The sequence below is a fragment of the Neolamprologus multifasciatus genome, chromosome 6, assembly GCF_963576455.1.
Source record: "Neolamprologus multifasciatus chromosome 6, fNeoMul1.2, whole genome shotgun sequence".
Lineage (NCBI taxonomy): Eukaryota > Metazoa > Chordata > Actinopteri > Cichliformes > Cichlidae > Neolamprologus > Neolamprologus multifasciatus.
Window position 1 is genome coordinate 32108019 of NC_140444.1, and position 70388 is coordinate 32178406.

At 42.2% G+C, this 70388-nt stretch overlaps 4 protein-coding genes and 1 non-coding gene across 12 annotated transcripts; 4 read left to right on the top strand and 1 right to left on the bottom strand.

Annotated features, from left to right (window-relative positions):
* Window positions 1-4274: 4274 nt before the first annotated feature.
* pla2g6 (phospholipase A2, group VI (cytosolic, calcium-independent)) lies at window positions 4275-21766 on the bottom strand. 4 transcript variants are annotated; one of them, XM_085163300.1, is made up of 19 exons: window positions 21644-21766; window positions 20854-21068; window positions 19253-19462; window positions 18047-18227; window positions 17733-17920; window positions 16586-16682; window positions 16148-16330; window positions 14727-14835; window positions 12964-13086; window positions 12034-12124; window positions 10996-11159; window positions 10765-10915; window positions 9048-9184; window positions 8684-8761; window positions 8392-8546; window positions 8236-8287; window positions 7558-7673; window positions 7278-7351; window positions 4275-5327 (listed from the first exon to the last, which is right to left on the bottom strand). In XM_085163300.1, exons 2-19 carry the CDS (start codon window positions 21060-21062, stop codon window positions 5183-5185), a joined length of 2463 nt encoding a protein of 820 aa, XP_085019426.1. In that variant the 5' UTR covers window positions 21063-21068; window positions 21644-21766; the 3' UTR covers window positions 4275-5182. The 4 variants fall into 4 exon arrangements, with proteins under 4 accessions (XP_085019426.1, XP_085019427.1, XP_085019429.1 ...); XM_085163301.1 differs by lacking the exon at window positions 21644-21766 and adding an exon at window positions 21324-21626; XM_085163303.1 differs by lacking the exon at window positions 12964-13086.
* Window positions 21767-25940: 4174 nt separating this feature from the next.
* Window positions 25941-34113, top strand: cbx6a (chromobox homolog 6a). 2 transcript variants are annotated; one of them, XM_085163284.1, is made up of 5 exons: window positions 25941-26130; window positions 27275-27318; window positions 27453-27518; window positions 28259-28325; window positions 29324-34113. In XM_085163284.1, the coding sequence occupies exons 2-5, from the start codon at window positions 27314-27316 to the stop codon at window positions 30596-30598; spliced, it is 1413 nt and encodes a 470-aa protein (XP_085019410.1). In that variant the 5' UTR covers window positions 25941-26130; window positions 27275-27313; the 3' UTR covers window positions 30599-34113. The 2 variants fall into 2 exon arrangements, with proteins under 2 accessions (XP_085019410.1, XP_085019408.1); XM_085163282.1 differs by having other exon boundaries at window positions 25944-26222.
* Window positions 34114-38764: 4651 nt separating this feature from the next.
* On the top strand, window positions 38765-49612 carry nptxrb (neuronal pentraxin receptor b). 3 transcript variants are annotated; one of them, XR_014874622.1, is made up of 8 exons: window positions 38765-38862; window positions 39034-39328; window positions 39526-40317; window positions 43568-43964; window positions 44896-45137; window positions 46055-46234; window positions 46976-48569; window positions 48735-49612. XR_014874622.1 is itself a non-coding variant. In XM_085163281.1 (6 exons), exons 2-6 carry the CDS (start codon window positions 39589-39591, stop codon window positions 47219-47221), a joined length of 1794 nt encoding a protein of 597 aa, XP_085019407.1. In that variant the 5' UTR covers window positions 38775-39328; window positions 39526-39588; the 3' UTR covers window positions 47222-49612. The 3 variants fall into 3 exon arrangements, 1 of the variants encoding a protein (XP_085019407.1); XR_014874621.1 differs by having other exon boundaries at window positions 38775-39328; XM_085163281.1 differs by having other exon boundaries at window positions 38775-39328; window positions 46976-49612.
* Window positions 49613-50850: 1238 nt separating this feature from the next.
* Window positions 50851-50922, top strand: trnap-cgg (transfer RNA proline (anticodon CGG)). Its single transcript has one exon. It is a non-coding gene; the product is annotated as a tRNA-Pro (tRNA).
* A 5314-nt stretch (window positions 50923-56236) lies between these two features.
* Window positions 56237-59467, top strand: LOC146517400 (dynein axonemal light chain 4). 2 transcript variants are annotated; one of them, XM_085163850.1, is made up of 4 exons: window positions 56237-56346; window positions 56810-56889; window positions 58217-58300; window positions 58422-59467. In XM_085163850.1, exons 2-4 carry the CDS (start codon window positions 56818-56820, stop codon window positions 58584-58586), a joined length of 321 nt encoding a protein of 106 aa, XP_085019976.1. In that variant the 5' UTR covers window positions 56237-56346; window positions 56810-56817; the 3' UTR covers window positions 58587-59467. The 2 variants fall into 2 exon arrangements, with proteins under 2 accessions (XP_085019976.1, XP_085019975.1); XM_085163849.1 differs by having other exon boundaries at window positions 56256-56436.
* Window positions 59468-70388: the final 10921 nt, after the last annotated feature.

The window sequence follows — 70388 nt, forward strand, 5'->3', positions numbered from 1 at the left end:
AGATACATAGATACAAGCTCATGTTATTCATCTGAAGAAACAGACAGATAGAATGAGTGTGATAAAGGACATAGTGTGTTGTTACACTGGTAATGCCAGGAGAGGCAGTATCGGTTCTGTAAGACAGTGGAAGAAGAGAGCGTCCTGCAGGAGGAAGTGAACAGACACTGATGTTATGAACGTGTGGCTAAGAGAAGGTTCAGTAAACAAGTAGCAGCAATATTCCTGTGTGAGGCTCAGTCATTTCATTTTTATTTTTTGAAGATGCAACATCCCAAAGGTGTATATAGAAAACATGTTGATCCTGAAGCATTTATTGAAGCTTCTGAGCTATTTGTGTAATCTTCTCCTGAAGTTCTCGGGTAGATTTGGCCTTTCGATTGGAAATTTAACATCTCGTACAAAGTTAAAGACTTTTATTTAAGTTTGGTAGAATTCTATTTCAAAGAAAAACAAAACTCTCTGCTGAGTTGATGACATCACATTTTACATTCTAAGTGGATGACATCACACTCCATTTGCACTCCCTGACATCACACTCCAGATCAAAGGATCAAAGGGAAATTGAGCAATAACATTCTCTCAAAAGTCCTTAAGTAGAACACCAGCGTGCTCTCAGTATGTCTCAGAACTGTGCAACTGTATAGGAACACACCACGAGCCAACTTTTAGACAAAGATTTGACACGTTAAGTGTATGCAACAAACCCAAACCCCGATCGAATAGAAAAAATATCATTCGACATTGTAAGACAAAAGACAAGAAAAATGCAACATATGCAGCAAAACCTTGATCCCCAGGAAGGGACCTCATCGGCCGCTGTTAGCCCTAAGCAGCAAAACCCAAACCCAAAAGGGAAAAACAAGACACCAAATGAGGGTACTCCATCTGATGCTGCCAAACCAAAGGGTGCAAACAAGAAGATGCAGAAAAATGCAAACCCAAACCCCAGAGCCAGAAACCCTGGACCCAATCGAGGGCCTGTGCAACATCAGCCCAATGCCCACTTTAAACCCAATAATGGGCCAGGGCAACACTGGCAAAATCCACAGTTTTTGCCAAAACGAGGGCCTGTGCAATATCAGCCCAATTCCCACTTTAAACCCAATAATGGGCCAGGGCAACACTGGCAAAATCCACAGTTTTTGCCAAAACAAGGGCCTGTGCAACATCAGGCCAATGCCCACTTTAAACCAAATAATGGGCCTGGGCAACACTGGCAAAATCCACGGTTTTTGCCAAAACGAGGGCCTGTGCCACATCAGCCCCATCCTGACCATAACACCAACGATGGGCCACCTCAGCCACAGCCTCACTTAACACCAAATGATGGCAGTCGTCCATACAATGAGACTGGTGAACTGGGTGCGCTGAGATTCCACCTGCAGGAGGCTCAGCACATGTGCAAAACCAATCTTTATAAAATGACAGCTGCAAACCACAAAGCTGCTGCAGCTAAAACTCAGAATGATTGGGTTCGCCTGCAGCTACAGTGCTGCAGACAAAACGCTCAAAAAACCATCCTTGAGCTCCAAAAACAGCTGGAAGAGGCTCGTAGAAAGACACCCGAGGAGAACTTCACCCCTGAGGTAAGTGAGGCTCCTGTTGAAGACAGCAACACAGCTGTCACAGCTGCAGAGCTGAGTGTGGACGCTTCAACACAAACTGCAGAAGCTCCACACACAGACTCTACAGACGTAAAAACTGTTCGAGAAGCTGAGTTGGAGGTCCAGTGCAAAAAACAGCAAGAAGAGATCGAACAACTCCGTGAGCAGCTCCTCAAAACTCAAAAGAATCTTGAAGAGGAAGTTGCAAAGCGCAAAGATCAGGAACAAAGAGCCAACTGTGAGCTTGCTGAGCTGAAAGACAAACTCAGCACCAGTGAGGCTCTTTGTGAAAAAGATGATTTGAAGGTGCAAAATTTAAAAGAAGAGCTGGAGAAAACCAAAGCTTCCCATCGGGAAATTGTGGAGCAAAACCTGGAGAACACAACAATCTGCAACCAACTCGGGCAAGCAGAGGAAGAAAAGATCACACTTCAGGAGTTTTTGCTGTCTCTGCAAGAGACAATAAAAAAGCAAGAAGACCAGTCCAACATTGCCAATCCTGAAAATTCTCCAGCCCAAAACGAGACACTCCAGGAGAATCAGGCAGAAAAAGAGGAGGCCAGCGCTACCAAACCAGAAAGTCCAGAGGCCCGAGATGACCAAGTGCCAAAAGAAAAACCAAAAAAGAAAAAGAAGCGTAACTGGTTTTGGAGACTTTTCACTTAAGTGACTTCCACTCCGTCTCCTATAAAATCACAGTAATATACAACTAAATATTATCAGTCACTTCCAGTGCCAAAACACCCATTTAAAAGCATATTTGCTTTAATATTTAGTTGTGTATAACTTTGTCATCGGCTCCACCCCCCCCCCCCAACTGGTCGCGGCAGATGGCCGCCCCTCCCTGAGCCTGGTTCTGCCGGAGGTTTCTACCTTTTGAAAGGTAGTTTTTCCTCCCCACTGTCGCCAATTGCTTGCTCATAGGGGATTGTTGGGTTTTTTCTTTAGTTCAGTTCAATTCAATTCATTTGTATGTAAATACTGTTGAATTGAATTGAACTGGATTAAAGAAGATTTTTAGGAGACGGAGTAGTCACTGAGTGAACCAGGGTATTATAACATCTTACCCATGAAAAACTACGATCAACCAATCAAATAAACAATTGAATTTAACAAAACATTTGAAGTGTGAACATTTTGTCTCATTTAAAACATGTGAAAATGTCCAATTATAACAACCTAACAGCAGAAATAAACATGTTTACATCCTGGTTGAAAACATTGTTCTGTGAATGATATCCACTGTGTCTGTGCTGTTGATGCCTTTTGAAAAAAAAGTCTAAAGTATTGTAGCTGAGTACAGCTCCAGGTTGTGTACAGAGCACTTTCCATTTGCTGTAACTTTACTCTGCTATCTCATCAATAATGAATTTGATCATCATCTGTTCCCTGAATGCAATTGACACCCTCTTCTCAACGAGAAGCCTGGGCTCGGGTGGGCCTGAGTGTCCTGGAGGTACTTTCCCTGCCGGATACACGGGTGGCCAGGTCGTGTGCCCGGCGGGACTGTCGAAAAGTTAATAGCTATATTTGCAAAGCCCTTTATTAAAATATGCTTTCATGACATTATTGTTTGTCGGACGGTGGTCAGCGCTATCAGTGGCTGATGAGTGGGACATGAAATGTCACCTCGGGACACTGGGGAGGGAGCCTGAGTTAGTGTCTTGTGTTGAGAGATACTGACCTCAATAAACAGCTTGAGGATCTGCGGCTGTATGGTCTGGACACTCAGGTGAGGAGAGGAGCTGACCTGGAGACATCTGACAGAGGCCCTGGTTCAGAAGATATTAAACTCCCAGTTTGAAGTGAAGACAGAGCTGAGTGTAAAAGCAAAGATCTCAATTTACTCTCTGAGCTACGTCCTCATCTTCACCTATGGTCATAAGCTTTGGGTAATGATTGAAAGAACGAGATCACGGATACAAGCAGCAGAAATAAACTTCCCCTGTCAATCTTTTCTCTTCTGCGAGAGCAGACTTTTTTTTTTTTTTAAGTAGAGCAAATATAACTGTGCTTTAAAGAATATGATTGTTTCCTTGCATGACACATGGAGATGAGTTCTCCGTCACAAATGGTGTGGTCACCTGCAGGTTGAAGGTCATTGCAACTCCAACCCACATCCACTGCTACTGTACTTAAAAGTTAGGACAACATTAAAGACTTTGTTCAGGTAATTGCATTTGGATCACCTAAATCATGCCTGGACTGACAAACAAATCATCCTTATAGATGTTACAACATACCAAGCTTCTGTTGTTGAATGCAGCAACCAGCAGTGACACTGGATTGTCATTCCTACTGGAGAATTGTAGTCCGATTGCATTACCAGAAAGTAACCATTTCAAACATTGAGGACAGCTATAGTACTAGTACCTTGGAATCACACAGGCAAATGGCAACCATGAAGAGGCCGCTTGGCAAGCTGCAACCACCAAACACCTGCAGAGAGTAAGGCGACTTCTGAGGAGTCAGCCAAATGGGGTGGACAAGATCCAGGGCAACATCTACACCCTGCTGTTCGTCAGATACCCTGCTGGGACAAGAAGTTGGCCAAAGGAAGCAATAAAGCCACTGACCTTATCATGCATAGAGGGTTTCAAAGCAATAAACAGCCAAGTTTATAAGGGTGCAGGCTGACTGAGATTAACTGAAACAACAACAAAGCAGTTCGATCAATATTAAGATATTTTATTCCCATACCATTTATACTTCAGGATTAAGCCAAATACAAAAAAATAAAAATACAAAATAATTTGTTCCTCTTGTCCGTGTTGTGCAGATAGCAGCTGTTCCTTTATCTTTCACAGAGATGATTCATTCAAATACATCTTTCATGTCAGTTTTAAGATTTCATATTAATATCATATTTTATCAACAGACATGAGGCTAAATATTGCATTTCAAGTCAGTATAAATAACTCAGAAAGGCATTAGATTACTACGGAAGGAAGAAAAGGTACAAATGCGGGTCCCACACATAAGGCAGAACTGGTTCAACATCACCACCATCTCAACTGCACCTGAGAATACTGCTGATGCTCTGGTGGCAATTCAGGGTCCCTTTTATCACACAGCTTAATGGAAAAATTCAATGACTCGGGTGTATTTGTAAGTGTGTGTCACAAGTGAATGTGATGAACAAGTGAGAAAAAAAGGGAAGGAAACACTCCAGATTTACTTCAACAAATCCAGAGGTAGATTGACCCACAGTGTAGGGGGAAGTGGAAACTTACATGACACTGTAACAGGCAGTTTACATTTCCCTAGTACAACTTCAACTTCTTCATTGGTTCATATGTTAGAAGTAAACCTGATCAACTACAACAGGATCAGTGCTAAGGTCACATGATGCTACATAAAACACCTTTAAACAGGCTTTAGTAGGTCAGCTGTTTCCTGGGTTAGCTTTCCACATATTTAATACTTTTGTACTCATACTCAAACTGATTCATTCAGTTTGAAAACAGAGCACACCAACACAGACATTACAGTTTTTAGTCAGACATACAGCTCAGTAATCTCACTGCTCCATTCAAACACTCTTCACAGCCTCCATTTGTGATGTTCTTGTGCTTTTAATTGTTCAGTAGTAATTTTGCCAGAGACTGGAGGACCTCCCTCTTCTCATACAGATATATCTGGGTCTCCCACAGCATGTCCACCAGGGCTGCATCGCTCACCTCATCCAGCATCACCTCCTGAGATAGTTGGGGACTCAATCTGCACACAATGCAACGGACACAGTGATTAATAAACAAAATAGTGATAACTAACTGTGCAGAGAGACATATTGAAGACAGTAAAGACAAAATGCAAAAAGAAAGGGGTAAATAAAAAAAAGAGAAAAAAAAAATCACCATTACTGCTGAAGAGCTTTTGGAGCTACGTTCATGCTTCTTTTCCACTGCAGGCTTGCTTACAAGACAATGCTGAACCACATGGTACAACAGAAAAAGAGTGTGTGTGCTAAACTGATCGACTGCAGTGTAAACCTGTTATTTGGTACTTTATGAGTTTCTAACAGAAGTGAAACTACAGCATTTGGTCTCAGGTTCTCACGTGATTACAGTGAAGAAGACGAGATGCAACATAACCTCATGACCTTGTGACACTTTAGGGTCCTTTTTATCACACAACTTAACGGAAACACTGACATCAAAATTTATATGTATGGACTGATATCATATTTATAAACACAAACATCTACATATTTATAGATGCACAGGGTTCTCTGCAGGGACCAGTTCTATTTATATTCTACATGCTTCTCTTAGGCAGGCGTATTATACATATTTCTATTGCTATTTAAATGGTGTGCACCTTTATCTATCCATGAAGCTAAAAGACACAGCAGTTAGTTCCACAGTGCCTCTTTTACCTCGTCTTCCTCACCCTCAACAGCAAAAAGCCGCCCCTCTCCCTGAGCCTGGAGATTTCTTCCTGTTAAAAGGGAGTTTTTTTCTTCCCACTGTCAGCAGTGCTTGCTCATAGGGAGTCATCTGATTGTTGGGGTTTACTCTCTATTACTGTAAAGTAATTTACCTTAAAATATAAAGTGCCTTGAGGTGGCTTGTGATTTGATGCTATATAAATAAAACTTAATTAAAACCAAACTGAATTGAAATGTCATAACTACATCCATGAAAGTAATTTATAATGTGACAAAACTGCAGTCATGTCATATATAGGTTGGTCATAAATGTCCTACTTCTAGATAACTGACATGCTGCAGATTTGATCACTGTGACAGTTCACATGTAATGTACGTGTGAATCATATCTATGTGGATGCAGTCATACTCCCTGTTAAAGCCAAAAACTAATTTTAAATCCTGCTCCTCACAAACGTCTTGAATAATCAGGCCCCATCTTACCTTAATGACCTCATAGAACAGTCTCACCCTATTAGAGCACTTTGCTCTCTGACTGCAGGTTTACTTGTAGCTTCTAGAGTATTTAAAAGTAGAATAGGAGGCAGAGCCTTTCAGGCTCCTCTTCTGTGGAACCAGCTTCCAATTTGGACACGGGAGACAGACGCCATCTCTAGTCTTAAGATTAGGCTTAAAATGTAACTTTTTAATAAGGCATATAGTTAGGGTTGGAACATGTGACCCTGAGTTTGCTGCCATAGGTGTAGGCTGCTGGGGGATTCCCATGATGCTTTGAGTGTCTCTTCTTCAGTCACCCTTTTCACTCACTATGTGTTTATACACCTCTCTGCATTTAATCAATAGGTATTATTAATCTCTGGCTCTCTTCCACAGCATGTCTTTGTTCTGTCTCATCCACTCAGCCCCAACCGGTCACCAAAGATGGCCGCCTCTATGTGAGCCCGATTTTAGTGCAGGTTTCTTCCTGCTTGCTCATAGAGGGGTCATATGATTGCTGGGCTTTCCTCTATTTTCTGTATTATTGTAGGGTCTTTACCTTACAATATAAAGTCAAATCACAACTGTTGTTGTGATTTGTCACCATTTAAATAAATTGAAGTAAACACTCAGTCTTACAGGAACTCCTTTTAAACCACTGCAGATGAAGCGTCTGAGAATAAGAAACAACTACAAGCATTCTAAGATAAATGGATGAGAGCAAGTTGGTACAAATACAGAGAGGCTGAGAAAAGAGGATGCATTAAAAAAGAAGCAAAACCAACACGTGTGTTGTTTCTGACCTGTGGTAAATGGTGTCTATCATTTCACACCACGCTCTGGCCCTGTCCACTGCACAGCCATCAGAGTCTGTACACTGTGCAGTAAGAGAGACATATTTATAATGAGCAAGACAAACATGCTTTAACAAATGTTTTTGTTATTAGAACACCAATACATGCACAAATGTCAAATGGAATAAAAACAAATAACAGATTATATAAAAATAAGTAATCAGGGCACATTACAGCAATGACCAGAGTTAACCACTCACAGACATAAACTGAAAAATAATGCACTCACACAGTCCACCAGCATTTTGCCCAGCTCTTTTGCTCCTACAAAGGTCTTGGCCAGCTCCAGTGGGTTGGAGGGTCGGAACACATCCACAGAGCTCACCACCACCTGAGGAGGTTTACCTGGAGACACACAGGAGCACGTGTACAAAATGATAAAGGGGAGGGGGACTTCAAATAGAGACACTGAACTCGAGCTAGTTATTCACAATGTGATAGGTATGTATTCCTGTGTAGCTCTGATACAACTGATATATACACCCACTGGCCACTTAATTAAGTACACCTGTTCAACTGCATGTTAACACATTTATCTAAATCAGTCAATCACATGGCAACGATTCAGTGCATTTAGACATGATCAAGATGAACGGCTGAAAATCAAACTGAGCATCAGAATGAGGAACAAACTTTATTTGAGCGACACAGATGTTGGTGCCAGACAGGCTGCTCTGAGTATTTCAGAAGCTGTTGATCTGCTGGGATTTTCCCACACAACCGTCTCTAAGGTTTACAAGAGAATGGTCAACTTAGTAGTACTTAGTAGTACTAGCGATATGTACCTAATAAAGTGGCCAGTATGTGTATATATCAGTTTACTTTGCATTTAATGACTATTAAAGACACAGAAGAAGAGATACGACTCACATAGTTTAACATTTCGACACATAATTACTTGGCTCACCTGTTCCAAGAGAGACCACTATGCCCAGCTTCTTTAAGTCCTTCTCACGGCCCTTAGAGACACACGTGCAGAGAAGAAGTCACGAACAAATCCATGTGGCTTAACGTCCATTAAGTGCATAAAGGAAGGAAAGTGAATAGAGCTCCGGTTGCCTACCTCTGCTTTTAAGGCCTTATTGTACTGATGGACTTCTGTCATGGCATCTAGTGTCGGGTTATTGGCCAGCAGCCCTCCATCCAGAAAGCGCCCCATTGGTCGGAAGTAGGTGGGAGCAGCGCCGCTGGAGCGAGCAGCTCGCCATACAAGTTGTTCTGATATGAACACAAGGATATAAGTAAGAAAGGAATGCATAGTAAATGCAATTACACTGTTCTGAGTTCATAATTATCACTTCCTCTCTGTCTTTTTCACGACTTTCCAGGACTTGGTCCTGTACGCATACACACACCTTCATCTGTCACCTTCCTTATCTTTCTGGGTGGCTCTTCTGTGTATCCTACTATCAACACATCTTCATCCTCCCAGCCTGTAACAACAACACGGCTGGGACTCAAACAGCACAGGACACGACTCCTTCATGAACAGCACACACAGTCTCAGTTTCAGTGTTGTGTTCACACACAGGCTTAGTTTTCAGGTTTTATTGCCTCAGTGAAGTGAAAGTACATAACCCTCACATTAAAATATGAGCTCTGAAAATTCCTTTGGTGCCATCCAGTGGTATGTTCAGAGCACTTCACTATCCCATTTAATACATTTGACATTTGAGGGCTGGTGCTGTAGCCGACAAACACAGGTGATATCTGACGTACCTTGTGGGATGGTGAGAGGCTTGAATGTGGCAGTGGTGGTGTATGGGGCCTCTCTGGAGACGGATGGAGGGTCATAGTTCCTGAATATATGAAGCTCGCCTGGATGTCTGTCTGCCAGAACACTGGTCACCATTACCCTGTAAAAAAAGAAAGAAGTGAAAGGATGTTTGCCTGTTCTCCTTAAACACCTGAAAATTTGAACAGCAGCATTTCAACCAAATTACAAAAATATTTTTAAAAACAATCTGGCTTCAGATGTATTATTTTAGTGTTAAGAGAGCCATGCTACACATATCTAAGCAAGTCAGTACCTTTTTTTAATTCTCAGGAACTGAACCTCAGAAAAAATTAGGTGACTCAATTTAACACATCAGGGTAAAACCAGCTCAAAGTTTTAAAAGTGGGATATTTAAAGCTTTTATATGACACTGTTAGCACCAGCAGAAACTAGGGCGACTAAATTCTTAGTCGAGTAAATAAGGAAAAATCTGTAGCTAATGGATTAGTATAAAACCCAAGAAACACTGAGGTCTGAACAATGACAGACTTAAAAGAAGATCAAGGCTGCATTAACAAATTTCTGGTGTTTTTCTATAACAATGTAAAAGCTGCAGCGCCATCTTGTGGCAGATGGCTGCATAACATTTAGAACGCAACAATTTGTCATTCTCTCTGTAAGTGTGACAGATCGAAAAGTTATGAATGAATTAGAATAAAACTTTGTAGGAGTGTAGAGTGGGTTCATGTTAATCACATTTGACCTCTGACCTCGCCTTCAATGTAAAACTTTGAGGGCAACCGTGGGTTGGGAAGTGTATCTGTAACCGGAAGGTCGCCGGTTCGTTCCCCGGGCTCTCTGTCCTGGTCGTTGTGTCCTTGGGCAAGACACTTTACCCTACTGCCTACTGGTGTTGGCCAGAGGGGCCAATGGCGCGATATGGCATCCTCGCTTCTGTCAGTCTGCCCCAGGGCAGCTGTGGCTACAACCGTAGCTTGCCTCCACCAGTGTGTGAATGTGAGAATGAATGAATAGTGGCATTGTAAAGCGCTTTGGGTGCCTTGAAAAGCGCTATATAAATCCAATCCATTATCATTATTATTATTAAAACTCAAGGTTAAAGTGATAATAATTCTATTTAGAGCTTTTTAAAAGTGTTTCTTACCACCATTGTTAGTATTGACAACATATAGTTATATAGGAAATGGCATATGGGGATTGTAAATATCATGTTACTGTTGATCTTTGACATCTTTCATAAAATGTCAATTTTCTTAAAATAGTGTTTAAAATTCTGCTGCCTTCGTTTGTATTGGCATTACTTAGGAAAGGATACTGCTATATGGGGATTCTAAACATCACATTATAGTTAGCATTTAAATATCATATCACATTTGACCTGTGACCTCACTTTTACGTATCACATCTGCCTTTGTTTCACTTTGTTTCACACAATGATGAATGAGCTGCTAGTTGGTTAGAAATAAACTGCATTATAATATTCTATAATAAGCTCAAGTTATTTCAGTTATTTACAAATCATTACCTATTATCTATTACCTGCTTGTACACAATGTTTTAATAGAAGATACATTACTCTTTGCTTAAAAGTAAATGCTGCCCAGATGACGAGCAGCTTGGGCAGAGGTCTGCAATTCTTTTGAATTTTAGCTTTTTTTTTTAGCATTTTTCTGCCTATTATCACATTCAGATATCTACCTGGGGAACTTTATGTCAGTCATCTTGGTGTTTTCTCCAAACTCTGTTTTGAGGAAGTCCTCTAGTGGTGCTGATTCATAGGGTCTTGATCCTTTGAACACCTGCTCCTTCATCCTAAAGTACAGGCAGCGCAGGTACTCCATGGATTTACCTACACATAGAAGAAGTGTCAGTGTTGTTCTGATGCTATGTGATGAAAACCCAGCACTGGAAAGAGGAACACAAACACACCATGGATTATAGCCAGAGCCAGGATGCCTCCCGTGCTCGTACCAGCTACCCAGTCGAAGAGCTCTCTGGTGGGTCTGCCCGCCTCCTTCTCCAGAGCGATCAGCATCTGGATCAGCACCAGGCCTTTAATACCGCCACCATCAAGACATAGCAGACTGTCCATCCTGTCGGATGACCCAGACCAATATGATGAATTTTATCCAGCCAATCACTTGCATATCCAACTTTTTAGATCCTCTGGAACAGAGCAGAATCCTTGAAACAGAGTTTACTGAAAAGAGTCATGTGACCAGCAAAACCAAACATCACAACACACAGAACAGCAAAATAAAGCAAAGCAAAGTAAATCTGGAGAGAAAGGCCTTAAACGCATGCAGGTCAAAGCCCACAAATGGTAAAGAAATCAAGGAGGGCAGAGGCTTCAGTGCATACTGAACAAAGGCATTACTACACTGTGAAACCTATTATTGTGCAGCACAGAACAGCAGAAGTGCTTTGACCCTGGACTCTTTCTAAAAGTGAGCTGTGGGTGTATCGGTTATACACTTTACAATAATATGAATTATTAATATTACATTTGTATTAAAGTGGTTTTAGAAACACTTTCATGGTGAGTTTATGGCCACAGTCACATTGTCAGTGTGCATGTGTGCATGTGTATCTCAAACTGAACACAATATGATTATTTTATAAATGATGGTCCCACTTGTAGTTAAATAGACAGTACAGATAAAGCAGAGTATGATTTAGGATAAAGTATGAGGAATATCACATCCACCTGTTACCGTCACATCCACTTTGAATAAAAGACACATATTTACCTACAGCACATAGTTACTGTGCTGTAGGTAAATATGTGTCTTTTTTACAGCACAGTAACTATACAAAACTATGATAACTGTAGGTAAAGTCACAACGGCCATGTCTGTCTTATATATTCAGTGTTTGCCTACAATCTTCTGTGCTTTGATTACGGGTAAGTAGTGGAAATAAAGGTGTGTGATGTGTAGTGTGCAATCAGAAATGTTTTACACTCACTTTCTCGTTTCCATTTGGGGGCCGTCTATTTCAGATATGCCTCTGCTCATTGCACCCACTGCAGCCCCCGCATACAAGATGTCCTCAAATCCTAAAAGCCAATCACAACAGCTGTTGGTACAGGAGCAAAACATGACATCACATTTGTGCATAAACTAAACTAGGAAAAAACAGGGTGACCAGGATTTTGTGGAGGAAGCATGTACTGGTGGTGTCACTACTGTAAAAACCATCACCACACACACTCTGCCACAGTCTGCTGCTTTTGGGAAGCATTGAGGAGCTCATCACACCATGCAGCTCACCTTTTACAGAAAATTTAAATTCTACTGGGTCCTAATTTTTTCACAGCTCATTACCTGCCTTTTAAAAAGATTTAAGAGTAGTCTTTGAAGACTGTTTTTGTATCATTTAACCCCTTAACTGATCCCCTATCATATTTTATACATGTGGTTTTTATGAGTTTTTGAGATTTCTACTTTACAGTCATTTTTATTCTCCCCAAAGAACCTTAAAAACTGGCATTACATTTTTAAGGATAAAATTGCATATAACGCACAATGTAACAAATATGATACAATTAAAAATCAACTATTCTAATTTACATATATTTTTAATTTGTCAGAAGGCTCAATAAACACTCCATTTAAAAAAAATTCTGGCAATTATTTTATGGTTCAGGCTTAAAGGGTTAAATGTCATTTTAACTTAAATATGAAGGAACACTTGAACCCAGCTCTTACATTACGTTTACAGCGATTTAAGATTATACTAAATTTGATCATTAAATATATAATACAAAAAGAATGATCTATAGCTAAGAAAAGTAAGGGTAAAAATTGACTGACAACACAAACTCGAATATTTCAAGTGACAGAAAAATGGAAATGGCATGAGGGAGGAGCAGGGGTGAGGGGGTGGTGGTGTTACCTATGCCTTGAGGCTTGACCTTCTTGGAGATGGGAGGAGGAGGAGGACTGCCGGGGGAGGGAGGGAGGCAACGCTGTACTCCTACACTACACAGCAAGTCCAGCAGTATCTTTCTATTAGGACCTTTCATGTTAACACACAAACACACACACAGAGCAGCAGCCAACAAGTTAGACGTGCACACACGCCACAAAGAGGAGAGACGGAGAGAGATGAAAGGAAGAGAGAAAGCAAGAACATAAGCAAGCTGTTAGCAATTATCATGCATTTTCAAAATCAGTAAGTCAATACAAACTTAGTTTACTCCCATTTCTGCTTTGTGAATGGTTTCCTGCACTGTCTCTGTATTTGAAAGCAAACATCCATTAGCTGGTACAATTTAGCCGTAACATGCTCTGAGCTTTTCTAAGAAATCAGAGTGAAATTTAAAATCTTTGTCTTTGTCTCCAGCTTTCTGCCAAAAAAACTGGGTGATCAGAAAAATAACAGCAAACAGCTGCATATATCAACAGAAAGAAATTAGAAACTGTTTTTATTTCCTGTGGGATGACTAAGGCTACGTTCACACTGCAGGCGAAACCGCATCAAATCCGATTTTTCTGACCCTATGCGACCCATATCCGATCATGGTATGACAGTGTGAACGGCAAAAATCCGATATTTTCAAATCCGATCTGGGTCACTTTCGTATGTGGTACTGAATCCGATACATATCTGATGTTTTAGAAAGTGACTGCTGTTTGAACGGTCAAGTCGCATTAAATCCGTCTTTTACGTCACTGACACAAGACAGACGCCAATTATCAGCGCCCAAGAAGACATCGCGAACGCTTCCTGGCCATCCAGTGTAGATGTCAGTGAAACTGTTGGGAAGACAACGTGAACATTTTATTTGTACTGTACAATCTACAGATTATCTGCAACTATCCTTTGAAGCACTGCTCCTCTCTAAAACAGCAATAAGGATCATTATTAGGCCATATGTAAATAACAAAATAACTTAAAGCAAAATTGGGAAACATAAAGTCCAAAACAAGTCTTTATATTAGGGGCCATTAGTCAAACAATACTGTTTGGTCTAAACAGAGCGCGTTGTGTGTGACGTCTTCTTTTGCGCATGCAGGCCACTTTGAGTGTTCACACTAGAGCGTGTTTGCTGTCGCATTTTATTTGTAGTGTGAACGAGCAGACAAAAAAAATCGGATTTGATCAAAAAATCGGAATTGAGCATCAAGACCTGCAGTGTGAACGTAGCCTTAGAGTTAGTGAGTTTATTTGTATGCTCTTTTCCATTTTCTGCTTCTGTGGACTAAAATCTAACCTAATCTAATCGGATATTTCACTAAAAGGCAGTGAAGCTACAGATGCTGCAATATTGCATACTGCAAAAAAAAAAGCATGATCACAAAGTTTAACTGACTAAGCAATAACTAATATTTTTTCATTGCTTCATAGTGTTAAAGCAATATATCTGTAACAGGAAGTGTTATCATATCATATAATATTAATACATAATGGGATAAAATGGCAGATTATAAAACCCTTAATTACAGCTCCAACACAACATGCAGACTAACATCATCCACAGTGAACACATGCTTTCAAATCAGACTACATGAGATCAAACAGGGTTGTTAGGTCAGGCACATTAACTCCTAATTTCACTGTTAACACTACCAGTCCAAGCTCAGACTTCTATGTTCTTTATATGTTTAAATGTTTCGCTTTTAACCCCCCATCTCACTCTCTCTTTCTCTCATTACCTTTGCTGGTGCGTGCAGCGATGAGTCCAGGTGTCTCGCCCAAATCATTGTGAATCTCCACATCTGCACCAAACACTATTAGAGCTTTGATCAACTCTATGTGGTCCATCTGAACAGTCACAACAAATGAGAAGAGTTTTTTTATGGATATGGAACAAAGGATAACACAAAATAATACAACCCCAACTCCAAACAAATTGGGATGCTGGGTAAGAAGTAAATAAAAACAGAATGCAATTCTGAGAGGCAGAGTTTCTCAGAGGTGAAGATGGCCAGACGTTCCCTAATATGGAAAAAATGTGTTTATAGAGGAAATCACTGATTGGGCTCAAGAAGACTTCTAGAAGTTTTTGTTGAAACTATTCCATCTGGAAAGGCTCCACGACTGCTGGCAGGTGCTAGCAGGTTTTAGAGCAACATATGCTTCCCTTCAACAAGGCAATACTAAACCACATACTGCAATTATTACAACAGCATGACTTTGTAGGAGAAGAGTCCGCTGAGCTGGCCTGCCTGCAGTCTGCAGGACTGTTGAGCAGCTAGAATCCTAAATCAGACAACAGACGTCCAGCAACTGGTCTCCTGAGTCTACGGACTTTTACGTACTGCTGTCAAAACAAGAGGGGCTGCTACTCAGTGATGTCGCAACTGTTTTTAAGATGTGTTGCTGCCATTAAATTCAAAATAAGCATATGTTTTTCTTAAGCTGGCACATTTTCACAGTTTAAACATTTAAAACAAAATTTGTTTCACTGTTCTAGTTTGAGTAAAATATGATTATCAGATTTGCGAATCATTACATTTTGTAGTTAGTTACATTTCACACAGCATCTTAATTTTTTTGCAGTTGTATTTGAACAATCAGTACTTGTTGCAATAGCGTAGCTGGGTTTGTACCCCCATTGTGAAAAACCTCAGTTATGCAGCTCACATTAAAATAACACATATTTTTAAAAATGGAAACACTGTGGCAATTCAGACAGCATTTCTCTAACCATACATTTATGCAGTGCTTTATGCTATACACACTATTAAACTCACATGGCCAAATTACCAACTAAGCTACAATGCACATCTTTGGTCTGTGGGAGGAAAGCACAGGGAGAATATGTAAACTCCAGATACAAAGCATCAGCCTGCCAGGACAGTTGAACCAGGAATCGTCTTGCTGTGAGGCGGCAGTGCTAACCATGTGCCCACAAACAAACATTTGATGTTGAATAAGAACTCATCAAAACAGACTGGAAAGAGATTTTGCAGTGTGAACACACTGGCTGTAACACAGAGCATGACCTCAGTTTTCTTTATGAGTGTTGCAATCTGATTTCAAAGGTGCTGCGTTTTACAACTCCCGTAATCTCACAATGTCTTGCAAATCTTCTCTTTTTTCCTCATGAACTTTTTGCAGATCGTATACACACCTTCATGGCTAAGTGCAGAGCTGTGTTTCCATCCTGGCCCCTCAGGTTGGCATTCGCTCCGTGGGTGAGCAACACCATAGCCGCCTCAAAGCGACCCTTCTTGGTCAAAATGTGCAGAGCGCTCTCTCCAGTCTTACTGAGGTAGTTCACTTCACAGCCACACTCTAACAGCATGCGACACATCTATCGCCCAGACATGAAGACAGAAAGAAACATGAAGTCAAGTCTCTAGCTCCGTGTTAATCCCTCGCAGATGTGCTGATTTGAGAAACCAGAGGACGCACAGCCATCACTGGCAGGCAGCTAGATTTACTCAGGATTAAACTCAGTCAAACTTCAATTTGACATGTGAATTTCTCAGGATGTTTGCAAGAGTAATGTCAAAACTAAACAAACCATTATGAATTTTTACACAGCACACGACGTAGTGTTTCTAACCTCAGCAGTTTTAGCCCAGTGGAGAGGCGTCCCTCCATACAAAGAGTCCTCTGCCTGGAGCTGGTTTGGATCTGCTTTGAGGATCTCCTCCACACAACTAGCAGATGAACACGAAATTAAAACAAGAATATTAAATGTCACAGCCAGCGGGGGCAGACCGTGTGGAGAGTGTGTGTGGTGGACCCAGGCGCGAACGCAGGCGAGGAGACGGGAGTGAACTTAAACTGAAAGCGAGCCTTTATTTGGGCTGATGCAGAAGGGAGTAGACAAAACATAACAGGGACAGAGACTGCAACTAACCAAAAACCTAAACTGGAAAAACTCTAACCTGACTGAAAGGAATAACTATGACCGCTGTGAACAGAATGCTGTGCAGATGCATGGAAACTGTGAACCAAATGGCGTGACGAAACAGACATGAACATGACCTGCACGGAACCTCATCGTGCGGCTGCATGAAAAACAACATAAACCAAATGGCAAACATGAACTGCACAGAATCCTGAAAACCACTCAACTTGACCAGAGGGGAAGTACACAGACGACGCGACAACGAACAAAGGAAGACTGAGGACTTCAATACACACATAAGGTGATATGGGGAAGTGGAGACACATGAGAACACAGCTGACTCGAATGAAACACAATGACAATAAAGGGGAGAGTAACACTAACTACAATGAACAAAGAACACCAGACTCTTACAAAATAAAACAGGAAACATGGAGACACAGACATGGAGATAAAACATGACATGAACTTAACCGCATAGACATGAAACGTAGACGCAGGAACCAGGGAGACTGAGTACAGGCGGAGATGACAGAAATAACTAAGAAATAAGGTCTGAACAGCAACCTAGAATTTAACTAGATTAAAAATGAATACAAAAAATACGTAAAACTCAAACACTGGGTCACACGACCCAGTACCGTGACAATTAAATATGTACTACATTCTTTCTTATAGTTTAGAGAAGTCACACATTACAGACAGACTATTTCTAGAAACCGGTGAAAAGGGAGAACCAGAGAAGCTGTTCCCACTTTCAGTGTTCTTTAGTATCGTGCAGTAAAACACAGACACGCAATCGGCAAATTCTGCTCATCTATAGACACAAAAATAACTCATTGTTCCTCCCACTCACCCCTTCTCGCTGTATTTCATGGCGCTGTGGATGGGGTAACCTGTACCGCCAATGATGTCACACTTGGCCCCACCTCCTAACAGGGCCTTGACAGCCTCCACTCGGCCCGTACGGCAGGCCACATGGAGCGGCGTCTCTCCGTTCTTGTTGAGTTCGTCCACACCAGAGCATAACCGCGAGCAAAGGACCTGGATGATGAGAGAAAGGTGAGAACGAAAACAGCAGGAAAAGTGGAGAGAGGGAGAAATCATTTTAATGTGCACTTTAGAGGGTCTGAGGTCTGACTCTATCATCTTGCTTTAGCTGAGGCTCACCTGGATGATTACCGTAGAATCCTGCTTGGCAGCATAGTGGATCGGTGTCTCTCCGTTTTGGTCTTTAATGTCGGTGCGAGCTTGGCTTTCTTCCAAAAGCTCCTTCACACATGTGGCGTCAGCTCGCCCACATGCCAGATGCAGCGGCGTCTGGCCTGATACGTCCCGAGCATTGATCTGACTGGAGATGCAAAGATTTTGAGCTGATGTTGTGGGAGCTCTGCACCATGAAGCACCACAGAGGCATTCTGTGTGCTTTAGTCAACAAACTTTCCTAAGCTTCTTTTTATTTCCTAAATTCTTTAGTTATATGTTTTCAAGTCATATCAGTAAAGCATGAGAGCTCAGGAGGGGGGGTTGTTGTTTTGTTTTTTAAGCAGACTTGTGTTATTATTGCTTTGGTCAAGGAAGGACTGCCTTTTCCTGTTTTTCCTCATGACTCATTTCACTTCGGATTTCCTTATTATGTTATTCTCGTGTCCAGACCGTGTCCGTCCATTTTCTCTGCCGCTTATCCTTTTCAGGGTCGCAGGGGCGCTGGAGCCTATCCCAGCTGTCTTAGGGCAAGAGGCAGGGTACGCCCTGGACAGGTCGACAGTCTGTCACAGGGCCAACACAGACACACACGCACTCACATTCACACCTACTCTCCAGATCGTGTCTTTTAAGTTAAACTTCCCAGCAACGCCACTTGTAGAGGATGGTTTTCAGGCTGAATCAGAGACTTTTTTTGTGAAACTGTTAGAACTAAATATCCACTAATAAACTAACTGAATCAAGTAGCTTTCAATTTTATCTCAAAATGACTCAAAAGTCACATTTCTTATTAATAAGACAGAAACTTTTGCCAATAAGGGAGCAATTTAAAAAATGCACAAGAAAATCAGTGAAAAAATAAATGACTTGTATCTAATGAGCTATAAGCTTCGATAATACCATAAGTGCTTTGAGGCAACATTTCTATAAACCAATTAAATAATCAATACCATCTGTTGCACTGGATTCATTTAGCTGGCACAGACTTCCTCACTAATAAGCTACATCTCTCTTCATTCTGCATTATTCATCCACCCATCCATCAATACCATAAACACGAAGATGCAACTGTGAGACGTACTGCTGTCTGATATTTCACTCACTAAAAGGCCAATAAATACAAAATAATCACAGAAACCCAAAAAAGAATATCAATTTGGCTCATCTTACCTCTGCACATAGTTATGTTTGAGACACTCTCTCAGGCCTGTTTCAACGGCAATGTGGGCAGAGCTCCAGTCTGGGTGAGCACGGATGCAGTCCACGATTGGCTGTGTCGACTCACACTTCAGAAGAAGCGTTTCATAGAAAGGTCGAAGTTTGAGGGCGTACTGTGGGAACCAGTTCATGGCGTCTTCCTCTGACGCCACCTGAAACAGCCTGCAGCAATGCAATGATTACAAGAAGAGAAAATGTGGATAGATTACCAAGAATTCTGCTAATGTGGTACCAATGAACTAGTAGATAAAGAATAAATAATAATATTTCTCCTCTGCTAAGAAAAACAATTCAAAAAAGCTTCAAGCATTAGTGTTTAAGAAGTTTAGCTGCTTTAGCTTCCAAAAGTTCATTTTAATGTTTTTTACATACTATACATAAATAATATTTTACTTTTGCTTTCAACATATCCACAATCAGTCATTTGCTTGTGTCTCAAACCATCTCAAACCTCACCTCTAGTTTCTCTCCAAACCACTCAACCTTAGCTGTCTCTCTGATACACTCATCTCTAATCCTGTCCCTCCTGGTTACTCCCAACAAGGATCTGGTTTGCGCTAGTAAACTAATAATATTTGACATGTCTGGTATCAGCTGAGGCCAATGCTAAGACCTTCTTTCTATCTTTCTTCAAACCTGCCTTTCAGATCTGTAGGCAAGCAGCAAAATCCCGAGCTGAAAAGTTATGCCAGCGCAGATCTGCCAAACTCTGCAGCTCCCGGAGTGGCAATATGAGGCCAACTCCAAAAGCAGGTCATCTCCCTTATAAGCTCATGGACAACTTTAACAGCAGAGAGAGATAAACATGTTTACAGCTGGGTACATCAAATGCTTTGGTTTCTATGACTAATCCTTTTAACGACAACTGTTCAAGTTAAAGTGAAGACTTATTAAGGGTTAAAGTTAGGGGTAAGGCTACCCTGATTGTCAATTGTGACAACACAGGAGATCTCCTCACCTCTGCTCATAGGAATAACAAACCTGGACCTCTCAGCTTGTTTGTGTTCTTTGATACTTTAGGGGCATTTGTAATGGAATTACCTGACAGGACCTATATGCTTTTTGTAGTAGTAACAGATTGTCCAGATAATCCCGACTGATAGTCTCTGCTTTCATTTTTATGACTGAAGTAGTAACATTTTACTTGAAATGTTACTTAGCACTAAATAGCAAATATACATGTACTTTACAGATGCAACTTCCTAAGCAAGATTTCTAGTACTAGTTTAGAATTTAGTACTTCCTCCTTGTGTCTACATAAGGTCAACTCTGGTGCACAAAAACCAACAAGATGCCTCCCACTGAAGGCTGAAAACAGGGTTTTGCAAAAAAAAAAGAAAGGATGATGTCATAGTTACTAGCCTGTTTGAGTAATGATGATGTAGGCTAAACCAGTAAACCAGTAAGATGACACAGGATGAAATGAGCAACTATGCTGATAAAAGCAACTAAAGGTGCAAAATAAATGTTTTTGCAGCTGACACTGAACTTTCACACCCATGTCAGAGTCTGCAGAACACACAGAACAGTGTATCGACGTGATCAACACAGACCTCAAAGCCACATTCGGTGTCTCTGGGCAGAGAAGGAGACAGTCCCATGACTGACTGTACTTGTACAGAACTATGCGACCCTCCTCTTTCAATTTCACTTTCCCTCCTCCTCCATAGTCAGACAGCGGCACTTCTCGGACCCGGTAAGGGTTGGTGAAGAGGGTCGACACAGAGGAGACTGTGTCCAGCAGCCGCCCTAGGAACTGCATCGTTACCTGGGAAGACAAAGGGGAGGCTGAAACAAACTACAGCAGCCTGTAGTATTGCTGTCAACATTAATGAATGATTTATTCCACCCCAGGAGCGCATGTTACCACTGAACAGGAGCGACATGTGCAATATCTAAGAGATACATACATATAATACTTATTGTTTCTATTTTGTGGAAATACAAGTGAAGTAGCTTGCGGGTATAAATAAAACTATATTACAGTTATTATTAGGAACTGAGTGAAGGTTAGCCCACTCACCACTTCCTCTCACACTCCAACACCTGCTTTGTTGATATGAACACTGAGTATAAAAGAGGCTAGTTCTCGTTTGAATTATAAATAAGTGGCTCCATTCATGCTGCTCATTCACGAGTTTCAGCTTATCTACAATCAGTCAGACAAACTACCAAAGCTAAAAAGCCGCAGACGGCGAACACTGAGCGAAACACCCTAATCGTTCATGTTTTTTTTTAATCGCAAACTCATTTAGAGCACACAGAGTACAGTTAGTGGGCTACTTGTGAAGTGCGGCTAATCGCATTAAGTAGTAAAAACGCAGCCTGCTGCTGTCTGCTTACCTGCTAGCTGCTCTCTGTGCCGATTACCTGACTTCTGACACATACATCAACAACCGCCGCCCCGCAACCAACCCTGCAAGAGAATTTGATCGACGTGTGTTTAACCAATCACAGCTTAAGAACGTGAAGGCGCTTGGCAGAAAGGGCGGGGCAAAAATAAAGTCACACCAACAACGACACGACTTTTGACCGACCAATCAACGACATGTGAGGATTTCAACAGTATTATATAATTGACTTCAGGCACGTGAAGTAATTGTTTGCTTTAGAAATAAAAAAGCTAATTGTTTAAATTTAAATTGTGTTTCCACACAACTCTGGTCGGTCGAATTAATTCGATTAAAATACATTTTCTTCCTATTTTTTCCCCTTTTTCAATTTTTACCAGTCTTTATCCCTAAGTCCTTCTTTACAACCCTTGATTCTAGAATTTCCTCCTACATTTGGAGGGTAAAGACCTCAAGTAGCTAAGATGCATTTACAGAAACCTAAGACTGAAGGGAGCCTGGCACTCCCTAGCTTCCGCGTTTGCTATTCGGCTGCCAATATTCGCTCCATGGCCTACTGGTTAAAATCGGGGAAGGGTGTGGGCCACACCACTTGGCTAGCAATGGAGTTTGACTCAACTCAGGGTATTTCTCTTGCCTCCTTTCTGGGTTCTTCTCTACCTTTGTCAATTGACAACTTCACATTCAGCACTTCCTCAGGGTGTGGGCTCAGTTCAGGATACAGTTAATCTCAAGAATTTCTCACTTCAAAATCCTATCTTATTAAATCACCTATTATTCCCTTAAGCTTTGGACAACTTGTTTTGGATCTGGTTTAGAGCAGGTATTATTTACTTTAAAGATATCTTTATACACAACTAGCATTATTTGATCAGCTGTGAGCAAAATACACTCTTCCCAAAACTCACTTTTTTAGATATTTACAACTCAACATTTTTTGCAATCCAACCTCTCCAGTTTTCCAGAAGCTCCAGCTACTAACTTACTGGACAAGCTCCTTAGTTTGCAACTATCAGGCAAAGGTATAATCTCCCGCATCTATAGCAAACTGTGCAGGATAACTTCAGCTCCCTTTGAAGGCCTGAAATCCACATGGGGGAAGGACTTGGGTATATCTATGTCAGATGACATTTGGGATTCAGTCCTCACTCTGGTAAATTCTATGTCACTCTGCACCCGCCACTCCCTATTACAATTCAAAGTAGTTCATAGGGCCCACTTGTCTAAATACAAATCAGCTAAGATTTATCCTGGCTCTATCCCTCGCTGTAACAGCTGCGGGTCTGATGATGCCAATCTAACCCACATGCTTTGGACCTGCCCTGACTTGGTAAATTTTTGGGAGGCGGTTTTCTATACTCTGAACAAGGCTACTGACCTGAAACTGGCTCTCAACCCCCTACTTGCTCTCTTTGGTACAGTGGGTGAGGATGATAAGTATATCACTGGGGCAAAACGTCGGGTGCTGTCCTTTGGGTCCCTCGTGGCTAGACGTGCCATTTTGATGAGGTGGAAGGCTGGTGCCCCGCCCACCCATGTTCAGTGGGTTGCTGATCTCATGTCGTCTCTCAGTGTTGAAAAGATCCACTGCTCCATCCAGAATAATTTGATTTGATAAAATATGTGTGTGTGTGTGTGTGGGGGGGGGGGGGGGGAGAGGAGGGGGGGGGGGGGGGGAGAGAGAGAGAGAGAGAGAGAGAGACATCCTTGAATTTAACGATGTTCCTGTTGACTAGTAGATTTGCTCATCCCACAGAGGTCTGATGACCTACCACTCTATAGATTTTACTGTATTAATGTAAATGTGAAGCTCAGCTAACTTCTGTGTGGTTTGCAAGGAAAGGTTTTGTTAGAATCAATCGCTCCTCCGTTTGTCCGTTTTGTTCCAACGTGGAGAAGTTCTGTTTTGTATTCAGTGTAACCAGTTTTTATGTTTCCCTTGGGGTTTTTTTTTTTGTTGTTAACTGTATCCACAATTGCTCAATAAAAATATTTTGAGTAAAAAATTTTGTTTCCATTTTGTTCATTTTTCTCAACAAGGCTCCCTTAAAGGCGAGACGACAGACTGATGTAAAGGAAAGTTTAGCTTGAATATAAGCTACCAAATAACAGTCATGTGGTATAAAACTGTTATTATTATTATCATTATTATGCAGTTTTAGTTGTCAGCAAGTCCTTGGTGCAAATGCTATTGTAAAACATACCCCACAAGAAGCTTAAGAGTACCATGACTGTGTCATAAAATGTGAACCGCTCTTTGGCTTTGAGTAAGCTTCAAAACAGCATGTTTATCACACCAGTGACCTGTTCTTATTGTTTGCTTTTCCTTCCAGAAAAACCTGACATTCACACCACCCTCCAGCATATATCGCCTTTGTTTTTGAATCCTCGTGACATTTTGGCTTATGCCATCTTTGTTTTGTTTTGTTTTTTCTATGAGAGACATGATCATGTTTGAAGAAGAGTTTAGAGCTTGGGAGTTTTCGACACTTACAACAGGGTGTACTTATCAGACGAGTTAAACTGAAAGCCCTGAGTCTTTCAGTACAATAACAAGCTGAATGAATTGTGACAAAGTCAGCTTTGTCCCTCCCTTAACAACACTCCTTCAATTAAGCAATACTGAACGCAAACCAGTCACATATACATTGCACAAAAAAACACAAAAAAAACCTCAAAAGTTAAGGGAGCATGTGATTATCACATTATAACAGCAACTCAGTTAAGTTTCAGGGATATCAGTCAATCCTCTCAGGAATAACAAGACACTGAGAGGCAGCAACAAGGGTGTGGGAATGGTTTTACAGGTGGGCATAGATCATTGCGCTCTCCTTATCTTTCCTGACTGATCTTTCTCTAGTTTTGTTTTTTGTTAGTGTCCTTGTTACTGCTGGTAGAACAACAGCACATTCAGGTTGCACAGGTAGCGCAGCTCCTGTTTTAGGATGGTCTATCTATACGTGCCACTACAAGAAGGTTTGCTGGGTCTCCATAGTCTTAATAGTGTAGATGAGATCCCATTAGGCATGAGGCGAGCTGGATCAACCCACCAACGACACGGGTGTCTACTCCTTTGCGCAAGGAGGAACAGGAAGAGTACTGCAAGAGTCTCCGGTGGGACACTCATGCATGTTTCCAAACTGTCAGATTTAGATTCCTTGAGGGTCTCACAAGGTCACGACATCCTTTAGTTTTGACCTTCCGGTTCTATATATGCAGAGTTCAACAGATGGGTTGAGTCCCCTTATATTGTGCTCATTTACAAAGACTCATTCAGACTGATGGCAACATGTTGGCAATCTGTTTGCATTTATAACTTTGACAACAATCATTTGCAAGACTTCAGCAATCCCTCTTAGAGTGATTACAGTCAGTCCAAGTCAGACTGCACTGTTTGCAGAGAGGTGACCTGTGCAATCGTCTTGTGATCCAAAGTGGCCGTGAAAATGTAAACTTGTCAAGCTATAGGCAACCAGGTAATCACCACAAGTTGCAATCAGTGCAGAATAGAAAAAACAATACAAAACAATACAATAACCAATCATACAGTCTTTTTTTTGTGTAGATGCAAGAATGTTGCTGTGCTGTTTTTACTTATGTGACTGAGCCATCAGTTTGCACTGAATTGGGATGAAGCTTTATCGAGCTAAGTGTGTCCAGTGTTGGATGAGTTTTCGGTTAAGTCCGTTTAATGAGAGGTTGCTCAGCTAATGCTATCTCAGGATTATGTTGGATGATATGAGCACTCTTGTTCCTAGCATTCAGCGACTTTTTAAGTGATTTAATAAAATATCAGTATGTTACATGCAAAATATTGCCATACTATGCTGTATCGATTTCCCCCTTACTACTAATAATTGTTTCATAAATAGCTTCTTGCCTTAAACCAGAGGGAATTTTTTAACTTGGAGGACTAATGTTTTGCATTCAAACCAAATGCCGAACGTTTATTTTATGTTTATGATTAAACTATAAATAAATACATGTTTAACAAAATAATGTAAATAAAATTTGTCAATTTCATCGCATAGAAGGGCATTTTCAATTTTCGTGGCTTAGTGGGACGCTTGAAAAGAGCCATTGATTAAATTGCCCACTGGTTGAAATGTGTGACTGAATACTTGAATACGGCAAATATTATTAAACCAGTTAACATTATGAAATATAAATATAAATGCAATATAAAATTCCGATGACCTTCGGTGTTAAAACATATGTATGAAGTCTAATTAGGTCTGTAATAATTTAATTAACGTTAATAACCTTCTAAACGCGGCGGGTTTTCGTGTCTTTTGACGCTGATGTTTAAAGCTCGGAGCCGCGCGGGCTTTTTTTCTCCTCGGGTTGCCGGCGACAAGATAGGTCGCACCGCCGCCGCTGCTGCTGTGCTGTCTCCGTGTGTGTGCAGCCCTTCACACGGTTTGGTCGATCCGTGCAGACAGCGGAGCTTGTCGTCTGGAGAGACGGACACCGAGACAGGTAGCTCAGTTCGGGTATGAAACATGGAGCTCTCGGCGGCGGGAGATCGCATTTTCGCCGCGGAAGCCATACTTAAACGCCGCGTCCGTAAGGTGAGCTACAGCCGCCACTGTCCCGCGTGTTTTGACTACGTGCAGATGTTCCCCGTCGGCAGCGCGGCACTGCTTTAGTCCATAGGCTCAGGGCTGTCATCTTACGCCTATGTAATACTGCAGAGGCCTTCATGCGTTTGCTTTTACTTTGCTAGTCCGAGCTAGATCAGAGCAGCGAGGCTTATGACTCGTGGCGCGGACATTGAGGCAGCGACAGGGCAATAAAAACAACAACACAAAGAACGGGGTGGCTGCAAAGACACGCTAGCCCCGCCGATGGTATTGTGGACTGCGCTGTGAAACGGAGAGGCCTGGTTTGCTTGCCAGCTAATGGTAGCTAAAGCTATACGGTCACAGTCAGCGGTTCATAGCCCAGTTTATGTGTAGCAGCCACATTAACGACAGCTTGACTTTGTTACTTTCTCGTGCGAGTTATGAAGGTGGTTGCAGAAGCACAAGTTCTCATACGCCGGTGATGGGAAAGGAGTCCTCAACCATAGTTGATTAAGGACTTTTGAGAGTTTGCAATGTGTTTTCAGTATTTTGCATGTAAGAGACTGTCCATTATGGCATGTTGCCTTCTGAAGTTGCCGGTATACACAGTTAACCAGCAAGGCCCACCGTGCCTCCAATGGCTTCAGAAGTCCCTGCTTGGAGTTTTTAGCGTATCCTTCTTGCTGTAAAACACTTGCAACACACGAACAAACGTAGATTTCACATAAACAATACCCAAAGGTGAAATGTATTTGATCTTATTATAAAACATAGGAAGATTTAACCCTAGCGGAGACGTGAACGAAATGAAGTCATCTTCTGTAACTTGGACTGAAATGTGCTAAAGTGCATTCAGTTGCATTGCAGATTTGGTGTTGCTGTGCATTAACAGCATGTGGAGTTTTGTTTCCATGTTGGTGTAAAGGCAAGAATATCCCATTTGTAATTAAAAGACTCAAAACCTGTGTTTGAATGTTGTTGTTTTTTTTTTCCTTTTTAAAAAATCTATTCTCATATGAACTGTTTTAGTAATTCTAACATTTGTCTTCTTCTTTCAGGGAAGGCTCGAATACCTGGTGAAATGGAAAGGATGGGCAATGAAGTGAGTGCCTTGAATCCACAATGTTAATGTGACACAAGGATTGGTTCGATTCAGCTGAAAAATGCACATTAACTGTGCTTTGGAGCAAAAATGAATGCATGCGTTTTTCTTCATGTTGCTCCATTTGTGTTCAGGCACAGCACTTGGGAGCCGGAGGAGAACATCCTGGATGACAGGCTGATTTTGGGGTTTGAGCAAAAGTGAGTGTAGCTGCTTCATGAGGAGCCCTGCGTGTGCTTTGAGTAATCAGTCTTGATTTTTATTTATGTATTCATTTTTTCTCTCTTGCTTGTTTTTATATTTTGGCTCCTATCTTGAAAAGTTTAAAGCATGTCTGCTCAGTCCCCCCGCCCCCATTTACCTTTTTATCATGTGTTCTTGTTTTAAATTACGTCCAGTGTCTCTTCCTCTGAGTGCTTGTGTTTACTCATTTATTCATCCCCCCGCATCCCCCTTTCATGTCTTTAAATTCCTCCTCTTTGCTGCCTAATTGAAAAAAAAATCTGCTCCGAACTTATTTTTGTCTGTTGCCAAGCTCTTTGAAATGCTCGTGCTGCTCATGGAAATGTTTAGAGTAAAGTTCAAGTATCAGAAAACTTTTAATGGGAGGCAGGGGATACAACAAATGACTGAAACAGTGTTTTCGCTACATGTCATTCCTCTCTTTGCTGGCTCTTACATTTCCTGTCCTCCTTCAACATTATCCCTGTTGAAAATAAGAGCAAAGAATAAGATTTTTTTTTTTTTTTTTTTTTAAAGGAAACCTAACTGTGTTCTGACATGGCTGCAGAGATGCTCTTTTTGCCCACGCTCACCCACAGCTTTCATGTCTGTCATCTCCTTTGAGTCATTCTATTTGCTCTCGTTCTCTTTTTGTTGTGTGTGTCTTTTCATTTGTGGTCAATGCCATTCTAACTGTCACTACATTTTTCTCTTTTAGAGAGCGGGAAAGAGAGTTGCACGGGCCAAAGAAAAGGGGACCAAAACCCAAGAACCTTGTAATGAAGGTACTGTTTTTTTTTTATTTTTTATTTTTATGCTCCTCCACAGGGAGGAGCTGCTGCATCTGAAATCATATTTAAAATTTTGACGAGTGGACTGGAAACTATGACTAGTTTGCATGAATTAAATTTGCAGCTTTGTTGAAATCTGTACCTTTGTTCAGTTTGCATCACCCTGCAGGAAAGTGGAACATTCTGTTTGTGGTTTCTGCTGTTAAAGCTGAGAAAAAGGTCAACCTACTTGAACCTCAAACGGTGTCTGAAGTTTATTTAAATCTACATACAGTGCATGCTTTGTCTTTGGAAAATAACATGAAAAGAAGCGTGAGCTGCATGGACGCGTTTGTCCTGTGCTACATTTCACCTGAGGCACATGCTGCAGCAACCTTTGGTCACAGAAAAACGCTTTCAGAAAGCCGTGTGAGGGGGGGGGGGGGGGGGGGGTCATTTATATCAACACCAATAAATGGAGTTACAAAGGAGACACTTCTGACTGAAGTTACATTCAGCACGGCTAAACGTTGTGGTGTTGGGTGCATTAACTTCTCTTTGTAACTGCTGATTTAGTTAATTTTAATTCTTTTGATCTCAAATTAACTTTAGTCTAATATAAGCTAAATTAGCTGGAAAGTGTGCACTTTTTTGAGGCATTAGTTACAACGCTGTCATCCAAGAAGCATTTTAATGGCTGATATAAATCATTGTGACTCTAGTGTTGCCAAAAAAAACTAACTTGAGCGAGTGCCCATGGTTACATAGTCTCAACTCCACCCTCCAGAATTGTAGCTAGAATGAGCTGGAGGAGATCTGGTTCACACACTGCTGAAGAGCAGAGCAAGAGCTACCATGGTTAGCTGCACGCCGAGGTGCTGGAGTTGAGCCAGATGTTTTAGCCAAATGTTTCAAAGTGGCTGCTGTTGCTGTGTATCACTCAGTAAATGTGTTTAGAGGTTCAAAAAGCTCACTCTACAAAAATGGTTTCTTAAATGTGCTTTGTCTCGCAGGCTCGCGGTCAGAAAGGAGAGAGCAGCAGCCGAGCCTCAAACACCCGCCAGACCACTTTGCGTCCCACTTCGTCCACTTCTAACCGGGCAGCTTCCTCCTCTGCCTCAGCGCATCCTTTACCGTCGTCCAGCTCGGCTGTCGCACCTTCCCCTAAACTTAACTCCCTTGCGGCCACACACAAACTGAAGAAAGACATTCACCGCTGCCACCGGATGTCCCGGCGCCCCCTGCCTCGCACAGACCCCATGGCGACCACCTTCTCCAACCCTGGTGGCTTCCCGTCCCGCATGCACGTTTCTCCCTTCTCTGAAACCGTCCGCATCCTTAACCGTAGGGTGAAACCCCGGGAAGTCAAGAGAGGCCGAATCATCCTCAATCTGAAGGTCATCGACAAAGCGGGCCGGGGTGGCACAGCGGCCGGGGGTCGGAATATTTCAGCAGGACGTCAGAACATCCCATCCCGCAATCGCATCATTGGGAAGAAGAGGGAAGCCCCATATAGACCTTTCCAGCCTCCTCTGAAGATGCTGGGGTTCCCGATGTACGGGAAGCCATTCGGGCTGCAGTGCGGAGGACCTGTGCCTTTTCACTCCCACCCAGGCTCATGCTCCAGCACAGGAGCTAGGAAAAGCCGCACCAGCCCTTCTCAGTTCCAGGCACCTCCTTCTCCTTCCAGCTCCAGTGGGTCTGAAGGAAAATCTCCCACCAATGCTACAGCTGCCCAGTCTCAGCCTTCCACTGGGGCCTCGCCGTCTAGCAAGGATCCCAAGTCCAGCAAACCTCACGCAGACACTCAGAAGAGCCAGAGCACCAAGTCCTCCACCCCTGCTGCGTCCTCAGATGCAAACCAGGCTGCATCATCATCATCCCCCTTCCTCCCCTCCTCTCCCTCTTCCTCCCTGGAAGACGAAGAGGACGAGGGCGCCCCGGACCGTACGGTGCCTTCAGAGGAAGGCAGGAAAAATCCTCGCCAGTGCAGGGCTAAACACCAGTTGCCCATCGCGCTTCCCCCTGCCGCTCCCGGGGACCAAACCTCTGCCCCCGCCGAACCTCCAAGGGTGCCCGCTGAGGGAGACCCCGACTGGCACCCTGAAATGGCTCCGAGCTGCAAGGATGTAGTGGTCACAGATGTGACCACCAACCTCGTCACCGTCACCATAAAAGAGTTCCCATCCCCTGCCTCCTGCCCCGCTTCACCTTCTGCTAGCCCCGAAAATGCCTCGTCCCCCCCTCCCACCGCCGCCTCCGACGACCCCTCCCCAGCGAAGCCATAGGAGGACGGACATTATGAAGTCAAATGCCATTGAAGAAAGGAAAAAAAAGTGTCATGCCACTTCAACTCTCTTCTACCTTTACCTTGAAGGGTATGTCCATATTTGTGTAATGAGTAATGAAATATAACCCAACACCGCCCTGTCGTTGAATAGTTTAAAAAAAAATTGACATATTTTTTTTAGAAGAATTATATAAATTTGAGATGGGGCAGCTAATACGCCCTTTTGGCATTTCAGTTGCCATATTTTGTCCACTTGCACAACACTGACTGTTTGGCTTGGATGGAAATGGTGGTGATTCTTTCACTTGCTTCATGCTGAGTTTATCTTGTTTGGTACAATGTAACATTGTCCTGAAAGTGGAACCGTCGCCCGTTTAGTGTGCAGGTTGAACTTTTAGAAAGCATACTCGGCCTGTGTGGAAGAAACATAATATTTAGATGCAAGCTCTGCTCTGGAGGCTGTTGTCAGCAGCCTGCAGGTGTCCTGACCCGTTAGTCTCGTTGGAAGTTCAACTCGGTGAACTTAACACAGCTGGATTTGGATATTGCATCAATGCAATAGCGAGGTAAATGCACTTGACTGCATCATTTAAAAACCAACCTATTCTGTGTGGTTTATCAGTTTTTCCAAAGCCTTCTCCTCTTGCTCTCTTGAATGCACATGCATATACATATACTTATTTATATGCACGCACAACCATAAAGGCTGATAAAGAATATGAAATTCAGTAAATTTTTTTTAAGTTATTGCTGCCATTTGCAGTCTCTTACGTATTTGCCTTGTTTTTCACTCTGATCCCACCACCTACTTCGACTCCATAACGTCCACCAAGACCCTAAACTGGTCTGCAGTGAATTTGAACAGTTTCTCTGTATGCCGTAATCGCTAAAATTAACTTCTTAAACTGTCCAGGTCTAGAAGGTCCATGAGCTGAACACAGTTCAGACTGAAGCCGTCGACAAAATGCAGCTAAAAATAGAAGTTGACTCGGCGGCAGGTGTTTCAAATCTGTGGAACATGAATCCAGGCAGCTGTGGCTTGTACAATGTAGCGACTGTTAAGTTTTGTCTATTTATCTTCCACTTTTGACTGGTTAAAAGCTGTTTCCCATGCTTTTCGTCCTGTGGATGTTGCCAGTTTGTCCTTTTATGCTTCGTAACTGTTCTTTATTAGTATGTGCTCTGGTAGTAACGTCAATAGAAGTGCTTTATTCTTGCTACCCATAGGGCATGCGTGTGTCTTTCCACTGATGCAGAGCCGGTGCGAAGCCACTTCCAACTTGGGTGCCTTACGACAACAAGCCTACATTTCCACAGATTCATAACCGAACATTACATGGGGTTATGTAGCAAAGGCTGGGGTGATTTACATGGGAAGGAGAATCTGTATTTGGTGAATTTCTTGAGAGACAACAGTGGTTACAACTTTTGGCGCAGTCAGTTTTGTGAAGCTGCTGAATGTCGGCTGTTTGGAGCCAGCATTGATATTTTCTTGTAGTGGAAATGCATGAAACTGGTTCTACAAGGGGCACCTGCACTACTGGAGTGGAAAAGGGTTCATCTAGGCCTATATCCATCAGACTCTAGTCATCATGATGAGAAGTAAGACAACTTTGCCTCTTGCTCCTGTTGTACCAAGATTTGTTTTGCTATAACTGAAGCCCAACATGTCTTTTAAGTCCTGGCTTTAGACTTAGTTGAGCTTATTGTCAGCTTAATGTAAACAGTGCTCTTGGACACAGGTAGATGAACAGTGACGACCAAGGATACCTTGATGTTCCAGTCTAAACAGGACACTGCGTTTTTACTTCCTAAATGAAGCGCCGTTTTGTCTGTTTCCTGTCTTGTTGCTTTTACCCGTTTATGAAGGATAAAACCTTTGGACCGCTGTTTAATAACTGGAGAGGATGCTGGCACAGTTGTCTTCCCCTTTTCAGACACATCAGACAGGCTGTCTTTCAGTAGGATCACAGTACAGTTGGCGTGTCGGGAAAAGCTGCTTGATCTCTAACGGTTTGATCCAGTGCCCTTGTTTTCTTGGCTGTAAACCTTTTGCCGTGTACGTTAACCGGAGGTTGTTTCCAGCTTAAATCCCTCAAGCTCGAAATTGATCAAAGTTTCTGACCTTACCTTCAAACGCGTCAGCCGTGCTTTAAAGAAACCTTTACAGACCCCTTTATACACAGATTCTTTTTTCCTCCTGCTCTTTCTAGGCCTTCCCAGACTCTTCGGCTCTCAACTCCGCTCTATCTACAGTATGTGTTAGAATATATTAAAAGCTTCCGCATGCGTTGCCCTAGAGCTCACCGTCGGCTGCACTCGAGGCAACTGTAACCTCATCACACTTGGCTCTTATCAAAGAGAACGGCTGAAAACGTCATTAAATCTCGAGTATAGCTCGGTGACTTTAAGGGTCGCAGACTGTAATAAGTTTTTAAGTTTTCTGTCGTCTTCTTTTCCAGAAGTTGCGAGTACCGCTTTTTCCGTGTCTTTTAACAGGCGAAGGTGACGTTCCTGTCATATACTGAATGGTTCTAGTTGTTGTCAGTGCTGTTTCAGTACTCTCTCTCTCATAGGTTACAGTTGGAAGGATTTATTCCAAAATGACACATCCATTAATATGAAGAAAAGGAGAAAAACGGTCTGTAGTTCAAATTTGAATCGATGTCTGTTAATAATGACACTACTTAAATCCTTATTTGACACCGTAAAAGCAGAGTGGTCCTATTTTTTTCTAGAATTATTTTCTTCTCAAATGGATATATTGTAATTTGGAATAGATTTTTTCATCTACTCTATAATATGTTTAAGTGGTGGATAGAAGTGACTCCTGCAGTTGGTAGATTTGTAAGGTATTAGACTGCTAAGTGATGTTTTTTAATTTTGTTTTAAAGTTTTTGCTTATTCTTTGTCATACGGAGTAGCACAACTCGATTTAGTGGCCTCTCTTTCAACCAAATAGGGCTCTTGATTTTTATAATTTCCGATTTTTAAAGCTTTTCTTTCCCCCCTTTTAAATAGTTTTCTATGTGATCTAAGTGCTAGATTCATGTTGGCACTAATTAGAAGAAAAAGAAGGATCCTTGTTTAAACGTATGAAATGTGATGCTTAACGAAATGGAAACGAGCATTATTTTGTTGTTTGTACTGTAATTAAGTACTTTTTTTGAAATATGCATAACATTGTCAATGTGATGATGTTTATTTGAATGCCATTTTCTTTTGGCTTTTTTAGTAGTCTAACATGGGTTTGATCAGAAGGACTCTCACTGATTTTTACATGTCAAGACTGCAGTTTTGTCTGGTTTTATGCTAATATGAATTATGTACATTGTATTGATGCTAAAGAGGAGTTGGAGGCTGACATTGTAAAGTATCTGAACTTCAGAAGCATGTTTTACAAACCCTTATTGTACAGATTATGTATTCAGTGTCACGTTACCTGTTACTGTTGTTGCTTTCTGTGTGTTTCTCGTACAAAGCTTTTAATTAAAAGCTCTCTAAAAAAAACAACTTTCGGCTGTTGTCATATTTTAGTGTGATTTAACATAAGAGGCAGACTGTAGAATTAACAGCTGTAGGTTTTCATTTTACTTGGTGCTCACAGTAGAGCTACAGTTAGGCTCATCAATTCAACTTCAACACTTAAAATCAACTCCAGATCTGCCCAACTTATGAAACCTCACCTTACCCCGTCTACAGCCGTCTGTTAAATAGATTTCACAGGACTCTGAATTCCTCTGAAAAATTAAGTGTACCTTTACTGCTTTCACAGGAAATAAGAACAAAAGTAGCAGCTGGCTGCTGCTAATCAGACAAGCGATTCCTTCAATTCATTAGCAAGTGTGAGCACCTTTAGACTTTTTTTTTTTTAACAGTTTGCTGCTCTGGAGTGTTCTGGTGTGTGTTAACGAAGTGCTAAATCTTTCTAGGAGTGTATGGCCTAGTAAATTCACCCTAACGTCAGACTGAAAGGGCCAAAAACTTGGCCCTAACTGTATCAGAAAAGAGGTGGAGAGGGAAATCAAGTCAAGTGGCTTTATTGTCATTTCAGCCATATGCAGTGGTACAGTACACAGTGAAATGAGACTGTGTTCCTCCAGGATCATGGTGCTACATGTAACAGAAAATCAACACAGGACTACATAAAGTGCACGTGTGCAAAACTTGCAAAAACAGTGCATCACCAGGCAGAACAAAGATGCAGACACATGCAGTGCAACAGAAAAGTGCAACAATGACAAAGGATTGTGCAGAAAGTACTTGAGTTAATGGAATGTTTAAAGGTGTGTGTATTGTATGTATATGACACTGTGCAGGAAATGTTTGACTGCCAGAGCTTCATATCACATAATCTTTCCATATCTGCCACCCTATTTGTCACGTTTGTTCATATTCACATGGCAGAGTGTACAGGGAACGTCTACAAAGTACAACACAAACAAAAATATAATACATATATAAATGTTCTCAGACAGTGTCACCGATATGTAATGGGCCTCTCACAGCTGCACATAGAGACCAGTTCTGTTATTCGAAAACGAATCATTTAAAAAAAAAAAAAAAAAAAAAATATATATATATATATATATATATATATATGAAAGTTAGTTTGTGTTTTTACCACAGAAATATAGAGCATGAAAAGGCTTCCAGTTACTCATTGCTGGTACGTACTGACACTACTTAAAAACACTGACAAGTTCTTACTCTGATACTGCGGAAATGGCTAATAATAATAATCCTGCTTGGACTATCTGGAAAGAAAGACCAATTTCACTTGAGCACTATTGCCAGAGTCCACTGTGAGGCGCTGTTGAGCTGCTCATTTTCTTTCGGAGTAATGGAGCAGCAGCATCTGTCTTCTCAGATGGATTGTGAGGGTTGGGGGTCATATTAAGGTCATCACGCCTGTGTATTCATCTTTGTGTGTTTTGATGTGGAGATGAATACGTCGAGTTCAAACAGCTTCATCCTTTTCCACAGGCAGTATTTCATTTTATTCTTTTACCCTTCAGACTGTTGGATGTATAACAGAAAGACACATGTAGTCTCCTTTCACCCCTTCCCCGCTCTGCCTTTGGTTCTCGGTCTGTTTCCTTCCTGGCCCGATACCACAGGCGTTTACTGTATGAGCCAGATGGAGCTAAAACAGACCCAGAGTTTGATACGAGTGGCCGACATCTGTGTGTTTGTGTGTGTGTGTGTATATAACCTACACATGTGCATTAGTGAGTGCAAGATCAGTCACCTCTGGAGATTAAGCCACAATCTGGGTTACTGGTCATTAGACTGAAGCCCATCTACATTTGGTGTTTGAGCTTCTGATGGTTATAGATACATATTCTGTATTTTTTCATGTCATTTCATTCATTTTATTCTGCAGGAGTTTGACTTGAGGGTAAAAACTAACACAGCAGTGTAGTTCCGCAGTATTCCTTATATCCTGTTAAATAGAAATTTTTAAACTGTGTGTGTCCTTGCAAAAGAGGTGAAAGTGAATCTTTTCTCTTTGCTTCATAAATATTCCAGCCTGTTCACAGCTAAAAGCCCGGGTCAAGTTGATTGCAATGTTCCACACTGAAAACAGACTCCTAACAAGGTTAAGCTGCATCGAGAAAAATTTTTAAAAAACACTCTCAAACATAAGCCCTGCAAAATCAATGGGTGACACCTCACCTCCTGTATTATGGAGCAAGCACACAAGAAGAAGAGGCAGAGATGCCTTTGTTGGCTCTGCAGACTGGAAGGAAAGCAGTCGGAGGACGTGTTTACATTCGCTTCCCACCTTAACCGGTCTGTCGCTTTACACTGAACAGATAGGTAAGACGTTTTGAACAAACGGTGAATTCTAATGACTTTGACAAACACAAAGTGCCACCAGCTGCTCCAGGTTTTCACTTATGCCATTCATGGATGGGCTCAAAATCTGACACAACCAGCCCTGAGACGATAAATCTCACTTTAGATCTTCTAGAGTTGACAGCTGCACTTTTTTAATTTGACTGGCTGCCTGAAGTGGTGTTGTCAGACGAGGAGCGCAGAGGGATTTGTTTGGCTGCCGGAGCTGCAGATCTGGTTTCATATTCTAAATCATCTGTTCATCTGATATCCATATGAAAATATTGTTTGCTGCAATTTCAACCTTGTTGGTTGGAAACCATGTTTTGGCTGCTGTGAATCTCGCCAGTGCACTGCTGCTCACGGCCTGAATGCTATCATCATTGTACCTGACTGGGTGGGACACATGGGGCTGCTTTCGCAGTCTTTCTCCAGACATCAATGAAATCCTTAAAAAAAGTCACTTGTGTTCATCAAACAGAGTGTGGGTGTGTTTTTTTAATCCACTCTGTAAAATAGCTTAGATTTAACTCCACACCTTTAATTCATTTACTATGCACAGCTATACGAAAATGCAAAACCCTATTTCCTCAGCCACTTACTCTTGGGTGGAGGCTGTACCTCAAGAGGTTCATCTGCTAATGAGTGGAGGGTTGGTGGTTCGATACTAAGCTATTTGAACTTTTGTGTTTGGGGCTGCATAGCTGTGGACCAGTCAGGGTGCCTGTGCTGACTTCTGTCCACTCCTGAAAGCACCAACAATGAACATGTGAGCATCAGAACTGGACCACAGAGCAGTGGAAGAAAGTGGCTGCTCTATATGAATCACGTTTTCTTTTACATCACATAGGTGGCGCTATGTGTGCATTGTTTACTTGGTGAACAACTAGCACCAGGATGCACTATGGGAAGAAGGCAAGCTGGTGGAGGCAGTTATTACTTTGTTGCATATCACATACACCCTTTCATACCTCTGGCTTCTAAGGTTTTGATTATTAGGCAATTAGGCATTAGCTAATGAAAACTGTCACTGTGAATCGAGAGGTCCAGGCTGACACTTATATTAACAGCTGTGAGAGAAATATCTATTGGAAAGTGTGTTACAGACATCAACAGCCCCTAAGAATGAAATAGAAATGAAGTAATGAACAAGTCCCTGAACCTGTTGAACATATCCATCAACCTTAATTCTTTTGGTTAACGCTAATAAAACCTACTCTCCTCTTACACTATCACAGAAAATACAGTAAACACTGCTGCAGTAACGATGTAGCAATCCAAGGGTGTCAAAAGCTGCTGTTCTGTGAGAAGCTGCTGGTGAGACACACAGAGATACACAAATTCTCCTTTAGCTACAGCGACGCTGGATGTGACAAAGATAGCCCTGCTGACATTAACCTGGTAATTCGTGACACCAACAGCAAAGAACACCTTGGTGTGAAACGTCAGCATTTGACCTGGCTTAAAATGAGAACACTGAAGTCCAGTCCACTCATTCATGGTCCACCTACAGCACAAACAGGCCTTTGATCTCAGGTGGACTGAAATAAAAGCGCTGCATAACAAGAAAAAGAATACAAGTTGTTTCCATTCCTTTGAGTGTAAGGAAGTACAGGCTCATTCTGAAATTAAACGTTGAATAAAACATGTATTTTCAAAAGACGTGATGAGCATCCAGAGCTTGCTTGAGAAAAATAAGTGCACTTTCAACAATATGTCTCGGTTTTATAACATTCAGCCGGTCGACTTCTGTTGTAAGTCAGGGGAAGACGTAAGCACGATGATGTCTGTGTGAGTAAGAAGGCTATAAAACTGCAGATGATTCAGACCTCACAACATAATGGCTGCTGCTGTAAAACAGTGAAAAGTTTCTGCTTCATTCTCTGCAATCCAAGCAGCGGGCCACGTTGGGCAGGGTGGATATGGCAAGTATGTGTTTGTGAGATATCTCTGGAAAGTGTAAGTTAGGTGAAAGGTGTGTCATGGGAAATGACCTCACTGATTTTAGCTGTTTCATTACAAAGCAAGAATCGCATATTAATAGCTTTACTTTCCCTTCTCAACACTGACACTACCAGATCTTCTTTTTATTTAAATTTAAATATGCATATTTATTTGGATTGCTATGCAGAGAAAACTTTATAAAAGTCTTTCCTCCATCCAGCGGAGAGGATTTGTTTGCTGAACAAAGCCACAGAGGACAGAGGGTCAGGGTTGGATCATTCCTGTTGGCGTTAGTGCTGCATTAGTCGGGACTGCCTCTTGAGGAAAACATGTTCTTCCTCCTACTCAGTATAAAAACTTTGGTGCTAAAGGTCCCACGTCTCTGTTTTTCCTTTCTTCTCCTCCTCTACACTATCCAGCCTTTCCACTTCTGCTGCAGCTCGTCTTACGCGCGATTTCTTACATCAGATGTCTCATGTAAATAAACTCAGACTGTACACATAGTTGTGAAAGAAAAAGTGCACTGCACACTGGGATTTTGCATCCCTTATCAATGCAGTTTGGATTCTTTTCATCGGTTTTTATGTTAAGTTTTAAGAATGTGTCCACCCCACCTCCCCTTTTTTCCCTTCCTTTTTATCTTCCAAGCCTCCAGAACAGGATGTACGCTCAGGCAGTGCAGTCACACGCTGATCCATCATCGCCTTGTTTGCTCGGCTGCTGCTGGAGGTTCACCTAGGCTCTGACCCGCGCATGCCCACAGCCTCGCTCCTCCTCTCCGAGAGATCCCCATAGTAACGCGCGGAGGAGAGCAGCTTAGCAACACGGAGACTGGAGAGGGAGCATCTCTGCTCCAGACAGCGCGGTGCCGTCAATATTAGGTACACACAGAGGGTGGTGAGGAAACAACAGCAGCAGAGCCCCGGATCTACCCGCTCCTACAGTAAGTGTCACATTCCGTCTGAAAGATCTGGCGACTTTATTTGACACGTCAGGCTGAGACTTTGATTATATTGAGGCGGGCTGCAGTCTTCCTACATGCTGTTCTGAGTTCAAGCCTCCAAAGCCCAGACAAGTCTTTGTTTTATTTTTTTAATTATTTTTAAAGGATTTTTTATTTTTATTTGTTTTTTATTGCAGGCTCGTGTGTGTGTCACCTTGTGTCTGAACTCCTGATCTACATCACTGCTCTTCACGGTCACCATGAAGTTCGCAGTGGTGCTCGTGGGAGCGGGCACTCTGGCCTTCCTCGGCGCGGTCATCTGCATCATTGCCAGCGTTTATCCGCGCAAACGCGCCGCTCTCGTCAGCGATAACGGAACCCTGACGTCGGAGTCGCTGCTCCAGCCTCTGGAGCCGGGGTCGGTGGCTCACGCCGGGCCGCTGGGCGCTCTGCACGGCGCGGAGTCGTACGATGGTGGAAACGGACTCGGCGGCATCGGCGTGGAGGTTCCCACTCTGAATGAGCTCAACCTTGGGGAGGAGACGGGTGGAGGGCAGGCGAAGCAGTTCAGCTTCAGCCGACTCATCTGCACTCCTGTGCCGGTGGGAGAGTGCAAGACTAAAGACTTGAGGCAGCGGAGGGACCAGCAGCAGCAGCAGGCGGACGATCCGCTCTACGGCACAGGGGATGAAGACCTGCGGACCACCGCGGAGGAACTCCGGCAGATGGTCCTGCAGCAGAACGACCAGATCCTCATGGACCAGAGGACCATCCGGGAGCTGACCGGGAAGCTCAGCGAGTGCGAGAGCGGCCTGGAGGACGAGCGGAGCATCCCGGAGCGCAGCATCGGGGTCTGGAGCGGGAACCGCCGCGTCATGGCCGGGGATGATGTGACCTCATCCGCCGCGGCACAGCTGCAGACAGCGCGGGCCGTGGAGGAGCTGGCCCGGGCCATCATGGAGCTGAAGGATCGCATTGAGAAACTGGAGGTAAACACAGGGATGCTGAGTGCGGGCTTGTCGCTGATTAACCTCCTGTCTGAGTTTTGTTTGACAGCGGGAGATTTGGAGAGGCACCAGAATGATGCATTAGCAGACGAGTCAGTGCCATTCAGTCTAAATTAGGCTCATTTCAAGATCTATCCTAATTTTAGTTTGATATCCACTGTGGTGGTTTAGGACTAACCATTATAATTGCCTTATGATTCAGATTAAAGTGCCACAGCTCTGCTGGTTCTCTGAACCTGAAGAGGGGCTTCTGTGTTCATCACAGGTGCTCTGGTCTTTATCTCTCTCTTTTCATTCTCCCCTCCCTCTTTTATCTTCGGCTCCTCTTTCCTCTGACAAGTAGCCTAACTCGTGACACAGATACCCCTGATCTCTTGCGCACGCTCCACGCAGACCCATGGGAAATCTTTCCACCTGCTGGCCCTCACGCTCCTCCGCATCCCCCCACCCTGCTGCCTCATACCCTGTACCACCGCATCTCCCACAGCAGGATGGAGACATAAATAAAACATAAAGCTGGCTGGACAGGAAGGAGGGAGGTGGAGTAGGGGGGTCAGATTCTATGTGTGTGTGTGTGTGTGCAAAGATTGAGACACACACCCACACACAAACACTGCTGCATCACTGCTGGTGCTCTCCAAGCACAGTCAGTTACAAGGTTGTCTCCGTCGGTGAGAATTTATATCCTGGACGTCCAGATCCAGTCCTGCCTCAGCAACTCTCTTGATATTATATATCGCCCCCGAAGCCGTCTCATCCACACTAACAGCTCTCTCTCTCTTTACTGCTCCTCCACCAACACCTTCTTTTTTCAACTTATGCTCTGCATAGGCTACTAATACTGCCAGTGCCCGGCTGCTACAAAAGCTCTCTCCATGGCGCTGCCTTATTAGTCGAGCCCCTTCCCTGCAGTTTCATTTCACTTTTAAACCACCACTACATCTAACATCGATGGCAGCCATATTTAGAGGCAATAAAGACAGGACTGAGCTCTGCTCATTGCCATTATGTTAAATCTGTTCATGTATTTTTCACAAATATCCCCACAGTGAATAGGAACTGCACTGACAGCCTTTTTAACAGCATTTTCCACTTTTAGCCAATATTCTGACCCTCAGCTCTCATAAAAAAAATAGTTAATTAATATTTATTGACATTGCTCAAGGCATCTCTACGCCCAACCTAAGGCGCAAATAAACAGCATTAAAAATTGAAAGTGATCAATACGATTAGAGGTCATTGACATCTGGACAACACGCTCTGAGGAGGACGGAGCTCAGAGTCCTTGTGCTTTTTTCATTTAATCTTGGGAAAGGACGCATCTGCGAGGCTGGGTGTAATCCAAGCATTTAATTACAAAGTAAAGATTCAGATCTTGAGACATAGATCAGGGCAGATGTTTGGCAAAGGAGAACTAAATGATTACATCATATTAAGCATACGTGGAAAAAATCAGCTCACAGGAAGCTTCGGTGATGCAAGATTATTTTCAGTGCTAAAGATAAAGCTGCGACAAAGCCATAAAGAAATATGGTAAATTATAATTTACTCATCCCAAAAAGCAAATAAGGTGGGAATGATGTAGTTAAATATACAGCTTAATAAATTAAAATATCACAGTGGCAGATGTCTCGGTAAGATAAAAAACTACATAAAAGAAAGGAGAACAATTAAATAGAAAACCAAGTATTAATCTAGATAAATATCATGTAAAAATATACACACACCTATAGGTTTGTTATAAAATGTTCAAATTTGTAGTCATTTACATTTAGTAATGTAAATTTTCATGACAACAAATGAGTCATATCTAAATATATTATTTTTGGCACAAAGCCTACACGGTGAAAATATGTCTTTGGATGTAACAACACATATTCTGGGGCGGATATTTCCAGACATCATGGGTCAGGAAAGCCAGGAGTACAGCAACATCTAGGATAAATGGCTTACAAGGAAATGCCTCTGTGTCTAGACAGGCTGCATTCAGTGTCACTGTGTTGTTTGACAAGGATGTCTTTCAGTGCTTTAAATTCAAAAGTAATTTCCTTTTGACATTGAATAAAAAGCTCTAACATTGACTCTTGGTTAGCAGCTGTGAAAATGCTGCCAAGATCAAAATGCTCGATGTTAAAGCACAGAAAACATTTCTTTTAAAAAACACAAATCATAAACAGATTTGCTTAAAATGTATTGCTTTCAGTTATTTATGAATCATTGCTAAGATGACTTTGAACTTTAAAAATAAGCTTTTTGTTATTTTAACAAGTTGTTCAGATCAGCTGGTTGATGAATTTTTGGTGTTCTAAACACTAGCTAACAAGGAAGTTGCAAAGTGCCCTCTGGTGGACAAACTATGTAACATCAACATTAGTAACAAGGCTGAAGGGTGTTTCTCCCACGTCTTTGTTGCTTTTTTACTTTTCATTTATCTTCAGCTATAAAACCTATTTGCTGATAGGTCAGTATCAGCAAATAGGTGAGTGATATCGGCTGATATGATATATGATTGGTCGTACTCTAGAAAAGTAATCATTAAAGGGCCACATGTAATAAGCCAAAACAGTTAAATAGTAGCGTGACTTTACTTTTGAACAGTGAACACAAAGCACGGTTTGTAATCTACAATCCTTCTGCCACTCTCCCAACCTGACTCTAAAACTACACTGAGTGTAAGTAAATATAGAAAGTGTTACATGCTAATGTTTACAATCAGTCATAAAATGCTACTTTTGCAAAGAGAAAAGTGAAACATATTCCTTTGTAGACTATCTCCAAATCACACGGTGGTTAGATCTGGGTGGGTTCAAATCCCACTACTTCATGGAGTTAAGTGGGTTCAAATATTAATAATAAATATATTATAAACACATCATTAAGTGTGGGTGTGCCTGGTGACTGTCCCCAATAGCTCATTCTGGATCAAAGTGAAGTTCCTATTATTTTAATTATTATTAGTATTTATAATATATATATATATATATATATATATGTATATATATATATATATATATATATATATATATATATATATATATATATATATATATATATATATATATATATTACTTCCAAACTGTCACTGGAACTGTAGCATTACTTACCTACTGAATCATTTTATGTCCTTGTCATAAATCTGCTGTTGTTAAATGTGTTCTCTAAATGTGTCTAACCAGTACTAACTACCATCAATGCTAACACAGACCTCATGTTTCTTATTTCTCTCCTACAGGCAGAGATAGGCCCTGCTGCTTTGAACCTCACAGACACATCTGTGGGCGTAAGTAGTGGCGGCAGCAGCAGCGGCAGCAGCAGCAGCACAGCTGGTAACACCGGCAAGGCTCCAGCTCCGCCTTCCAGCAGTACTTCCTCCCCATCTGCGGGGTCTGCCCCAGGGGGCCGCCGTCCTGCTTCCCCTGGCTCCTCTGCCTCCAGGCCTCCTGCTAAGGGTCCCCCTGGGCGTGGAAAGAGCACCTGGAGGGTGGAGGACCTGGAAGGGGAGCTGGAAAGGAAGATAAAGATGCTAGAGAAGGAGAGACAGGCCATGAGGAAGGAGACTCAGGGCCAGCATGAGAAGATCAACAAGGGCATCGACAACGTCAGCCACCGTGTCACCGAGCTGGAACACAGTGAGTGTGGGGGTGCGAAGAAAGGGAAAAAAGAGGAGGCGAAATAAAGACATGACATTGTTGGCTAAATAAGTGAAGGAAGGGACAAATTAACTGATGTAAAGGGTAGTAAGACAAGGGCAACATCAAGCTGAACGTAGATCAGAGCATTGCAAGAGAAGGCTGAAATGAAAGTTTAACGAGCTCTGCTGGTGAACTGGGTCATCTCAGCAGCAGAGAATATGCTTTAGATTAAAATTAGATGATTAATGAGTGCTTAAGGGTGAGAAAATGTCAAAGTGAGAGCTGAGAGCTAAAAATAAAAAAAATATAAGAAGGAGAGAATAATATATCTGAAATCATCCGCTGCTTTTACCTGCTTTAATCTTCATCTTCATCCTCACGGGGGACCTACGGGAAGGATTCTTGCTTTGCGGGTGTCAGGAACGAGGTCTGGATGTGTCACGTTGGTTTTGAAGGGCTTTATTTGCAGATTTTCTGAGCAGAAATAAGGTTACTGCAGGTGAAAGCTTCTCGAAAAAGGAGTATACGCTCTTTGATAATGGGAGAAGTGGACGCTCAGAGGTGAGATTGAAAGTTTGCGAGGTGCCAAGAGGAAGGTTAATAGGAAAAAGCACTGATTTATCCCCTTTTTTTCCACCACTCTGTCATTCTCCCAACCTCTCTGACCACCTCTACATCTTCTCAGCTTTAAGAGCTGCAGTGTGGCCTCAAGTTAGAGAGGGTGATCATTAACTGTAACATCTGAGCTCTTGCCAAGCGCTCTGCGCCCGAGTGTGTGCTTGAGCGCAAACTGGCAGAGACAAGTGAGAAGAGAAGCCTCAGTGTCCTTGTATAAATTAATGCATTCATCGCTCGCTGTTTTCTCTCTGGGTCTGCCTTACAGCATCTAACTTCTTTCTCTTCATATCTTTCATGTGTGTCTCCAAAGCGATGACGGAGCCACCGTTCCCTGACGGCTTTGTCATCTCCTTCCCCATGCGGACCAACTACATGTACGGCCTGGTCAGGAAAGAGATTACTGAGATGTATGCCTTCACTGCCTGCCTATGGCTCAAAGCCAAAGAGGGTGGTATTGGGACCCCCTTCTCCTACTCTGTGCCGGGGCAGCCCAATGAGCTGGTTCTGTTACAGGGAGTCCACAATCCCGTGGAGCTGCTTATCAACGACAAGGTAACGAGGGTTTCTCAGACCTACCTGTCTGTTGTACCTGTGCTAATATCTGGATGTTGGGACAAGTCAGAACATTTTACATGGGAAAATTAATGGTTCTTCTCGGGAAAAGCATTAATATCTCATAACCTTTAAGGTTTCCTTGTAATTACTCAAGCACAGAAGCCTGCAAGGAAACTAATTACGATGTCTTACAGAACAGTAGAGTATAGTTGATGGCTTACTGTTATTAAAGTGAGTGATGTAAACATGTTCATTCTCACAGAGTGATGGAAAAAGCAAACCTTAAAATGTCACAGCTGTGTGCTGTCATTTGAGTAAACAGTACGTGAATCACCATCTACATTAAGTTTGGTTTTGGTTCTCAGCCTCAGGTGTGCGCTGGTGTTGATCCCTCTTCTGCCATCGATCATCCCCCCCCCCCCCCCCAAAAAAAATGTGTATTCCCACAATGCAGAGAACGTAAAACTAAAACAGACGGTGCACTTCAACAACACATTAAAAATTTACAAGTGTAAACAAGATAGGAGGGAAAAAAAGAGCATTAAAACCAGACTTTTTTGTGATTTATCACAGCCATGATTCAGTCGCAAACTGCAACATTACTTTGCCTAAAATTGTTCTTTGTCCAGAACAAATTAAAATTAAAATCGATTAAAAGTAAGAAGAACGTGCCCTCTGTTTGTGTTTTTCTGCATTTGTAGCGGCGGGATCCACAGCAAACATACATTATTGAGGAACACGGCACGCCAGTGTTTTCCTTTAATATTGCTCATATAGTTGCTGTATAGTTCCCGTGAGAGAGTGCAGTGTAGTCAAGGTTTACCGTGGTGAAAGGTGTTCCAATTATAATGCGAGCTCAGTGTCTGCAAGTTTGAGAAATTCTAACTGCGGCCGCTGTTTCCTCTGGCCTGTAGGTGGCGCAGCTGCCCCTGTCCCTGCCACAGGATGAGTGGCAGCACATCTGTGTCAGCTGGACTCTCAGAGATGGGGTTTGGAAGGCCTACCAGGGTGGGAAGATGAAGGGACGAGGGGAGGGACTGGCAGCCTGGCACCCAATCAAACCCGGGGGAGTCCTCATTCTGGGACAGGAGCAGGTGAGACGGATGCATGGATGGATGGATGATTCATAGGTGAATGATCCATGGATAAACATACACAGAGAAACCAGGAGAGCTATTTTAAGGAACCACCATTAGCTTTTCACACATGAAGAGGCAGAAACCTAATGGTGTTTATCCTCACGCTTGGCTGCTTAATTAGCGAAACAACTACATTACAAAACGGTTACGAAATGCGACATTATCCCTCCCTGGTGTCAAAAGAACAACCCGAAGCTCATCCCGCAGCTCTTTTGTCCTTGCATAAAGGACAAAAACACCGATGGGGCATGACGTAATTTGATGGATAGTTTCGAGAGGGAGCAAGTATTTCATTAATCTCCTCTGAGGATGGCTGATGGATTGCTGCTGGCTGAGATGTGTTGACTTGATTTTATGGAGAAAAACCCCAGGACACAAGAGGGAAATTAATGCTTTTAATTGTATTTGTGCAAAATCAGGAAAAAATTGAATATTTTCCTGCAGAATAAACTTTATTTTAGCTCAGTGCCTTCACCAATTACCTGATTTGACATTTAAAGCATAGTTTTGGTATTTATCTAAAGAAGTGGGTAATCGTTATTTACTTAGTGTTAATTAAAAACTTTGTCAAGCAAACTGCTGCCAAACGATATTCCAATGGAAATCGTTCTTTTCCCCCCCTCCACAAATAATAATGTAATAATGTTTAAAATGGCTGTTGTTGAAGTTCTGAATGTGCTATCTCTTCTACCCAAGGACACACTGGGTGGACGTTTTGATGCCTCCCAGGCCCTGGTCGGGGAGCTCTCTCAGTTTAACCTGTGGGACCGGGTGTTGAAGCCAGCCGAGGTGGCCGCCGTGGCCGACTGCAGCTCCTCGGCCCTGGGCAACATCGCGCCCTGGACCGACCACGATGTAGATGTCTACGGCGGCGCCACCAAGGAGTCCCTGGACCCGTGCCACGCCGCCCAGAGATCCAACCCCTCCGGCCCCAAACAGTGAAGAATGACTGGGAGAGGGCAACCATGCTTGAGAGGTCAATTTAGGAGTGAATTCAAGAGTCTAAAGAGTTTTTATCCAAGTTGGAGCATCCAGTATAATTTGCTTGTTGGGGGTTGGTAAGCTTACTACCAGTGGACTATTAAATTGTCAAGCGTGGTGTATCTGTTCTGTTCTTTGTGTTGGTGTCCACACTCATGTGTTTACTTCTGCAGTGAGATACAGTGAGTTTAGTCACAGAATCACCTTAGTGAAGGCTTGCATGGGTCAATCAACCTCTGGCGTGAACGTACTTAAGCGGAGACTCTGCATTGATAGAGTGGAATCTGTGATTTAGATGGTAATCTCTAGGGCCAGTCAGCCATACAAGATTATTCCAGCAGGTTTCAGTGCAGTCATGGAAAGAACCTTTAACGATGCCACATCTAAGGGTTTCTCCATTTTTGTTTTTTTGCAACACAGTGACACAAAATTCCATCTTTTCTTCATCCCGTGTCCAGCTGGTTGTGTTATGATGCCACAGCTGATTTCTGACATGCTCTAGTGGTAATATCTATTTTTATTACTCAATGGGGAAACTGAGTTTGGTCCGTTTTTAACTGTATATGATCCTGTCGAGTAAAGTCTGTGTGCTTTTCGGTTTTTCTATATTGCATACCACAATTCGGTAAACCAGTGGACTTATAAATGTATAATGTGTAATGTACTTCTGCTAATGTTGCTCTGTATCAGTCTGCTGCTCCCCGCCCCATGCCTGCTGTAGCCTCTCGTGCATCTCACAGCCCAGCAAAGTGAAGTTGCAGCGTTTTTCTTTTCTTTTTGTTTGCAGCTTAGATAAAACAGCGCTCTCAGCCGACCCCTGAAATAAAACGTCATGTCTAACTAAGCACCACTAAGAGAACTGGTATTACGATATAACTGTGGTATCACTGAATGTAAATCAGATGAAATGTAAATGTTTTGTTTTGTTTTTTTGGTGAAAATTACAGTGTACGTATTCCACACTGCCCCACTCTACACATGTTTTTATTAAATCCTCACAGACTGAGGGGGAGGGTATGAGGTGGACTGATTCCATGATGGCCATTTTGTACTTAACAGCTGGCTCTGTGCAGAAAACACAGCCTGAAAAGAAGACTGTGCTTCCACTGAGCGACAGTAAACTCAATCTACTGCCACCTTTTAAGTAACCTGAAGAACCAAGCCAAACAAATAAATAGTAAAATCACTAAGCCTTTATATTACATTACATTGTTGGCATTTTTTTTATTGATAGTTATGCACCATGGAAGCATTTCAGTCTTGTTTTTTACATTTAATGAAGGATATATATATATTTCCCTTGATTTAAGTTGCTTGGTTTTGAGCACATTTTTTCCAAAGTTGATCGTATCGGACTTTTTAAAAATTAAATAATTAATTAAACTTGCTTGAAGACATTTCACTTCTCATCTGAGAAGCTTCTTCAGTTCTAGGGTCAAATGGTGGAGCATCCCAGATTTAAGCTCTGTGGGAGTTTCCCCGAAGAGGGACAATGGACCCCCTAATGATCCTCTACCTAATCACATGAGCCAAGGTGTAAAAATGGGTGTAGGTCACAATCAGCCAAGGTTTCGGGTGAGCTCATTGTGAAACCTAGCCCCACCCTATCATGTGATTTGAGGTCAGATGGCCCAGGATGTGAGTGGGGCTTCCCAGACGATGAGCTCAGAACCTTAAAGAACCTTAAAGAAGTCCAGGCATTTTGTTTCCAAGCTCCTTAGACTACGATGACCTGGAGAACCTTCACAGACAATTAATTAAACTGTGATGCTCTGTGCGCCCCGTGTTTTGTTTTGTTTTTTTTTTTTTGCGGCGGATCTGTAAAGTCACATGGCTGTATTCCTCTGATGTCTGGCATTTGATTTGATAGTCAGCTTGAGATGGATGCGCTTAATGGCCTGCATGGAGTTGAGGCGGATATGCGAGGCGGACATCACAGGAAATAGAGGAGGGAAGAGCAAGCCAGATGCACTGTGAGGGCCGAGGGTTTAATTCTCACTTCGTCCAGCTACGCTAAAAAATGTATCCAGTCAACACTGTGCAGCAAAATGAACTGTGGTTAAGATACACTCAGTGCTTCTGTTCACTTATTACCTCAATCCATCATTCCCGCAAACAATTTGACACCCTGTTGTAAAGTGCCTGCCAGGGCTCTCATGCCCACAGAATGGTCAGAGTTTTTTCTTTAGAGTTTTCTTCTTCGTCGTCTCTTTCTTCTGTTTCTCTCTCTCGGTTTTGTTTGGTTGTTGATGGCTGTGACAGTGTTGCGCTTGTCCTTATCTGCATCTTCATGGATCTTCTTTGGTATTGTGAAATAGGTGGATAAAAACTAATAAAGTGGTTATGACAACAGTTCTGGAGTCGTAGCTTTTTAACATGACGTCAAAAAATCAAAAGCAAAAAAAAAGAAAAGAAGAAAGTGTGGGATGTGTGTGCTGGGTTTGAGTGGCTGATTCCTTCAGACTTGCCAAGCCATCCGGATTACACTTCAACTAAACAATTGCACTCAGCATGCAAGTCTTTATACATAATCACACACTAAGAAAAGGCTTTAAGCTCTTTTTGTTGTGTGCCAGACGGGATTAACAGCATATTTGCTGTCAGATGGCACGTGTGTGTCTTTTACGTGGAGGCAGTACTCAGCAAAGACACTCCACAGAAATCCTGACCGCTGATGTAGACATAATAGATTACTCATAAATTTAACGAAGATCATGACGATTCGTGACTGCTCATCTGCCCACACACCACATTTCTTGGTGATCGGTTCATCTTAGCTGTGAGCTCAAGTTTAACCTCCTACTGCACAACACTTCATTAAAGTTCTCTATCTCACTTCAGCTGGTTTCTTGTGACTTCCTCAAAACCCAACCTTTACAGTCTGGTGACCAGCAATTTATGTCTACACTCTCTATACTTTTATCTCTAATGCTGCTTTAAAAAAACACCAAATTTAGCTGTAATTTAAGTAAGTTCCTTTTATCTGTCTAAATTTTTTTTTGAAAGGGGAGAGTTTGGTTAGAAGAATCCCCTCGAGGTTTGCACTGTGTTTGATGCCAAAGAAGAAGAAATAAAAGATATCTATGATCTGTTTTCCAAGAAGATATTAATAATCTATGGGAGGCAGGAAAGAAAGCTGTAGAGATAAACTGGCTTCTGCCACTCTAGACTGAAAAATCAACAACTGTGTGGGTCACAGTAAGATTTTCATGCAGAAACAAATGGTGGCTAGATACCTTTGGTAATAGTGGAAGCTGACCTTTGTGGCTTCAAGGATAGACTGTAAAAAATCAACACATCAAGTAATGTTTTCAACCCTTGAGTTTATTCTGGCTGTGCATATTGGGGTTTTTTTCAAAGCCAGAAATTAGAGGACAAAAGGATAGACCAACTAACCACTAACCATTGGTTAGCTTCCTTAATAAGGTACATCCGGTTTTCCATGATTTTAACAGAGACGCTAACAATGGATCATTAAAGATGATTAAATTAAGCTAATAGGTAGGCTACTTAGAAGCTAAACAGGTCTCTGTAGGTTCAACAAGAGATGTAGGTACACCAATCTTTTATGCCATTGGTGACTCATCAGTGGCTCGTTGGTCTAGGGGTATGATTCTCGCTTCGGGTGCGAGAGGTCCCGGGTTCAAATCCCGGACGAGCCCCACTTGTTGCTTTGCTCTAAAAGGTTCCAGGGAATGAAGAAAAAAAAGCAGGCAAAATGGTTAAATAAGTGTTTTTTATTAAAGTTTCTAATAATAACTAATCTTTTTGCAACTGCAGTTATTGCCATCTCATGGCACTTCTGCGTTGGCCTCATGTTTCAGACACAGAGGCTACATCCATGTTGGGTACCATGTATGCCCACAGATGAATATGAACAAGACCGTGAACAAGGCTCAACAACACCCACATGCCACATGTCAATAATGCCTAATTAGAGTTTAAATTAGCATGTTATATAAAAGGCTACTCCCTGTACAGCTGTTGCGAAGGAGGAAATGAAAAAAACAACACAATTTTTTGCACCAGGCTGAATAAACCTGCTTCTGCTATAAAGCTGAGTTGCTTTTTTGGAGCCAGCAATTCATTTTCAATTCAGATTTATTAACATAGCACCAATTTCCAATAACAGTCACCTCAAGGTCATTTATACTGTAAGGTAAAGACCCCACAGTCTTCTAAAGAAAACCCTAATAACTAAACTTTGTGACTGTGGGAAGGAAAAAACTCCCTTTCGACAAGAAAAACTCTCGGATCAGGAAGAGGCAGCCGTCCGTCCTGACAGTTGGGTGGCTGTGGCTCAGGAGGTTAAAGCAGGCCTCCTGCTAACCAGAAGGTTGATGGTTCGACCCTTGTCTAACCCAAGTTGCATCAGAGTATGGATTTGTGTGAAAGTTGAATAGAAAGTACTTACATTAAAAAAAAGCATAGAAAAAAGTGTAGATTGGGTGAATGAGGTGAGTTGTATAAAAAAAAAGTTAGAATAGAAAAGTGCCATATACCATGAGGGGAAACAAAAGAAGATAGAGGAGAGAATGAAAAAGAGAGGATGGGGACACAAGCCTCCATATTAGATGTACAACAAGGGGATTATTGTGGGATGTTTGGTTTGCAACATCAAACCAGGCTGGTATACAACAATGGCCATTTGAGGCAAACAAGCACAACCAGCCAAATCTGTGAGAACAAGACAGTGAAAAATTGCCTCTCTTTCTGTCTGAACACACTTTTTGCCACATTTGTGCTGATGCTGGCTCCTCGACATGGAGATTTAAGGACATATTTCGAGAGTCATCAGCCAATCACTCAGATGGATAATTAGTCAGTCAGTCAGTGAATCATCTAAGCAGCAAATACTGTTTTTCATTGTTAATTTCTGATTCTTGGCTCCATCTTTCTGTTGATGTCGCCTCTGTCACAGCTTGTTAGCAGAGTCACATGGAGCGTTCCTTTCCTCTCCCCAACAGTCTGCTTCCCCAGCTGTTGAATTATAGATACCTTATTACCTCTGTGTAAGGGCGGCATTTTATTATGAAAAACCTTATGTGACACACTACCAACCAGCGACAAGTCTAACACGAGTTTTTACATTAAATCTTACAGCCTCTCAGAATCTTTCTGAACATTTTCTTTTTCTCATTTCTTTTTTTTTTTTTTTTTTTTTTTTTTTTTTTTTTTTTTTTTTGCCTGTCCCGTTTGGCTCTTTTGCCATCAGAATTATTGTCTAAAGGCGAAGAAAGATGCCCAACGGTTTTTCTTTACCAAATTGACCATCCCAGCTTTGCCGTAATGGTCCATTTGATTCACCTTTTATTCTTTATTTTATTTTCACTTGCTGAATACGGGACAGATTTGACTGGGGGAAAGAAAAGGGAGAAAGAAAGAGGGAAAGAAAGACAGTTGAGAAGAGGGACGGGGGAGAAGGGCAAAAACAAAAACCAACAGAATAAGCAGAAGAAAAAAAATAAAAAAATAAAAAAATAAATACATATATCGATCACCTGGATCACCTGTTGAGAAAGAAAAAAGAAAACAAGCAGAAGAAAACGAGAGTAATACAATAAACCACATCACAATGATATATGGGAATATGACAGTAACTACTAAATATTAAACATTATTGTGCAGCACGTAAGATCGACAGCACAGTGTGCATTGAGGTAGGAGCCAAAAAGGGTGTAGTTTGTGTGTGTGATCACCCGTGTGTACACCTGTGAGCATGGACGCGCTTGTTTTCTTAAAAGGTTCCCTCATGTAATGATCTGCTAGAGGGTGTGGGGGGCCACTGCCCCGTCCTCCAGGGCATGAAGCAGGTATGGAGGAGATCAAAACTCCAGACATCCAGAGGCCCCCAGAACACAAGAGACCAAGGAAGACCAACAGAGGGGCAGCCGCGCCACTGTCCCAGAAAGAGCCGAGGAGAGTCCCAGATGAGGGGTCACCCAGCAGCCACGGAGCAGAAGCCAGGGGGGGCTGCAGTGACGTGCCCGTGAGCTCCGCCGGCAGCCAGCTGTGCCTGAGTGACCGAGCCCCAGGCCGAGAGGCCGGGGGCACCCCACCTCCGAGGTGGCCCAAGCGAGCCCCAGGCTCCAGGCCCCGATAAGCAGCCGCCAAGGAGTGAGCCGGTGTGTACCCGGACGCCCACCCCCGGACACAAAGAACCACCAACGCACCGATGTCTGAGGGAGTCCGCCCCCGGCAGGGGAAGTGGTGGGGGGAGATAGGCCTCCAAACCTTGGAGGGCCTGAGCTGTCCTCAGAGAGGTGGCATCTGATACCCAACCTGACATATAGACTTTTCATATAGATCTTTTTCTCATTTCATTCAGGACAGACTTGGCGGGGAGGCGAGCGCCAGTCTTTCTCGTGACTACAGAAACAGAAGATTACAGATGGATTTTATTGTCACTGCAACTCGTGGCTTCATTGTCATGAGCCCTGCAGTCATGCAGCTCTTACAGATCCTCTCATAATTGTACAATTAAGTAGTTATTCACCTTTAATTGCTTTGCTTTAAAAACCTAGGCTCCACTATCCAAACTACTTTTACTTTCTTTTTGTTGGCCTCATCTCATACTTACCATAAAATATTTACAGTGTGTTTTCCCCTTGTGATAAATAATTTCCTCAAGGTCTTTATATCACCAGCTTTTCTCTTGACATAGTTTCAACACACCGTTTGTCAAAAACATCCCTTTCTTTCCTTTACTTTCACATTCTCATTTCAGCGTACCCACCAGCCCTCTGGCACCTTTTTTGTGATTTTTTCACCTGGGTATGCAGTGCTTGCTTTGTGCCGCTCAGTGTATTTTTCACATGTGATTGAAGTGTAAAACAGCTGAGGAGGGTAGCTGTAACTAAGGAGATGGAGCAGGCGATTCATGGTTCGATCCCTGGCATGTCAAGTACTGTATCCTTGGGGAAGATACTGAACCCCAGGTCGCCACCAGAGCATCCATTGGAGTGTGGATGTGTGGATGTTAGGTTAGGATCACTTAGGCATAGTTGGGGGAGGGGAAAAAAGAAAGTGTGGGTAAATGAGGCTTTGAGTAAGAAAGCACTTTGAGTGCTCGAGTTGTGTAGAAAAATACTATATTAGTACAAGTCTTTTATACCACTCAGCATTTATTTTAATAAGTTCTTGATGATTTTGAATGTAACTAATCCAAATACATATAAAAAGTAAAGGCCAGCCTTGCTATTGTTGTTTTCATATGCAAATTTGCGCACATAAGTCAGGCTGTCATGTTCTTTTCAGAGAGAAGAGGCTTTTTCCTGGCAACGCTTCCCAGAAGCCAAACATGTTCAGTCTTTTTCTTATTATGCTGTCATGAACTTTCACATGCTATCTGAGATCTGGAGAGTCTGAGATGTAGCTCTCAGGTTTCTTCCCGTTTCTACTACATTGAGTCGCCTGATATGGAATGGTCCTGCCAGCTTCAAGTGGCCATTGGGGGAACTGCAATTTATGTTGCCTCTGCTTTATCTCCATCTGCCCACCCAATTTTCAGCCATGTGGGGTACAGATCACATAGTTTATATGCACCTTTTTTTCTGATAAGCATGAAAACTTATTTTTAACCTGAATAATAATAAATGAATGAAACAACATGTGATATAGAGATAGGACATGTGGTTTGAAAGCTGTAAGACAAAGTTAAGTAAAGACTGATCCTTAACTTTAAAACAGAAAAACTTGAGATCTTTGAGAATCATAGTGACCAAATTCATTCTGTGGCTCTGAAGACTGTGTGCGTTGGTTAAAGGCTTCAAACAAAGAATGTAAACAGAGTCAGAATGTGCTGTCAAACTACACATATCAGGTGCTCAAACCGATGCTGTAACCCAAATGGGTCAATTAGGCTGATCAGAAATCCTGCCAAATCATGTCATAACATAATGCACTGCTGTGCAATTAGTTAATGGCTCTGTGTTTCTCTGAGCCAGGGCACTCCCTTTTCAGAGAAGCGGATAAAGAGGAGGTGATGTGAGGGTTGAAACGTCCCAGCATTTGGTCAACAGCATGCATTTTTCTCCAGAAATTAATCATAGAGACAAGAACAGAGGAGACCGTGAGAGTGGAAGGAGAGGAAGATTATCAAGTGATCTGATTGTTTTCTCTCTCTGGGATTGATTGATAATCCACTCTAATCCACAACAGAGTCGATTATTTATTTATTTTTTAAGATGCTCGGGTTGGTATTTCAGGTTGGATTATACCATAGAGTGTTTGAGGCTAAATGGACAACCAGCAAACGCACCTCTCACTGACAGACCGTGGAATTATTTATCTTTTAAAGCACTGTGGAGTTTTCTGAGCTTGGGTTTGGTTTTGTGTGCTTGTGGGTGCACGTATGTAGAGCGGACTGACGATTCTGGGTCAAATCAATCCACCTGGGGGATTCCTCGCACATGTTTCCAGCTGAATGTGGGTCAGAGACTGTCAGAGAGCTGATTAGGATGGATAAAAAAGGTTTTACCCATGCTCTGCCTGATCGACAGGAGAGGGGCCTAATTTAAAAGCAGTTATGCGTGCAGGTAGATAGTGATGATAAGTGTGTTAGCTCAAGCTCTGTACCACAGTAAAAATCATTTATACTGGTCCAAATCAAGAGACCTGTGTATTTTCCACTAAATGACAGAATTAGACACCTTTATAAAATTATTCTTAAGGTATATGTTATTATAAACATCTTGTATCAAAAAGCTGTTAGTAATAGGTCCACCTTAACCAGTGTCAGTATTAAGAGTTCTCCTTTTTTTCTATATGTAATAAATGAATCAGAAGTAATTACACAGTTACATAGTATTCCTGTCGTTACATTTTTTCCCTTTTTGTTTCCTTTTAATTTTTTTTTTTCAATTTATTTAAAAAAGTAAAGAAGAATAAAAACTTAATTTGGTTACGTTAACGTTCTCGGAAACGGGCGGGTTGCTTTGCATTTGATCGACGGACTCTCAACCAATAAGAACTCAGCTCGGCAGAACTAGGCGGGCCCCAACTCCACGGATATCGCTTGTTTAAAATTCTCCTTAACAACCGAACTGGAAGTCAAACAGCAGAAGTTTTCGTGGGGCAAACGCTTCGTAACTGACACATCTCCGGGTCACTGCGCATTCATCAAGTCTCGATAACGCACGGCAACCCATAACGGCGCGACGGTGGATCTAAATAAGGCGAGTTTTAGCTAGAAAACAACCAGTGGCATCAAATGTTTGCTATGAAAACATGCTAAGCTAATTAGCCTGTTAGGGCTGCTAGCCTGATAAGGCGCTGTTCCGTTAACAAACCTGCCGTGACGCGATACCTGTGGACGCTATTTAAGTGTGGAACCGCTTATTATTCTGGTGTGAACTACGGTGTGAGACTTCTTGTCGTTAGCCAGTATAGGGCTAAGCGATGTTAGCTAACCTCGTCCCCAACACAGGTCATGTTAGCCACAGATGTGAGCTTGCTGTGCAGGATAGCCGCTACTCCTGATGAAGTGACACTTGGTGACACGCTCCGGGGACAGCATTTTTAACGTGCACACACATGCTTTATTTGCAGGAGTCGGAATGGCCGGGACTGGCGAGGGAAAGAAAGAAGAGGCCGACTACAAGAGACTGCACAGCTTCCCTCTCATCAGGGTAGGAATGAGTGACATTGCTCCCCTAGGACCAGGACAAGGAGGTCCTGAGTGTGGAGGAGACTTTTGTGATACTGTGAAATAAAAAGATTATGCAGGTGTGAGGCTGCTCAGGTTTAGTAGATGTAGTTGTGATGCATAAGCAGACTGTAAATGAGTGAAGGACTCAGTCAGCTTTATTTAATGTTAAGTTTAAAACAACTACTGCAGACTAAGATGGCTCAGATGCAAATTAGTGTTGCGACAGATCACAGTAAGTACTGTAAGGACTAATTCGTAGTTAAAAGTTGTAGGGTTAAACATGACTAATGCACCACCAGTTTTTTTTAAAAAATTCACCTGTGAAGCAAAGCCTCACTAATGAGCAGTTTTGCAGTCAGTATTTTCACATCGAGGCCTGCCTTAACGAAGGCAGTAGGAAAGTGGTGGTATGCACTCATAGTTTCACTCATCTTTGGGACTAAGAATCAATATGCCTGGACTCAAAAAATAATAATTTAGATGAAGATACTTGTTATGTAATCGCTAAGAACTTGACAAACTGATTTAAAAACCCCATCAAACCACCTATTCAGCAGCCATTAGTGTAAAAAAGTCATCTCACGCCCACGCACAAAGCTGCCTGTTTAGTTTGCCAGTGGGAAGTGTCTGATAGAGTTTGCTGCAGGCTGACAGCAGCCCACTGCCATACCTGCAGCATGCAGGGATGAGTGTAAAGGTGGCACAGAACATGCTCTGCTGTGTAAACTAAACTTCTAAAAGTTTAGTTGGAAATTTAGAAACTACATCTCTTAAAAAGTTGTGCTGCACTGTCACTTAAGGACGCTTGTGTAGCCTGTGCAGTGTCATGAAGAAGTCCATTATCTGATGGTAACATTTGCGTCTCAAGGACACAGAAACTGTAACCCTCATGTAGGAGTTAGTTTAGTTATTACCGGGAACCTTCTTTTTCTCTTTCTGTGAGAAAACAAAAGAGCGCACACTAAACTTCACAATATTTGTTTGGTCGTTAAATACGTGCGCGCTAGGCAACACAGCAGGCTCAGGTGTGGCTCACACAAGGTGTCGTGTTCTCTAAGATTAGCAAACAGCTCCTAAGCACCAACTGCAAAATAAAGTCTGCAGCTATTGTGTCTTCACACATTTGATCAGTCAGAGCACGCTGACTAAACCAAGCATCACAGTGACAGACAGCGCTAGGGAAGAAGTAGCTCGCATGGCAAGTTGTCTGACCACATTGGTGGACGGTCAGAAAGGATGAAGGCAATGCAGTGTTGTTTCTAGCTGACTTGTTTATATTCATGTCATAGCTCTGTGTTTGTCCTCAGCACACAGACATGCCAGAGGAAATGAGGGTTGAGACCATGGAGCTGTGTGTTACAGCCTGTGAAAAGTATGCCACCAACAATGAGGTGTGTATATTTTGCTCTCAGTCTTGAGTAAAATATTGAGGATGCCTTTTCAAATTTCTCTCGTGTGTTGTGCTGATGGTCAGGGCTTCTGTTTTTCCTTTTTCCTTGCTGTCTTCCATAGAGTGCTGCAAAGATGATCAAGGAGTCCATGGATAAGAAATTTGGCAGCTCGTGGCACGTGGTCATTGGCGAAGGCTTCGGCTTTGAGGTCACACACGAGGTGAAGAACCTTCTTTACATGTTCTTCGGAGGAAGCTTGGCCGTCTGCGTGTGGAAGTGCTCGTAGCACCTTCTCTGACGTTCTCGCCGGGCTGGAAATAAACCACCAGCTACCATCCAGATGCTGGTTATACTTGTTACGGCAGGTTAGGTCAGGTTGCTACCAGCCACTGAGGCAGGAGCCGGGAAGCGCTCGTTGATTTTAAAAATGCAGCGAGAATAGAAGAAAGGGGGTTTTGATTGCGACTTTGGCTGGTGGGCCTAAAAATAGCGTCTTGCCTTGTCTGTTTAACCATCCATCTCTCCATTCAGTACATATAAAAAAAAAAGAAAGAGGCGAGAACATTTGTGAGCATGCATGTGCAAGCAAGTTCAACTTCTCCAACAATTACAGCCAGCCAGGGTCTCCAAAGTCCTTTACCCTCATTCCTCTGCAGGGAGTGTGTGTATGTGTGAGTGTTTTATGTTTGTGTGTGCTGGACACACACACGTTTTTGTTTTTTCTTTCTTTCTTTTTAAGTAGCACCACGTCATCGCCGTGCTCAGCAGTTTGACAAGACTGCGCAACACTAAGCCGTCCACGCCGCCTGTAACTTTACACGTGTCTTTCTCTATCCAACTGCACTAGTGTTTCAATAAAATTTGTAAGATTTTTTTATGTGTACATATTTTGATGCAACTTGAAAACACTTCTTTTTAAGGACCAGTTTCATCTTCTTACGATTAAAAAGGCTCGGAGTCTTCTGAGCCGAACACGGAACCCGACCTCACCTTTTCTCCTCGTTAAGGTGTTTGTTATTATCCCTAATAATATCATCACCCCACTGGGTGATAACAGCAGTGTGATTGTTTTCATGTTGATGCCAGTTTTAATGATCCTTTGCTGGATCATTACGCGTGAAGTGACCTGATTGTATAATAAACTGAAATGTGTAAAACAGAGCCCGACATCTGCCTCTGTTTTGTTCTTCTTTCTGCGAGCTTTGTTACAGTTACCACACAGCACGCTGCAAACCTAGGGCTCACGTTTCTGATTAAATGCAATTCATGAAAAGGAGGTTTTTTGTGACAGATTGAGAGCAAATTGGAACCGTTTGTCCTTGAAATGTAGTCAAGCAATTATACTGACATGAGTGATTGCATCCAGCCCACAAAATGTCATTTCTCTCATGTATCAGTACAAGTGAATATGAATGAATAAAGGAAATATATGCTTCACACAGAGGAATAAAATGGTGCCAGCTGCTTGGCTTTCTAAGAATAGAGAAATACAAAAAGGAGGAAAAAAGCTTTAAAAAAACAAGATGCCAAGGCTTTATGTTCATATGGAAAAAGGAAAACATCAGTGTTGGAGTGATGGGGACTTGTCTTGAGGGATGATGAAGCCCGACTCAGTTTTTGTTGAAGCATTAGTCTGGTTTACAGTTTAAATATTATTTTCCACTAAAGGCAAAGGATGTGTTTGGTCAGACAAAAGTGAGATGACACAAAGTTAAATTGTCAATACTTGTCCTTAAAGAATTCCTTGTTGCATTTGACAGGGACATCTAGCTTGTTGCTTCTAGAGTTTAGGTATTCCACAAACAACCCCCACTACACACACACACACACACACACACACACACACACACACACACACACACACACACACACACACACACACACACACAAACCATTTCTCAGGCGCTACATGATTGCTGAAAATGACTTAAAAATTCAAGCTTGTGAGCACAGAGAGATAAGGTTTAAAGAATATTTGCTCTGGCCCGAAAATGACGTATTTTCCCTAATGGCATGTTGAATATAAACACTGCTCTCATGCTAATGTTAAACTCAGCCCTGAAGTGAAAGGTCCGGTGCTCTAAACCCATCAGCCACAAGATTAAAGGTGATGTTTACAACATTAATAACCTTGTTTCAATGATTTCCCAGGAGACCACAGGTCCTGACATTTATATGGGTGTTATTTTTTCACTTGGCACAAGCCTGACTAAGCCCACTGCAGTCCCTCAAGAACCACAACAAACACTCTTAGGTGTTGACTTGGCCTCCAAAGAATTATCTTAAAACTATTTTTAGATAGTTCTCTTTGCTTAGGCTGCTGCCCCTGCGGATAAAGCGGATGAAGATGGATGGATGGACTATTTTTAGATGTAAAACGCAGCTACTTACATATTTGAGACAAATTTCCGTGAGTTGGAAAGCACCAGCTGCAGATGATTACTAACTGTGGCCTCACAAAGTGAGACAATTTGCTCAGTTTTGTGGTAAATGTGTACAAATAATACATTGTTCAGAAAAAATGTACACTTTGAAAACACATCAGATCTCAATGGGAAAAAAAGATGTTGGATATTTATACTGATATGACCTGGGTAATGTGTTCAGTTTGAAAGCATGGCACAAAATGAAAATGGTCAACCTACAGAGGGCTGAATTAAAAGAAAATCAAAGTGGAAAATTTATGCAGAGTCCTTTTGTTAAAATCTCATTGCAGTGACTCAAAATGATATCAGTAGTTTGTATTGCTCACACATGCTTGCATGCATGCCTGACAACATGAGGGCATGCTCCTAATAAGATGACGGATGGTGTCCTGGAGGATTTCCTGTCAGATATAGACCAGGACATCTCTGAGCTCCTGGACAGTCTGAGGTGTAGCCTGGTAGTGTTGGATGGACCAGAGCATAATGTACCAGAGATGATCTATTGGATTCATGTCAGGTTAGCCTGGGGGCGAGTCAGTGGGATCAGTTGCTTCATCCTCCAGGAACTGACTGCATACTCTCGCATATTGAAGTCAGGCATTGTCATGCAGCAGGAGGAACCTCGCACCTACTGCACCAACGTAGGTTCTCACAGTGTGTCCAAGGATTTCATCCTGATACCTAATGGCAGTCAGGGTGCCGTTACCTAGCCTGTAGAGGTCTGTGTCCCTCTCCATAGATATGCCTGCCCAGACTATCACTGACCCACATCAAGCTGGTTATGCTGAACTATGTTGCAGACATTATAACGTTCTCCATGGCTTCTCCAGACCCTGTGCTCAGGGTGAACTTGCTCTCATCTGTGAAAAGCACAGGGTGCCAATGTTAGACCTGCCAGTTCTGGTATTTTATGAGAAATGCCATTTGGGCTCCACAGTTCAGGGCAGTGAGCGCAGGGCTCAATGGAGGACGTCTGCCACCCTCATGAAGTCTGTTTCTGATTGTTTGGTCAGAGAAATTCACTCCAGTATCCTGCTGGGGGTCATTTTGTAGCTCTGGCATTGCTCATCCTGTTTCTGTTCCTCCTTGCACAAAGGAGCAGATACAAGTCCTGTTTATTGGCTAAGGAACTTTTGCAGTCCTGTCCAGCTCTCCTAAAGTAACTGCTTGTCTGTGGGAATGGAATAGAATAGCCCTTTATTGTCAGTGTACATGTACAATAAAATTGTGGATTTCCTCTGTGCTCCCGAGACTGTGCTGAGAGACATAACAAACCATCTGGCAATGATACAAATACACGTGGCATCCTGGAGTAGATGAACTATCTGTACCATCAGTAGTGATACTGACTCTAGCCAAATGCAAAACTAATGAAAAAACAGCCAGGAGCGATGAGGAGGGAAAAATGTCATTGCCCTGCAGCTGTAAAACCATTCCTGTTTTGGGGTTTGTCTCATTGTGGCCCCTTTAGTGCACCTCATTTCATTAACACCAAAGCAGATGAAACTGCCTTGATGTTAATGAACAACCCTCTCTGCTACTTAACTGAGCAGATCAATAACCCAGAGGTTTAACTGGCTTGATTCCTTACTCTGATTTAAAAGTGTTCCATTCAGTTTTTTGACCAGTGGTTTTAAAAACTCAAAGATGTGAAGCTTGTCTGCCAAATGGGAAGAACTCTGTTGTGACTCAATCAAGTGTCTGTTTGCTTTCAAAGTGTGCAGAGGGCTTTTTTTGGCTCAGCATTGGAGGGAGAGAAACCGCCTTTATTGACAGATTAGCAGTATCTTGCAGCTTCTGCCACAGTTTTTGTGCACCCAAAGCACCATGACCCCACACTGGGTCAGTCTGCACTCACAAATACTGCAATGCTTGCCAAGCTGTCTTCTTACCTTCGCTTTTATGTCCACACTGTTGTCTGCAGTGTCACCATATTTTCATCTTATGAAGGTAATGGTGAAAAATATGACTATTTTTCTGGCTGTCCCCTACTAGTTCAGCAAAAAACTCAACAAAAAGCTGTCTCCTTCAAAACAGAAGTACAGGCCCGTTTATATATTAGCTCTAAAACTAGCACACATAAATGGTAATAAAACACACAGTTATTTTGGGTATGCCTCTAGTGTCTCTCTGGAGGCTTTGGTGTTTTTGTCTGCATGCCTCAGACTGAGTTTTCTCCTTTAAGAGGTGAATATCTTTAATCAAATCTGTTTTTTATTTGAATTTTTTTGTTGATGTGCCAGAACTCATTAAGTATTCCTCAAAGTATGAGCCAAGAAGTCAGCTGGCACAGCTCTAACAGTTTAAAATATCGCTAATCACATAGCTCCTTGTCTGATCATACTGGATCAGTTGCAGTATGTATTCTTGATGATCTGCATATTAGATTTTACAGAGATTTTATGCTGAACACCGTTCTTGACACAACCCATTTATCCAGAGGTGATCAGCTATGGCGTATATAGACATGTACATAGAAGGGATGGTGGGTATATTAGCTAAAACATGCTGAATGTGGAGATGCCCTGAAGGAGGAACAGAGGAAGACCATAGAGAAGATTCATCGACTGGCCTCTAAAATCTATGCATGGGGGACCACTCTTTAGGGTAGACAGCATTAGTGGAAATTAGCTGCCTTTTACTTCTATTCCACTACAGCTAGAGAAGCCGATTCTATGGAAAAGGATTATGGACACTGAAAAAAGGGATAAAAAAAGGAACAGAAAAGTCAGATTCTTTGTGCTCCGTGCTCTGATGTCTCTGGCCACTCACAGTTCTGCTCTTTTGACCTTTACTCTTGCCACCTAATCAGAAACACCTCCATCCCCACTGCCCGTCCAGTGCGAGTCCAACTAAACTAAACGTGCATCTTCCCCACTCAATAAAAACGTTACAAAAAATATATGCAGTAGACTATTCAGTCAATAATTCCAGCAGCATTTCTAACTTCTGATTAGGTGCACAGCCTACAGCCTGCCTCCGTAGTGCCCACCTCCTCTTCTAAACACACTGACCTCTGAAGCCTGCAGATCCCTCCACTGAGCTGAATACGTTGTGATGTCTCAGACTGCACACAATAAATCCCACACACTCGTGCTTGACCCTGCTCTCCACAGGAGGAGGTCAGGCTTGCAGCTGGCCTCCTTCTTAACCCCTGGTCAACAGTTACACTTAGTAATACAATATAGCAGGCCACAGCCCTGCTGTTCTCTGTAAACTGATTTGTTGTGTAGCAGTCTATAATACATGTAATAACCGATGTGAAAAATTCCTCAAATTCTCTTTGAAAACCAGTTTTTGCAGAGATGTAACACTAATATATTTCCCTTCTGGTGAAAAAAGCCTCTGTTCTATGCAGTTTATATAGACTGTTCCAGTTTTAGAATCACTACAGTAAGACCCCTTCTTCTGCAATTCTCCATCAGCGTGACAACCATTGTAAACACCTCAGCTTAATGGCTGACATGGATTTGACAGGGATACGCGTGGATTTGCTTGGGCTGAAGCCAGCGTAATACAATGACAGGTTCACCCAGATTCGCCCGGCCCATTTTTATGCCAAGGAGCCTGTTTGCTGTGCAATTATTGTAACAACGCTCAGATTAATCCCGTGGGTCCTGTGACAGTAAACATTTATTCCACCCTGTGATGCACCTCATTCATTATTCACCTCAGACAGTCTTTATAAATCTCCTCCTTCTCCTTGTGTCTCCTTGCGTTGTTAAATATTTATACAGTGAACCACGGAGTCACGCTGCTGGTTTGCTTGGTGTCAGCGCTGGGAGAAAAGGGTTATTATCCAGAAAGAGGCTCGTTGGAGCTGTCATTGAATTTACAGGCATATTGTCACCTGGGGACAGTGTTAAATAGCTTGTACACATCTCTAAAATACAACACAACCAATGCTCGTGGTGCTGTGTTTCCTGCTGATTAGAACAGTCTCTTTTTAAATATTGCATACTTATCCACAATGCCAAATTTAGCAGTTCGCAAGTGCGAGTTGATGAATAACTGAACAGACTCTCTTGTTCTATAGTTGGCACTCTTTGATGTCTTTACTCTTAAAATAGCCATTTGTGAGCAATTTCTGACCCAAAACATTTGCACAGCCCCGACATATTTGTTCCTTATAATAAAGATGAGCCTACCAACATTTCTACCATGTAAATAATTGACATTTTTTCACCACATGTGACTCCTCTTCTTCTGTCGCTGCCCCCTTTAGGGTTTGCCGCAGCAGATCATCTGCCTCCTTCTCACCCTATCCCTAACATTCTGTCACACCAACCCTCTCTGACGTCTTCCTGTTTTTCCTGGCAATATATCCACTATTCCTCCTGTGCACATGTCCAAACCATCTCACTCTTGCTTCTCTAACATTGTCTCCAAACCCTTCAGCCTGAGGTGTCCCTCTGATGTACTCATTCTTTATCCTAACCCTCTGTCACTGACTACTCTGCATTTGCGATTATTTGGTATTTTAACTTTGCGTTTTCATTACACTAATACCAAGTTCTGTTGCATTCATAAAGTTATAGGACTAAAATCACAACCTTTGTTTACTTATTACTTTTTTATTACCAACAAAGCGGAGCATTTATGAAACAGACTGGGAATAAAGCTCTGCAGGGCGGAGTGAGTCCCATCTGTGTTTGTGAAAATGAATGAAATTAAAAGTAGCCTATTTTGATTAAAAAAATCTAATCAAAAAACAGCCTAATAGTTTCAAGAATATTAAAATGCAATAAATAAATAAATAAATAAATAAATACACAGGACAGCTGGGATAGGCTATGACCCTTAATTGGATAAATGGAAAAAAAAGAATGGATGAATAGTTTCAATAATGTTTTGAAGTCTCAGGTCACGCATATTGATGAGCCAGGAGCTTTGGAAAGGTTACATTCTTTGTTTTCCCTCTCTGACTTTAGCTCTATAGCTCAGGTGACTCATGACTACTCATTTAGGGTTCATCAAAAGAGGATAATGTGTCAGGAAGATGCAGTCAGTGATACAGATTTACTTCGGTTAACATTTTTTGCAGTTGGAGAATATAAGATAAATAAGATTTTACCATACATGCCCCCGTCCTTTGGCTCCTCAGTGTGCTGGCAACATAATGTTTCCACCTCCATGCTTGGCTGTAGGGATCGTGTTCTTTGGTTCATACTCAGCCCTTCTCAGCAAGCTGAGCTGATGCCAAAGAGTTCGATATTGTTTTCCACCAACCACAGCACTTTCTCCAAAGCCTTCTCTGAATCATGTTTACTGGCAACCCTAAGACGGGCCTGCACATGTGCCTTGTGGAGGATGGAGACCTTCTGGATGCTGCAAGATTTCAGGCCATTACAGCATAGTGTGTCACCAATGGTTTCCTTAGTGACTGAGGTCCCAACTGTCTCCAGATCATTAATAAGCTCTTTTCGTGCAGTTTTGGGTTGTTTTGGCACCTTCTCATGATCCTCTTCACCCCATGAGTCAAGATGTTGCATGGATTTTGGGCCATTTTATATTTCTTCTATTCGAAGAATAGAAGAAATATTCTATTCGTCTACAATCTTGTCCTTGATGTCCTTTGTTAACTGTCTTGTCCATGGCGATCACACTTTTTTTGTGATTTTATTTAAAAATTGTTTTACTTTTGTGAATTCCTTCAGGAGTATTAATCTACACAGGATTACTCAGGCTCAGGAGCCCCATAATTTAGAGACTGTTTCAGTGCTAAATTGCAACACCTGGTAGCAAGACCTTACCGCTATGTATTCATTTTAATGCTAACGTGTAGTCTTGGAGCCACCATCTGGTGACAGGAAGTTGGCATTGTTCTTACTTGGGGTTCCAAGTAAGCAGAGTCAAGTTGAAAATGTGATGAAAATGTCAGCAGATTGCAGGCCAACGTTTGCCCTGGGAACGATGTCACTGGATACGGCATAAGAATGAGTCCTTTACAAAAATCAAACTTTTTTGAGACCCGGCTATGGAGGAAATCGCTGCTGTCTTCTCTGGCTTTCTTCTTTTACCCTGAGTCTGAGACAAAGCCACAGACCAAGCAGCATGTATACTGTCACCTTAATATCCTCTATTTTTGTGTTTTGTTTTCATCTTCAGGCCACCTTGCTATAATTACCCCACCCACATTGAGCTTTTACTTAATTTTAATGGAAAATGACCAAAACCGAGTAGAGTTGAGTCAAGCTGAGCAGGTGATAATGGAAAAGAGACTATAGTGGACACAGGTAGAGATCTGTATCTTCTTTTTGCAACATCCTGAAAGAGTTCAAGACTGAAGACATCTATAGGCTGCTTACAGATTGACTAATACTAAAGGCCTGAAGGAAAATGCATAGTTATCTTATTTATGTAATTAAACTAGAAAATATTACTTATTGAATCTATATGTTCTCTTCTTCTAGTCATATTAGTTGTGTGAACTACATAAAGGGAGATACAGAGATCACATATTAAAGTTGATATTTTCCAGCCCTCCTCAAAGTAAAAACAAAGAAGGAAGAATAATTCTGTAAATTTGTGAAGAAAGCTCTTTAACCATCATCTAGGGAAAGATTAAAGAGCATTACAGAAGTGTCCTTTGTTTTTCTTAGATGTCCCTGAAAGTATAGCAGTGGTGAGCCTTTTATTCATCTTGTCATGGCAACAGTCAGCGGGCAAACCACACGTGAAATGGGGTTTTATCATCCACGAAACTACACCAAATATTAGTCCTCTAACTGTTGATGCCGAACTTCAATCAGTTTTTTTTTTCTTTTTGTCATCACACTGTGTCCTCGTTTGAAGCATCTCTCTGTGTTGGAAAAGCTCAGTGCTGTCTCTTAGCAACCTCCTTACCACCTGTGATGGTGAGCGGAAGGTTGCAGCGTCCCTGGGTGTGTGTGTGTTAGTGAATGACACAGGAGGTAAAACACAAAAGAAACCCTTTGGTGCTTGAAAATATAGTGAGTGACAACTCTCAAAATTCAGTAGCTAGTACTGAAAAATGAGGATAAGGGAAAAGAGAGAATGTGGCCTTTTAGAGGTTCGAAAATTCCACAGATTCACAAAGGTGCAGAGAGTTGGAGGGCAGAAGAGTGAGAGGAGAGTGTCAGGAGACAGCATTTAGAGATGGTGGTGGTGGTGACAGAGGATGACAGAAGAGAGCAGGAGGGATAAATCTTTCATCTGAACATTGCTAGCGGCTTCCTTTTTTATGAGAAATAGGAAACACAATCCAATATTAATATGAGCGTGCGCATGTGGATCTTTTTGCAAATGTGTGCGTGAGTCAGCCCCAGCTCTGACCAGCGCTAGATGTGGCTGTGCATTTCATTAGCTCTTCTCCAGACTGACATAAAAGGGAGTCATGAGTTTTTGGAAAATAGAGAGGCCGGTGAAATCAAATGAGAGTAAAAACATGGAGGGGATTTTTTTTAAAAAAAAGAAGAGATGTTTCAGTGTACGTGAGGATAAAACCTAAAAGGGCTTGATTATAAGAGAAACAGAGAAAAGTAAGTCACAGAAGAGAAGCAAATAAAAGGTTGGAAGGAAAGACAACCAAGTAGCAGTTGGATTGCTGCTTGAGTCCGAGCTTATGATTTATTTCTTTCATTATCTTGAAAATCTTTTGTTACACTTGTGAAATTTGTGAGTTAAACTAAGAGGCCGAATACAAATTACATCTTGTTAGTGGCTTGGAGAGGGGGCGTGTTGTTGAAATATGATCTGCACTGAGGACGGTGCTAGAAACTTTGAAAACCACATGAAATACACACCATATTCACTAGCTGCAAGGCTAAACAAAGATGCCGCTTCAATTAAATAAGCAGGGGGGCAAAAGAGTTCAAGCACTCTCTAAATTTAATTCAAAGTAGCCATAGATCCAGTTACTGAATTACCATCCTCAGCAACATGGTGGATTTTTAAAAATTGATATATAAATCATTGTTGGGTTTCTTATGGTTTTTTTTAAAATTATTATTACGTTATACTGGCTCACAGAGAGTTTATAGTTTGTGTTCACATGGACAGGAACATACCTTTGAAATAGTGGTTGAAAAGGTTTGTTACACTGGAGTGATAATTAAAGAGAACTCTGTATACGAGCCAGTCATCAGTAACCCATATCTGATTTAAATGAGCGCAAGCCTTCTTTCAAGGTTGTCACCATGTGTACCTCTGCATGGTATCTGCTACTTTTAAGAGTTCCCCACTGAAGTGCCATTGTACACAAAGCATATTTGATACACGTGACCTACCCTGGTTCCTTTTCCTCAAAGCAACGATTAAGCTGGAGGGTTCTTGTTTTGACGTACTAGACAAGTTCCAATTTTTACCATGATAGGAAGAGTTGCACAACATACATACATTCATGCATACATTTTTAAAAGTTCCATCCATCCATTTTCTTGCTGTAATCTAATTCTGAGTCATGGTGGGTTTGAAGCTTATCCTAGATGTCATAGGACAAAAGATGGGGATACACCACAGCCAGGTGGCCAGTCTATTTCAGGGCTAACAGAGAGGCAAAAAAAGCCTCTCTCATACACAGACACTCACACCTACAGCCAATTTAGAGCACTGATATCTTTGAACAAACAGGTACAGGGAGAACATGCAAGTCCTAGGCAGCCAGCGGTTTCAAACCTAGGAACTTCTTTTTTTGAGGTGACAGTCTTAACCACCACATAATCCTGTTGCCCGGTAAAAAGTGTTTACCTTAATTAATTTAGTGTAATTAAAAGGACACAAAGCATCAAAACAGACATGTTGTACTTATTTTACCTTTTTTGTTAGCAGCCTTTAAAGTCACCTTATTGCAATCCAACTCAAGACCTACCTAATGGTTTAGAGCAGGGGTGGGCAACTCCAGGCCTCGAGGGCTGGTGTCCTGCAGGTTTTAGATTTCACCCTGGGTCAACACACCTGAATCAAATTAATTACCAGGCCTCTGGAGAACTTCAAGAAATGTTGACACTGTTCCTTCCCATTCCATGCAAGGCCACCTGGGTTGGCTGGAAGACTGTTTACTTAGTCTAGCAGAGCGAAGGACACTGTCTCAGCTGAACTCTGGACACGCACACACATACATATACACTGATATGCACACACTCATCCCCCCTCACTTTCCAAACGCCTTTGACGCTTATTCCCTTCCGATGCTGACGGTGGATCAAGGAGACCAGCACACAGGCTGCAGGCCCGGATGTACTGTCTAAATCGGCTGTCTCTCACCCTTTACCCACCCCTGTTGCTTGTCATGTGTTTCTTTGGTGTATTAAGAGTTTTTTCATGTGCTATGTGCAGAGGTGTTTTTTTCTGTTCTCAAACTGATCTCCCTGTTGGAGCTCAGTCTCGGGGGAGTTATTTTTTTCTCCTTATCTTTCCTCATGTGGTGCATTTTCCATTGTTATACCTCTCTGACCTGTCTTCCCCATGTGATGTTTTGTGTAATGTATGTATGGTTGGAGGGTAAGATGGCACCGCCATTGCGTGCAATAGGTTGGCAGCCTTATGAAATTTCCCCTTGTGGGACTAATAAAGGTATCTGTAGTGTGTGAATGTGTGTGTGAATGGGTGGATGACTGGTTGTGTAAAGGGGTCCTTAGGGACTAGTAAAGCGCTATACAAATACAGGCCATTTACCATTTTACCATATCAAATCAAATCAA

What these genes read in the sequence shown, in the direction of transcription:
- pla2g6 (XM_085163300.1), bottom strand. Translation starts at nt 21,062, where the DNA reads ATGCAGTTCCTAGGGCGGCTGCTGGACACAGTCTCCTCTGTGTCGACC. An exon ending in GGTCAAGCCTCAAGGCATAG is followed by an intron (nt 12,125 to 12,963) that starts GTAACACCACCA and finishes ATTGGCTTTTAG; the next exon opens with GATTTGAGGACATCTTGTAT. An exon ending in CCCCAAATGGAAACGAGAAA is followed by an intron (nt 11,160 to 12,033) that starts GTGAGTGTAAAA and finishes GTCATCCGACAG; the next exon opens with GATGGACAGTCTGCTATGTC.
- cbx6a (XM_085163282.1), top strand. Translation starts at nt 26,154, where the DNA reads ATGGAGCTCTCGGCGGCGGGAGATCGCATTTTCGCCGCGGAAGCCATA. An exon ending in TTAAACGCCGCGTCCGTAAG is followed by an intron (nt 26,223 to 27,274) that starts GTGAGCTACAGC and finishes TTCTTCTTTCAG; the next exon opens with GGAAGGCTCGAATACCTGGT. An exon ending in ATTTTGGGGTTTGAGCAAAA is followed by an intron (nt 27,519 to 28,258) that starts GTGAGTGTAGCT and finishes TTTCTCTTTTAG; the next exon opens with AGAGCGGGAAAGAGAGTTGC.
- LOC146517400 (XM_085163850.1), top strand. Translation starts at nt 56,818, where the DNA reads ATGGCCGGGACTGGCGAGGGAAAGAAAGAAGAGGCCGACTACAAGAGA. An exon ending in ACAGCTTCCCTCTCATCAGG is followed by an intron (nt 56,890 to 58,216) that starts GTAGGAATGAGT and finishes GTTTGTCCTCAG; the next exon opens with CACACAGACATGCCAGAGGA. An exon ending in AGTATGCCACCAACAATGAG is followed by an intron (nt 58,301 to 58,421) that starts GTGTGTATATTT and finishes TGTCTTCCATAG; the next exon opens with AGTGCTGCAAAGATGATCAA.
- nptxrb (XM_085163281.1), top strand. Translation starts at nt 39,589, where the DNA reads ATGAAGTTCGCAGTGGTGCTCGTGGGAGCGGGCACTCTGGCCTTCCTC. An exon ending in TGTCACCGAGCTGGAACACA is followed by an intron (nt 43,965 to 44,895) that starts GTGAGTGTGGGG and finishes GTGTCTCCAAAG; the next exon opens with CGATGACGGAGCCACCGTTC. An exon ending in TCATTCTGGGACAGGAGCAG is followed by an intron (nt 46,235 to 46,975) that starts GTGAGACGGATG and finishes CTTCTACCCAAG; the next exon opens with GACACACTGGGTGGACGTTT.